This window comes from Mirounga leonina, unplaced genomic scaffold (assembly GCF_011800145.1).
Source record: "Mirounga leonina isolate KUSES-001 unplaced genomic scaffold, KU_Mleo_1.0 Mir_151, whole genome shotgun sequence".
In the NCBI taxonomy this organism is placed as follows: Eukaryota; Metazoa; Chordata; class Mammalia; order Carnivora; family Phocidae; genus Mirounga; species Mirounga leonina.
The window spans coordinates 45,288,494-45,360,582 of NW_023270377.1; the positions used below are offsets into that span (position 1 = coordinate 45,288,494).

Here is a 72,089-nt window from a genome sequence, read left to right on the forward strand (position 1 = left end):
GAAAGCTGCAGGTATACTTGACAATTTAATAATGCTAAGCAATACACATATCTCCACATCAACGTGACAGCACACACAAATACATATCATCCCTGTAACACTTACAATGGTAAAATAATAGTAGTTATAAGAACTGATTGTAATTTGAGTAGCTATGTTGAAGAATACTAAGCCAACAAACATAAAAACCTTCTAAAAGATTAGTTCGTATAAGAAGACAGCACATTGTTTCTACACACTTTTAATAGAGTATTGTGCCCACTGATGAGAATGCACCATATATTTTTTAGAAAACTCTTCAAAACATGGTTGAACAATTTTTCTCAAAGTCACATCTTCAGAGTCCGAGGCTATTATTTATAGCTTAAACCTATTTTATTGTGACTTTGGTAGGCATAAAGAACATCTAGTCACAGACTTCTCTGTTAATTGACCCTTTCTATTTGAAAGACTGTTGTAAAGTCAGACTGTAACTAACCTCAATTTCTTTAATCTTTATAGATTTCATTTTCAAATCCTAAATACTAGACTTAAGGGAAAAAAAAGAGCTGAAAGATATGATTCAATTTGGCAAACATGTATTGAATGATGACTTTTTGACAGGTACAATAGCAAACTCTAAGGCTATAGAGTTGAATACGGTAGGCCCTAACTCTACATTCTGATAAGTAATACACTGGCAAGTTGAACAAAGTAATTTGAAAGCAGAGAAAATACAGCAATCATTCTTTCAAATTCATCTGGAATTTTCATTTTGAACTGCATCTTAAAGGATGAGTAGGATTTGGTAATGCAAAGAAGAGAATAAAATTATAGAATTCTGTCATAACATCTCTCATACCAGTTTTTTATCCCCCTCTTCTCTCTCAGTCCAGGTGCTTGTGATCTATCATTTAGAATACTACTGTAATTCTATAAATACTAAGCAGTCCTCCGGTTTGTGCATCTCCAATTCAGTATCAGTCCTGCTGAAAGGGTTTACAATATGCTGTTACCAGATAGGGGTAATTGTTATAACAGGCCACATTTCTTTTGTTGTTTTGTATATGTTTATTTTCTTTCTACAAATACATTTCTAAGTCCTTTGAAAACATGAGAGAGTATGAATTTTACTTTAATTATTCTTCTTAGTACAGCATAAGGCATTCAAAATTTGATCGATTGATTGTGAATTCCAAACAGATAATACATTGTCTTTTCAAAGTCTGTCAGGAAAGTATCCTACCCCCAAACTTAAATGTCCACAAGAAGCTCAGCCTTCTTGTTTTGCTTTCAGAAGAGGTTCTAAGAAAATGGTTATCATTCTCTGAGTATTGCCCCACACAAACCTAAAGACCATTTTTCAAATACAACATTCCTCTTCCTCACTTTCTTTTCCCAGCTAAAAAAATCAGTTTCTCGTAATTAGTTCTTTAGAGTAGATTAAGTTTTTGGTACTTCCAAGTTCTAATATAATTAATTCCTTGAGTTGTACATAAGAAAGAGTCTTGAACTGTGAAGGAGCATGGAGTTCCAATAAAGGCTCTACTGCTTATTGATGGTTTTGGTCAAGTGACTGAGCATTTCTACATTAGGCCACATCTCTTATGGGACCATCAATTAAAACTAACTCAATTTCTAATACGAGCAGAACAAAAGAGTAAGATAGGAAATTACCCTTTTCTTTGTGTTTTCTACAAAACTGGATCTGAAACAAGGGGTATACATGGGGTAGAATTTGTTCTTCTCATCCTACATTATAGAGTTTAAACTATTTCCAGCTGTAAAACAACTAATTATAATTTGCATTTGAGCTTCAAGTCAACTATTTTTAGTAGACATTCCTCCTAGACTCTTAAAAATGATTGACACAAATTTTATATTTTCAAAGTTATTTTCATCTCAAGTTTGTTAAGAATCATTCAAAGGGGGCGCCTGGGTGGCTCAGTCGTTAAGCGTCTGCCTTCGGCTCAGGTCATGATCCTGGGGTCCTGGGATCGAGTCCCACATCGGGCTCCCTGCTCGGCAGGAAGCCTGCCTCTCCCTCTCCCATTCCCCCTGCTTGTGTTCCTGCTCTAGCTATCTCTCTCTCTGTCAAATAAATAAATAAAATCTTAAAAAAAAAAAAGAATCATTCAAAGGAATTTTAATGAATATTTAGAAAAAGAAAAATAAAGCAAAATGTCTTGATGCCATCTGAAAGCAATATCATATCTACCTGAAGATTCCTGAATAATTTTTATAGAATTCTTAGGACTTCTCTCATTAATTTTATTTATTCACATAAAAGTCTTTTTTTTATGATTTTATTTGTCAGAGAGAGAGCACACAAGCCAGGGGCATGGCAAGCAGAGGGAGAAGCAGGTTCCCTGCTAAGCAAGGAGACTGATGTGGGGCTCGATCCCAGGACCCTGGGATCATGACCTGAGCTGAAGGCAGATGCTTAACCAACTGAGCCACCCTGGTGTCCCGATTCACATAAAAGTCTTAAGATAATTTTTTTAAGAGAGGGTGAGACAGAGAGAGAGAGAATCCCAAGCAGACTCCACGCCCACGACGGAGCCTGACTTGAGGCTTGACTCCACGACCCCAGCCAAAATCAAGAGTCCCATGCTCAACCAACTAAGCCTTCCAGGTGCCCCACAATTTGCTTATTTAAGAAATGAAAAAGGAAATAAGAGAAGAAACAACAACAACAACAAAACAATCTGAAAAAGAAAGAGAGAGGGGGAAAATAGGAATAAAGTAACTAGCATTTCCATCCACAACTTTTTCCAAGAGGCTTGTTATCAGTGTGGGTTTAATAATCAAAATATTACTGTAGAAACAGGCAAATGGAAATATGAATAATTTACTCCAGATATCAATTGCTGGATATGGAAAATGGCCCCACCCCAATTCCACCTTGGTTGCTACTGATGGTCTCTCAAATAATGTACCTCACAATATTTTCTAATTCATGACTGATCCCATTTAAATGGCTTTCTCTTGGCTCTACATGGCTTTAGCATAATTGATATTTCATTATGCTATTGCCTAAAATACAAAGAGAACTAGCATCCTTAACATAGATTCCCTTAACAATAAAACAAAGAAACATCCAAAGGACATAAGGTTAAACCATTCAGTATCTTCCTTAATCTTCCTAGAAGCATAAAATCTTCCTGGAAGACGTAAAAGTGACCACTGGTGCAAAAGCAAGTATAATAGTCAGATAGTTTGCCTCAATGAAACTATCTGATTGATCTTAGTGGTGACTTTTTTATTGGAGAAGTGTGAAACTGCATAGGATATATAGATGCCAATTCAAGACAAATTAGTACCAATATTTGAAATTCGCATTTATGAATAATCTAAGAACTAGCTCTTTCTCAGGTGAGATCACTACACCTGTCAAAGAAAAGCAGTGACGTTCTGGATACCATGATTATTTATAAGCACTCACAGATCTTTCCTAAAACAAGTCAGTTTCCATGGAAACAGGAATTATCCACTGAAGTCTGACCTTTCCTTGCATAGTTTAGTTTTGACAGTTATTTGAGCACTGTTTTAGAAAGCACATATAATCCAGGAAACATTACAAAAGACATACAAAGTAGAAAGTAATTAAAAATGATAAGCTTTAAAAATGCAGTTAAGATTATATATTTTTAAATGTGATTTTTCATGTCTTCAAGAGTATGTGAATTTTATATTAAACCAGTGTTACCTTGTAATGTTCAAAAGTAAGAGACAGAACAAGATGGAGAACTATGATTATTATTATTATTATTATTATTATTATAGGTAAATTTTGTTACATAAGTAAATATTAAAAGAAAAATGCTTGTACAAGAAAATACCTCTAAGCATATAATGGATACTCATTAATAATAACTTAAATGTGAGGGTACCTGGATGTCTCAGTTGGAAGAGCATGTGACTCTTAATCCAGGGTTGTGAGTTTAAGCCCCACACTGGGTGTAGGGATTACTAAAAAATAAATATAAACTTAAAAAGTAACCCAAAAAGTAGAATAAAATAATAACTTAAATATACAAGCAAATATAGGCAGTATATTTCATATTTATTACATTACCATAATAATCTAACTACTACAACTCTGGAAAGTATGTGTCCTTATTCTATTTTTCAGTTGCAAAAGGATAAAGCATGCTAAATGATTTCCCAATGTCATACATTAAGTATTTAAATGCAGGATTTATGTCTTCGGGATTCCAAACTACAAATTCTTTTAATTTAAGCCTTTAAGATCATGAATGAATGAAGTAATATAAAGTGGTATAAATATTTTAGCTAAACGATTGAAAATCGTCTTCTAAATTTAGTTAAATCTTATGATTTGATAAATTATGGCCATATTTCTATCTACTTCCGCATCTGGGAAAGATTATTTTAAAGTGTTTTTATTAGTTTTCATATTTGCAAAGAAATTCAGTGACTACGGATTTGGCATTGTGGTAGTAAATGAGACATAATTATTTTAAAAACCTGATAGATTAGAGTTTTACAACACAGAATCTCAGAAACAGATTATATACTTATGGCGGTTGTCATTAGAGCTTCAAATTCAATAAATAAAACTTATCAAGTGGAGGTGAGGACAAGCCATAAAATTATTTTACAAAAAAGACAGTTAATTCTATTTATTAGTTTTAACTTCCAAAGTAAAGAGTAGAAAAGAACATTCATTCCAACATAAAAAATGTGTCATGAAGAAATAAAAGCTATCTATCTGAGATGAGTACCATAAAGGCAAAATCTAAAATAAAATTTAGTAATGAATCAAATGTAAAATAAGTGAGTTTTCAATATTGGATTGACAGCCTAACCTTAAAGAGCCTTGGAGGACATCCCAATGTAATTTCATTTATTTTAAGAAACAAATTTTAAAGTCATAAATTATAAAAATGTAAAAATACTTCTTTATTTTAATAATTTTAAATCATTAAAAATTATTACCTTTTCATGTTTATGATAAAATTTAGAAACTATATTGACAAATTCCCTCTCCCTTCCAAGTCTATTTGATGTGTTTATACTTTCTGATTTTATGACTTAAGTAAATATATTTAGGTATCATCTGTCACAAAACTAAAACATGTAAAAGAAATGAAGTTATAGACTGAATTTCTATAGTTGTAGAACTTACTTTTTTTCCTGAAATGAATAAACTTACATATTTTTAAGCTTTAGCTTCTATTCTCCTCCTCTTAAATTTGATAACTTAGTCTTAGAAGAAGTAAATGACAACGTTATAGGTTTGAAAACTGGCATCACAAGAAAGATACAAATTAATGGGCTATTTTAGTTAGAACTTGGTTGAAATGTATGATGGCCAGTCTAAACAGAAATATAGTCTGTAGTAAAACAGATAAATTTATCTGCATCTATGCTGATTCAGAAAAATTTAGAGTGAGCTGTAAGAAACAAATTTACCAAAATATTTCAATAAGAGAGAAGAGAGGGCGCCTGGGTGGCTCAGTTGGTTAAGCGACTGCCTTCGGCTCAGGTCATGATTCTGGAGTCCCAGGATCGAGTCCCACATCAGGCTCCCTGCTCGGCAGGGAGTCTGCTTCTCCCTCTGACCCTCCCCCCTCTCATGTGCTTGCTCTCTCTCATTCTCTCTCTCTCAAATAAATAAATAAAATCTTTAAAAAAAAAAAAGAGAGAAGAGAAAGTTTCATTATAGTTCTCAGCATTTAGATTATATTTATCTTTTTAAAACTGATCTAGAAAGGAACCAGGACCCCTAGGAGAAATGCTTGATTCCAGGACTGAGGTATAGAAAGTATATGAATATAAAATACCTTTTTTTGTGCTGCAAAGTAAAAGGATATTCAAAGAATGATGGAGACATAACAAAAGGATACAGAAGCCAGCCTGAGCAAGTAGTCGCTGGACAAATCAGGGAAATTTTGAGAATCAAATAGACTGCAAGGAAAAGATTGAACTGGCACAAGACTGAGGAGTGGGAAATATCTTGTGTGTGTCACTCTCAAAAAGGAAAGGCTAATGCTGCCTTTGTCTTAAATTAACTCTGTGTCCCTGGATAAGTCACTTTGAGGTAAATTCCTTTCTAAAGGAATTTCCCTCCTTTCTAAATGAAAATGTTTGTCTAAACTTACATCCAGTTTTAAAAATCTATAAACAGAAACAACTTTTAGAATAGAGGTGTGAGGAGTGCACTAGAACCTCTCTAATAAACACTTTAACTAGAAAAAAAATATTAAAAACCCCATAAATTTAAAGTCTCTGGAAATTGTCCTAAGCGCATATAGCAAATGTATAACATCCATTCAAATATATTGTCTAATTCTCAGTGGTCTGTAATATTTGAGCCACAATTCACCTTCCCCATCCTTCTGACTCCTGCCCATCCCAAGCTACATCTTATAGAAACTATTCCAGGACTTCTAATACAGGAAGGTGGAGCCGTGAAATTGAGTTCTCTCTTTCCTCATGTCCCAGTAGGGTTTGGTTTCAAACTGAGAAATATAGGGTGAGGACAGGGGAACAGGTAGCCTTTAAGAATTTCTCCTCCTACCCCAAGCACCATGTTGCAAGAACTTGTATTCTAAGAAGAGGTAGCTGAGAGGACCCTGGCACCCTTATTCCAACCACCTCTTACTCATGAGGCAAAAGCGATCAGAGCAGGATTTGGAGAAGAATTAAAAACATTTGTAAACCACAAAGAGATTAAGTCTCACAAAGGGATTTAAGCACAACCTCTGACCAACAACTGGCTGACCAATAAGCTACTCTAACATAGGGTGTTATGGACTGAATGTTTGTATTCCTCCAAAATTCCTATGTTGAAACTCCAACCCCCAAAGAGACTGTACTTGGAAATAGGGTCTTTAAGGAGGTAAAGTTAAATGAGGTCATAATGGTAGGGTCCTGTTCCAATAGGATTTTTGTCCTTGTTAATAGAGACATCAGAGAGTATTCTTTCTCTCTCCTCTCTCTCTCTCACTGCTGTGAGAGAACATAATGAGAAGTTGGCCATCTGCAAATCAGGAAGAGAGTTCCCACCCGAAAGTGGCCATGTAGGACCTTGATCTGGGGCTTTTAGCCCCAAAACTGTGCAAGAAAAAAAAAAATCTGAGCAGGGATATCAAAGGTCACATGATCATACTCAAGAGGGAAATCAACTTCACAGAATCAGTTCACTCAAGTCACTAAGCAAAGAAATAAATGACTAGTCCATCAAACAACATGATTCAGGAGTGGAAGAATAAGCATCCCATGTTACTGAAACATGTTTTCTAAAATATATTACTTTCAAGAAGAATAGTCCAAGAAATGCAAAAAACAGAAAATTGTGACCATACATAGAAAACAAAGAAACAAAAACAGACAATAGAAACTGCTTTTGAAGTGGCCTAGACATTGCAGTCAGCACACACAGGCTTCAAAGTAGCTATTATAAATATATTCAAAGAATTAAAAGAGACCATGTCTAAAGAACTGAAATAAGGTATGGTAACAATATCTCATGAAATGGAAAATATCAAAAAAGGGATAGAAATTATTTTTTAAAACAAACTAAACAGAAATTCTTTAGCTGCAAAGTATAATAACCAAAATGAAATATTCACTAGATGGCTTCAATATTAGATTGAGTTGGCAAAAAGAAGGGAACTGGCAAAACTGAAGATTGCTTAAAAGAGACTAGGTAATCTGAAAAAGAGAGAGAAAAAAATAATAAAAATGACCAGAGCCACAGAGAAATGTGAGGTACCAATAAGCACACTAACATGCATAATGGGAGAACCATAGAGGAGAGAGAGAAAAAAGGACAAGAATTATGATAGTATAAATATGAAGTCTATTTTGATAAGTTAAGATGAAATCCCTAGAACTATCACTAGATAATAATAGAAAAAATAATTAAAATTATTAAAACAATTAAAATTTTACACGAAAAAATATCTATCAAGTTGAACAGAAATTGGGTAAGGAAGAACAGAGAGACAAAAAAGATGTGAGACACAGAAATAAAAAGCAACACAGCAAGTATAAATGCAACCATATCAATAATAATATTAAATGTGAAGAGATTAAATATTCCAATGAAATAGAGTTTTTTTAAAGTCTTTTAAAAAAAGATTTTATTTATTTATTTATTTATTTATTTATTTATTTATTTATTTATATATTTGAGAGAGAGAGAGAGAGCACAAGTGGGGTGGCGGGGCAGAGGGAAAGGGAGAAGCAGGCTCCCTGATGAGTGGGGAGCCTGATGCCTGGCTTGATATCAGGACCCTGAGATCATGACCTGAGCTGAAGACAGACAACCAACTGAGCCATCCAGGTACTCCTGAAATACAGAGTTTAGACTGGATAAGGAAAAACAAGAGCCAATCTATATATTGTTTTAAGAAGGCAAACATTAGATTTAAATACACAAATAGGTTGAAACTAACTGGATGAAAAAAGAGAGATCATGAAAAAAGCAACCTTAAGAGGGCTGGAGTGGCTGTACTAATACCAGCAAAACAGACTTTAAACAAGAAATGTTACATATATAAAGAGGGATATTTAACAATGATGATAATCTCAATCCATCAAGAAAAAATATACATGGCCCTAGCAATCAAGTCCCAAAACACATGAAAAAAATCTGACAGAATTGAAGGGTGAAATACCAATTCGAAAATAATAATTGGAAACTTCCATATCCTGCTTTTAATATTGGATTAACAACTAGGTAGAATATCAACAAGGACAGAGAAAACTTAAACTACACTATATACCAACTAGACCAACTGTTATCTCTATAGTATATCCACCACAATAACAGCAGATACACATTCTTCTTCTTAAGTGCTTATGGAACATTCTCCTGAATAGAAAAAAAATGAGCCTTAATAAATTTAAAGTAATTAAAATCATATAAAATATGTTCTCCAACTGCAAGGGAATGACTTTTGAAGTCAAAAACAAAAAGAAGTTTGGGAAGTTCACAAATATAGGGAAATTAAACAACATATTCCTCAATGACCAATATGTAAAGGAAAAAAATCAGAAGGAAAATTAGAAAAAACTTAAAATGAATAAAAGTGCAAACACATTACATCAAAACTTATGGAATAAATCTAAAACAGGCTCAGAAGAAAATTTATAACTACAAATATTCATATTTTTTAAAAATACCACAAATCAATAATCAATCTTTGCATCCTGAGATATCGGGAAAAAAAACAAACAGCAAACTAAACTCAAAGCAAATGAAAGAAGGGAATAACAAAGATTAGAGTAGAAATGAACGAAATACAGGCATATCTCATTTTATTGTGCTTCACTTTGTGTTTTACAAATATTGCATTATTTACAAATCAAAGGTTTGTGGCAACCCTACATTGACCAAGTCTATCAGCACCCTTTTTCCAATACCATTTGCTCACTTCATGTCTCTGTGTCAAATTTTAGTAATTCTTTCAATATTTCAAACTCTTTCACTATTATTATATTTGGTATGGTGATTTGTGATCAGTGATCATTGATGTTACTACTGTGCATGTTTTGGGGCTCCATGAGCCATGCCCAAATAAGATGGTGAACTTAGATTTTATCCATTTATTTGTCGAGTGACAGAGAGCACAAGCAGGGGGAGCGGCAGGCAGAGGGAGAAATAGGCTCCCTGCTGAACAAGGAGCCTGATGTGGGACCTGATCCCAGGACCCTGGGATCATGACCCAAGCTGAAGGCAGACACTTAACTGACTGAGACACCCAGGCACCCCTAAGATGGTGAACTTAATTGATAAATGTTTTACGTGTTCTAACCAGTCCACTCACTGGTGGTCCCCTGACTCCCTCTCCTTGGGCCTCCCCATTCCCTGAGACACAACAATATTGAAATTAAGCCGATTAGTAACCCTACAATGGCCTCTAACTGTTCAAATAAAAGAAAGAGTTGTGCATCTCTCACTTTAAATCAAAAGCTAGCAATGATTAAGCTTAGTAAGGAAATCATGTTGAAAGCAGAGATAGGCTGAAAGATAGGCCTCTTGTACCAATCAATTCACCAAGTTTTAAATATTAAGGGAAAGTTCTTGAAGGAAAGTTACTCCAGTGAGCACACAAATGATAAAGCAAAACAGCCTTGTTCCTGATGTGGAGAAAATTGCTGATATGGAACCTGGATCTGGCCCTCCTCAGCCCCTTGCCCCTCCAAGGTATCTGAAAGGGAGAAGGGAGGACCTGCCCAGGATCAGCACAAACAAGGGAATAAACAGGCATTGGAGGTCAAGTCTTACCATTTAAGAAATACATTTCATAAAGCTACAGCTGCCATAGATAGTGATTCCTCTGGTAGATCAGGACAAAGTACACTGAAAACCTTCTAGGAAGGATTCACCATCTTAGATGCTACTAAGAAGATGTGTGATTCATGGGAAGAGGTGAAAATATCAACATTAACAGGGGTTTGGAAGAAGGTGATTCCAACCTTATGGATGACTCTGATGGGTTCAAGACTTCAGTGGAGAAAGTAACTGCAGATGTGGTAGAAATAGAAAGAAAACTAGAATTAGAAGTAGAACCTGATGATGTGACTGAATTGCTGCAATCTCATGATGAAACTTCTGACAGATAAGGAGTTGCTACCTATGATTGAGCAAAGAAAGTGGTTTCTTGAGATGGAAACCACTGCTGGGGAAGATGTTGTGATGATTGTTGAAATGACCACAAAGGAATTAGAATATTGGATAGACTCAGTTGATACAGCAGCAGGGTTTGAGAGGACTGACTCCCAATTTTGAAAGAAGTTCTACTGTGGGTAAAATGCTATCAAACAGCATTACATGCTACAGAGAAATTGTTCATGAAAGGAAGAATTAACCTATGAGCAAATTTCTTTATTGTCTTAGTTTAAGAAATTGCCACTGCCAACCCAACCTTCATCAATCACCACCCTGATCAGTCAGCAGCCATCATCATCAAGGCAAGACCCTCCACCACCAAAAAGATTACAACTTGCTGAAAACTCAGATGATAGTTAGCATTTTTAGCAACAAAGTATTTTGTAATTAAGGTATTTACATTGTTTTTTAGGTATAACATTATTACATAATAAACTACAGTACAGTGTAAACATAATTTTTATATGCACTGAGAAACCAAAAAATTCATTTGACTTACTTTGCCGCAATATCTGCTTTATTGCATTGTTCTGGAACCAAACCCACAATATCTCCAATGTATGCCTGTAGAAAATATAAATACAATGAAGAATGTCAACCAAACCAAAAGTTGGTTCTCAAAAAAGATCAACAAAGTAGTGAAAATTATAGGTAAAAATAGACAAGTTAATTAGAGCCTCAAATTACCAATCCTTTACAAACTTCCAAACTAAAAAAAAAAAAGGATTGAATACTATCCAATTTATCCTATGAGGCCAGTATTATTGTGACATCAGAGTTAGGTAAATATATCACAAGAAAAGAACACTACAATTCAGTATCCCTTTTGAATATATATGTAATAAATCCTCAGTAAAATACTAGAGAATTGAATCCAGCAAAATATATAAAAGATTATACACCATGACTAAATTAGAGTTACCTAAGAATGCAAGCTTAGTTTAACATATGAAAATCAATCAATGTAATATATCATCTTAGTAGAATAAAAGACAATCTTCATGTGATCATCTTAAGTACAGAAAAAGCATTTCACAAAACCAATGCCCTCTCCAAATAAGACACTATACAAATTAGAAGTAAAAGTGAATTTTGTCAACGTGGGAGAATGTATCTATATAAAACCCACAGCTAACATCATGCCTAATAGCAAAAGACTAAATGTCTTATCCCCAAGACTAGGAACAAAACAAGAATGCTCTCCACTTTTATTCAGCATTGTTCTGGAAATTCTAGCTAGGACAATTAGGTAAGCAAAAGAAATAACAGGTATCTATACTGGAAAGGAGATAAAGCTATATTTGCAGATGATATGATTTTATTTATAGAAAATACTAAGTAATCTATTTTAAAGACTATTAAAAGAAGTGAGTTCAGCAAAGTTTAAGGACACAAGGTCAATATACAAAATTCAATTGTTTCTACACATTAGCAATGTATTGAGTAAATAATCAGTATATCATAAAAAGGATAAAACCATTAGGCATAAACTTAAAGCAAATACAATTTCTGAACACTGAAAACTACAAAATATTGCTGAAAGAACTAAAGAAGAGCTAAGAAAATGGGAAGTCAATGCACATTCATGAATTGGAAGACAATATTGTTAAGATGATAATACCCCCCAAATTTATCTACATTCAACATGCTTCCTATCAAAATACCTGTCTGCTTTTTTAGAAAAATTGACAAGCTGATCCTAAAATTCATACGGAAATTCAAGAGAATCATAATAAGCTAACAAATCTTGAAAAAAAAAAAAACCCAACTTAGAGGACTCACGTTTATGCATTTCAACTTTTAGTACACAGGTGCAGTAATTGAGACAGTGGGTACTGATATAAGGATAGATATAGGTCAGTGGAATAGAACTGAGAGTGCAGAAATAAACCCTTACATTTATGATCAATTTATTATTTTTTAAAAAATACTTTATTTGACAGAGAGAGAGAGAGCACAAGAGGGGAACAGCAGAAAGAGCTACAGAGGGAGTGGGAGAAGCAGGCTCCCCACTGAGCAGGGAGACCAATGTGGGGCTTGATCCCAGGACCCTGGGACCCACTAAGTGGGCATGCACACTACCAGTGTGGGATCCCACATAACATCACCTTGGGCCAAGGGATCCACTCCAGGGCAAGGGATGTAATCATGGGCACATAATTATGGTATTCACTGGCTCTAATACATACAACATCACCCGGAGGCTGTTGGCTTTATAGTGTTGGAACAGTTTCTTGAAATACATCTGAGTATCTGCTTGACTGTGATACTCTGCAAAGACAGTACACTGTCTTTCTGTGTTGCTACATACCTTACACCCATATTCATTATATAGTTCTGTGTCCTAATATGTAGACTACCTACGTATAGAAAACAAGGGGTAGAAATAGGAGTGACCCTGCTCTCCAACATTCCTGTTAATGTACCTGGGGAATTTGGGCTTCTTTTCCCTATAACAACAGGTTCTGTGCTTCTAGAAGATTGAATAGTTCCATTAGGGGACTCAGTAATAATCCCACTAAATGTAAAGCTATAATGGCCTCCTCTTTACCTTGGGCTCCTTGTACTGTTAACTAGCAGGCAAAGAAAAGAGTCTCTCATCATCAGAAGAGGTAGGTCTGTTACTATATAATGAGGGTAAAAAGAAAAACAATGAATAACTAAGTGGTAAACCAGAATATCACTTTATAGTCTATTTCATAGTTGTCTTTACATGGACAGGAACAACAAAAATGGCTCTATACAGGCATGATAACTGGGATTCAAACACCTCAGGTCTGAGCGTCTGGTACATTCCATCAGACAAGGCACCCAAACCAAAAGAAATTTTCCTTGAAGGAATGGAAATCTAGAATTTGTAGTAGAGACAGAATGAATATCAGTAACAGCCTTATTTAAAATCAGGGGTATTATATATTCCTAAAACACTTAACTTGAAATTTTCCCCAGATATTGTGTCTGAAGAATCCTAGAGAAACTGTGCCCAAACGGAAGGAACTAATGTGAGAAGTAAGATGCCTTGAGCAATGTAAGCAGTAGACTATAGTAGACGTTGTTGGAGCCCTACCCACACAATCCCTTTATTACGAGCGCAGCCATATCTTAGCTGTTGTGAATACTGGCATCTGATGGCTCATAGCTTTCTTTTCCTTCTTTTCTTCTCTGAAAACTGCTCATGTCCATACCAAGAAAGGCATGGAAATTTATGCCCTTTACCTAGGAAGTGGCCTACAGACAATGACTTACTTGATATGGAGTACAAAGAGTTGTGCCTTTTGTCTCAAGTTTCGGCAATTCTATGATTCAGAGCTTCTCATTTGATCAATGTAAGAGTAGAATAAACTGAAATACATATTTGATTAGCTCCTTGCCCCAGTTCTATCCTGCTTCCCTCACTTCCTTAACAGGATTCTTCTAAGAGCATTTCTTCAATAAATCACTTGTACCAGAATTCCATGTCAGGTTCTGGTTCAAAAGAACCTGGACTAATACCCACTACTCAAAAGATTGAGTCTCTAAGACTTAGCAAAACAAAGAAACTATAATATTTTATGTAGTAAAGAAGTATTTTAAGCAAATGAATACAAAGTAGTTAAAAATAGTGATGCAAAAATGTGTATCAGATAAATTAGCCAAAAAAGGATGTTTCTGTAACAATATTAAACACCAATAAAAGGCCAATAGACATGAATGGATGAACAAAGAATGGTCCAACTACATAGTGTTCATTGGGCAATAAAATATTTGTCAAGTTGAAGTGTGTATGAATAAAGAATCAGGGTAAGAATAGCTGATTCTCTGTCAAATGACCTTGGCACTACTTCTTTTATTTTACAGACTTTATTTTCTCCACTTCCACAAGGTAAATTTGGGGATTTCCACATATCTCTAAGCACATACTAAAAGCAAAGAGTGGAATCTATTCAATCTCAGTGATTCATGAATATGTTAAGACAACTGTTTCATTCCAGAGTACATGTGAAATTTGCACAACCCTTTTTCTTACTAATTGTGTCAGCTGAGGCTAATTAATTTTTTTGAGACTAACTTTGCTCACCTTTGTAATGGGAAAAAATTCCTAAATTGCAAGGCATTAAAAATCACATATGTTGGGGTGCCTGGGCGGCTCAGTTGGTTAAGTGTCTGCCTTCAACTCAGGTCATGATCTCAGGGTCCTGGGATTGAGCCCCATGTCAGGCTCTCTCCTCAGCGGGCAGTCTGCTTCTCCCTCTGCCTGCCGCCCCTCTCCTCCCGGCTTGTGCAATCTCTCACACTCTCTTACACTCTCTCTCTCTCTGTGTCAAATAAGTAAATAAAATCTTCAAAGAAAAATCACACGTCATCTCTCAAAGGCATATATTATAATCTCTCAACTGATACCTTCTCATCCTTTTTTCTTCTTTCGAAGTAAAAAAAAAAAAAAAAAAACCCCTTCATATGATTGGTTTTTTTTCCCTCTCTCAGACCAATTAGATGTGAATTTCTGTGGGTGGAGCTTAGGCATTGTTCTTTTATTTTTTTACAACAAATTATTTATTTGTTTGTTTGTTTAAAGTATAATTAACAATGTTACACTCCTGAAACTAATATTACACTAGATGTTAACTAACTTGAATTTACATAAAAACCTGAAACAAAAACAAAAAAACCCCACAATGTTACATTAGTTTCAGGTGTACAACTTATTGATTCACAATTCTATACATTACTCAGTGCTCACCATGATAATTGCAGTCACTATCTGTCAACATATAACATTATTATAATATTATAGACTATATTCCCTATTTTATGATTTTTAATTCTAAAATTTCAATATTCTAAAATTATTTTCTAATAGAGCAATAAAAAGAAAATAATAAAATTTCATATCAAAAAGAATTTCAGTATTTAAAAATGTCTTCAGTATTATTCTTACTATTTAGATGCTCATTGAAATATGAAAGGGCAGAATGAGATGTACAGATGAAATAGAACAACTTCTTCGAGTTACACAAGGTAGAAGATCTGTCAAAGAGAATGTTTATATTTTATTGTAATATTTTCAGAGAGATAATAAAATATTTCCACATGTCAGCAAGAACACAAAGTGGTATCTCTAGTCTGTTCATACTATAATTCTGTTTCCCCAAAACTCATTGGAGAAAGATAGAGAATATCACTTCATATCCCAAATGAGATGGAATTATGTAAGCTAACGGAATAGAATTCCTCATGTAAAAAATGCATGATCACATTCTGGAAAAATCCTCTTAGGAGACAGTATTTCTCACTGCCCCTGTCCCTGGTCAAAAATAGCAAGAATAGCAAATACCAGCCCTCCAGGTAATTGTAATAATAAACAGTACCAGAATTTTGATCAAGTAGTTAATTCTTATCTTGAGGAATAATTTAAGCCCCTAAAATACCTAGTTTCTTTGTTGAAAATAAGTAATGGCTACTAAGACACAGTTCTTATGTGTGTGGTTTTTATTTTAAGATAATCAAACTTACTTTCTAGACTCTTTGAAATTGTAAGCAAACTAAACTTTTAAAAAGTAGTGATGAAAAAAACACATTCTTGTATTTGGAAGTAAATGAAAATGCTGATTAACTCATACCACCATTTCATCAACTGCTCTGATAAAACGGTTATAGGCTGTACTTCAAAGTAGTCATAGCCTCTAAGAAGGAAGGTTATTTCACTAGCTCTAGTGATGCATGTTCTTATAGCAACATCACTGTATTTGATTTCACTTTGGAAACAGTTACTATTATTGTTAACTCTCATTAAAGAAGAAAAAAAATATGTATTTATACCACGGGAGTATAGAAATAGAATGGTTTTAGGGCACTTGGGTGCCTCAGTCATTAAGCATCTGCCTTCGGCTCAGGTCATGGTCCCAGGGTCCTGGGATCGAGCCCCACATTGGGCTCCCTGCTCAGTGGGAAGCCTGCTTCTCCCTCTCCTACTCCCCCTGCTTGTGTTCCCTCTCTCGCTGTGTCTCTCTCTGTCAGATAAATAAAAAATCTTAAAAAAAAAAAAAAAAAGAAATAGAATGGTTTTAATAACAAAAACCTGAGCTTGAATCCTGGTTCTGCCACTTATAATAGGAGTGCTCTTAGAGCAATTTAATTAACCTTTTTAAGTCCCGGTTTTTCCACGTGTGAAATGTAAGTAATTAAACGTATAGCATTACTGAGAAAAGAAAAGAGTAAAACATCTATCAGTGTTTTGCAAATAGTCTACACTCAATAACTATTAGTCCTTTTCTTCCTGTTCTACACTATACTCAAAATATGGCACCTTGTTGGAAAGAGCTGGAATTATTGATATACTATGCTATATCATATTTGGAAAGTAAATTGTTTAGAAATATGTAAGATGGAAAAAAAAAAGAAATATGTAAGATGGTAAAAGAAAAACTACCCCCCCCCCAATTATCTCTCATTAGCTAAAACCCTTCTTGCAAGCTCTATACTTGTGTATCTAGCTAACTTTTCAAACCTCCACTTGGCTGTTTCTAAGATATTCATAGTTAATACAACTATGCTGAACTGTTGATTTGTTCCCTTCCCTCATGCCTCTTTTTAAGAGCTTTTGTTCTACAGACTTTTCCAAATTAATAAATGGCTTCCATCAACCACCCATACAAGTCAGTGCTGGGGTACTTTTGACACCTCTTTTTCTTTCCCAGGCATCTAATCTGTCCAACCTAAGGCATTTTGATTCTATTTTGCAAAAATATACGTCATCCATTTCTCTTCAGTTTTGGTTCAAATCACTGTCAGTTTTCATCTGGAGTACTGCAATAATCTCCTGACTAGTCTCATGTCTAATTATCTTGTCACTTTCCATTTCATTTTCCACAAAGCAGCTAAGGTGATAATTTTAAAACACAAATTGCTTTGTTACTCTGTTGCCTAGAACTGTCCGATGGCTTCCTTATCCACTTAAAAATGATAATTATATATATACCTACCAGGCATTTTATGTTCTGACCCCACTTCGCTCCCCGAACTCTTCTCATGATATGTTTTCTCCCTACTGATTGTTTCATCCTTAAGGGTCTCTTGGGTACTTAAACATGCTATATGCTTTCCCACCAAGTGCTATTTGTTTTACCTGAAAATCTTTATCACTCCAATTTTCACATAATTGGCTTCTGCTCATTTTTTAAGTCTCATATTAAATTTCTTATAAAAAGCCTTCTGGCAACCCAAACTAATATCATATCCCCGATTACTTCCTCCGAGAACACCTGTTCCTTTTCTTGCTATTACTTTTTGCAATACGTTATTATATACACTAGAAGGGATTTTACTTCTCCTTATTTTTCTCTTCTAGGCAAGGAAGGATTTTTTAGTATAACACAATAAAGAAAAAAATAATAGCATAATATGTTCATTTATTCAACCAAAGAACACATGAGGGGGTAGAAAATAATGGGTGTGGGTGTGCTCAGGAGCAGTAGCTATTTGTACAAATTATCAAGGGGAGAACTTTAAGATGAAGTGACATTTAGCAGAGACAAGAATGAAGTGAGGGAGGAAGGCTAGAGGAAGTACAGTGTAGACAGGGAAGCAGAAGCACAAAGTTCCTGAGATGGGGCTATCTGTAGTGTGAGGAACAGTAAGGAGGTCAGGGTGATTAAGAAACAGAGAGGGCAGAAAAGAAAGTTAAGTTGGGTCTAGATTGCATAAGGTACCATAGATCACAGCATGGGCTGTGTATTTTATTCTTTTGTCAACATCATTCTATTAGAGGCAATCAATTTTGTGTTTCTTGTAGATTCTCTTGTCTGGAAAGTTTAAAGACCTAATATACTCCCCAGTGTGGAACAGCCACTGCTACTGGATGATAGAGTCAAAAGGGAGACCCAGAATATGAGCACATCTAGGATGGAGCTGGGAACCCAAAGAGCAAAGCCAAGAGAGTAAAAGACTGAACGGATGATTTAGAGAAGATAACAAAAGAGTAGACTGGAATCTAGAAGCGTCTTAGACACTATCTGGGCTAGCCTCAGTGTGGTATGAGAGATAACTCATGAGAACAGTAAGGGGATATTTTGCACTATCCTTTTAACACATTGGGAGTTCACAACCGTCTAAAGTGACATGTCATTCTAAATGTCTAGACAGTTCATTGTGTCTAGACAATGCAAGAAAATACGAGGAGTTAAATTTGAAGGGGATTACCTACCATATTTATTGATCTGTGATCTGATGTCTGACTTTGCATGAATCATAACAAACCATATCACTAAAGCAGGACCATAATACCAAGCTATCTGCCCTACAGACAGAATGGTGCAAAGACTTGAGTAGATCTAGGGGCAGCCCTCGAGTTAGAAATACCCTCTCAGGTGCAGTCCAGCATGGTGTAAACAGATGTGACTACAGCATTAAGGCCACTAAGGAAATTAAACTATAGATCAAAGGACACTTAGAGACCTACAGTTTCAGCTTTGACATTTAAAGAGCTTGCTTAAAAGTTCTCACTTCCTTCCTTACAACTGGAAAATATCTGAACTGAAATAATTCTTCTTGGAAACATCAGTGAATTGAGTTTGCAAGCCAAACCACCATCCCAAAATCTAGAGAGACAAGTGAATACAGAGATTCACAGTCTACAGGGACTCAGCTTGCATGGAGCAGAAGCCTCTGGAGCCTCAGTGCCTATTAGACTGAAACCCTTTAAGTTTCTCTTTCTTAAAAGAGAAAATCAGTAAAACCAAAAGCTGGTTTTCTTAAAAGATCAATAAGTTTGATAAAGCTCTGGCCATATCAACCAAGAAACAAGGAGAGAACACACAAGTTACTAATATCAGGAATGAAGGAGGGGTCATAACTACTGATGAATAACATTAAAAAATATTATGAAGTCTATTAGCCACAAATTTGATAATTTAGATGAAATGGACCCATTCCTTGAAAAGAACAAACTACAAAAAGCTCATAAAAGGAAAAAGAGATAATCTGCATAGGACTATATCTATAAAAGAAATTATTATAATATTCCAAAAGGAAGATGTCAGGCCTAAATGATTTCCCTGATGAATTCTACCAAACACTTAAAGAAGAAATGACACCATTTCTCTAGCCTAGAAAACAGAATGCATTAGGTATTGAGACTTCATTGTTATTGAGGTAAAACATTAGAGAAGAGTATATTTAGACAAGGATGAGAGTTTTCTGGGAGAAGCCATGTATACCCACATTATGATTAAATTCAGGTTTCTCCAGAGTTTTCAATATGCTCTGGGAAACTATACTTTTCAATTAATTTGGGCAAGAGAGAAGAAAACAAAGATATGAGGTTATCAGCAAAAAACCTAAGATAGATACTATTTTATACTGGAAACCAGAAGGCAGAGAAAGACTGATGTAAAGATTAGTGGGAAAATGTGAATCTACAGTTAGTGATGAAAGAAAAGGGATAGGTCCAGGGTTAAGCTAGTACTCTAACAGGGGAAATATACAGCAGTTATGCTGTTAAGTATGAGTGCCCTGCACAGGAGACGACATAAATGACCACTAATTGTTGGGGAGTATAAAAGAGTAACAGTAACCCACAAATTCATTGTGGATGAGAGATGTAGTAGTTACTACACCCTCAGAAATATACTGAAAACCAATGTATGATGACATTGAAATTTGCAGAAGGAAGAGGTGTTATAAAATGTTATTAAAAATGTTAATGTTATTCACTTTTGTTCAACAAAACCACTGTTCACTAGAAGCCTATTAAGAAAGGATTCAGACCCCCAAAATTAATATCATTATGCATCAAGTCCTGTACTGGATAGCCAGAATTTATGAAACTATTTTACTTTATAAAAAAATCATTTCACATGTTTTTCTCTTAAGAGTCCTATCGGGGGCCTGGAGTCCTTGAAAAGATACTCTGAGAGAGGCTGACCACCAGCTTTCTACCCAACTTCAACTGTGAGCGAGGAAGAGATTTTGAGAGTACACTGCTACATCATCAATACTGGGACATACCAACATCATGTGCCTCTGGGATGATGCCTTGAGAAGGAAACAATATCACACTACTGGTATTCACTCCAAAAATGCATAACTTGAATCTCATCACAAGGCAAATCCCAACTGAAGAAAAATCTATAAAATACTTGTTTTCCACTCTTTAAAAATTGGTAAGGGCAGGAAGATTAAGAAAATTTAGATATTATTTCATATTAAAGAAGGCTAGGCAAATATGACAACTAAATAAATTGTGCAGTCCTAGATTGGTTCTTGAATCAGGGAAAAAATAAATTATAAAAGATGTCATCAAGACAATCGATAACATCTGAATATGGAATATGGATTATAATATGGACATGTTACTAAAATTCTCTGATTTTGATCATTGTACTGTAGTCATATGAGAGAATTATATCCTTTGTCCATAAAACAATACATACTAAAACATTTAGTGGCAAAGAACACAATATCTCCAAACTTTTCTCAAAAATTCAGGAAAAATTCCCATCTATTTATTTGTACGCATATAAGCAAATGGGGCAAAACGTCAACAAATTACGAATCTAAAAGAGACATATGAGTTCCCTCTATTATTCTTACACCTTCTCTGCTGAAATTATATAAAAATAAAAAGAGTAAAACAAATTAACTTAAGCATTATATATTTCATCAATCTTAGGAATATGGTGCTATAAATTTTCAATAATTAAGTTCTTTTTTTTAAAGATTTCTTTATGAAAGAGTAGAGACAAACATTTGAAAACTAAATATAGATTAATCTTTGTTAACAATGAAATCCCAATCAGAAGCTTATATTTTTTTCAGTTTTACAATTATTTACTTTTACTTCCTGTTTATACTGAAGGAATATGTAAATGTTGACATGAAGCAAGGATTTTAATTTTCATCATCTCTTCTATATTTACCTCTCACACTTTCTCTTTCCCTGCCTTGATATTTTTTGGCAATTTACTTCTTTATAATGAATGAAAAACTATAGGGTTTAATAAATCTTTGAATTTAATTTCTAGAAGTTTTGGCTTAAGTTAGGTTTTGTTTTCTTTTTTTTTAAGATTTATTTACTCGTTTGAGATAGAGAGAGAGAGTGCACACGAAGGGGTAGGGTCAGAGGGAGAAGCAGACTTCCCACTGAGCAGGAAGCCTGATGCAGAACTTGATCCTGGGACTCCAGGATCTTGACTTGAGCTGAAGGTAGTCGCTTAACCAACTGAGCCACCCAGGCGCCCCTAGGTTTTGTTTTCAACCCAATATCCCTAGGATTCCTGTCATGACTCTTGCCTGTTTCTACTCCAATATTTTATCTGTTCATATTGCTGTGTTTTATAAAATAGGTGAAACCCCTCCTATTAAAATGTCAGAAAAATTCTTTCGAGATCATGTCAAATTAATAAAAAACAGCACTTATAATTTACAGGTACTATGGATGCAAAAATGTTAAATATATGTAGTTATGTGTGTGTGTATTAATGGGGGAAATAAAAGACTGGAAGAAAAAGAAATGTCAGAAAACTTTATTGGAACCACATTGCTTACCAAAACAAAGAAATCTGAATAATTTTGATGTATCTAATCAGCTTTAAAAATCAATTAAGCATGGAACGTTTTTCCATTTCTTTGTGTCTTCCTCAATTTCTGTCATGAGTATTTTATAGTTTCCTGAGTACAGATTCTTTGCCTCTTTGGTTAGATTTATTCCTAGGTATCTTATGGTTTTGAGTACAATAGGAAATGGGATCGACTTCTTAATTTCTCTTTCTTCTGTCTTGTTGTTGGTGTATTGGAATGCCACTGATTTCTGTGCATTGATTTTATATGCCCTCTTTAATACCCATCACCAGGCTAACCCATCCCCCCACCCCCCTCCCCTCTAGAACCCCCAGTTCTAGAACTGATGGGTTAGCCTGGTGATGGGTATTAAAGTGGGCACGTACTGCATGGAGCACTGGGTGCTATACGCAAACAATGTATCATGGAACACTACATCAAAAACTAATGATGTAATGTATGGTGATTAACATAACATAATAAAAAAATCAATTAAGCTAATAAATAAAAACTAAAGACTGATTAAGCTCTTTCTTAATCAGATGTCTATTTGAAAAGCTAATATTTAAATAAGTATGTGTGATCATATTACAAATAGAATATGAATTTTTATCTATAGTATCTATGGCATGTTATTTTTTTTCAAGTTTTTATTTAAATTCCAGGAAGTTAACATACAGTGTAATATTAGTTTCAGGTGTACAATATAGTGATTCAACACTTTCATACATCACCCAGTGCTCCTCGCAAGTGCAACCCCTAATCCCAACCACCCATCTAACCCATCCCTCCACCCACTTCCCTTCTGTTTACCATCAGTTTGTCCTCTTCTTTCTTTCTTTTTTTTTTTTTAAGATTTTATTTATTTATTTGAGACAGAATGAGAGAGAGAGGCACATGAGAGGGGGGAGGGTCAGAGGGAGAAGCAGGCACCCTGCCGAGCAGGGAGCCCGATGCGGGACTCGATCCAGGGACTCCAGGATCATGACCTGAGCCGAAGGCAGTCGTTTAACCAACTGAGCCACCCAGGCGCCCTGTCCTCTTATTTCTAATACCCATGACACTTCAAAAAGAAGCATCATTCTGTAAGATCTAAAGACAGTGTAATAGAAGCACCAGCCTTCATGGTGGTCATTTTGCAGGATATACACATATTGAATCATTATGTTGTACACCTGAAACTAATATGTCAATTATGACTCAATGTAAAAAAAATCAGGCTTTCGACACTGTTCTGCAGTATATGCACATGCTCATTTGTGTGATTTGGTTAACCAATATTGTACAAGAACTTTCAAAAAATATTACTCATTCATACATTTTCTAAGATGAGTTTTGAGATACTTCATCATTAAAGTGGCTGATTACGTGTTTTTCATTCATGTTCCCTATTCACCTTGGAATATATCTGTTAGATACAAAATATAGTTTCTAGCTGGTAGGCTCAGGCAGAAATTTGAAGAGTAATCAACTAAATCATCAAGAAAGTTCTCATATTTATTGGATACTTGCACATGTAAAAAGAAAATTTTGTTCATTTATATTTCTTGCAAAATGTGACTTTCTTATAATTAAATAAACCTACATTAACATAAACTTGGTAAGTATGGCACAGTGCATAAACGTAGGTACAGTTTAAATAGACATCATCAGGTATCAATTTGTTTTTAACTTTTATTACTGTAGAAAAACTTGCTTAGAGACATGAGGAACAAAAAATGTCTTTAAGTCATAATAAACTCTATTTAAACATTAATGAAAATGATTTTCATCATATCAAAGTTTGCTATGGAAAACATATCAGAGCAATGGTGACTCCAGGGCTACATATGACAACTAATGTGATTCCTTAATCAAAAAGTTGACATAGGCTCTCTTTTCATTACCTCACCAAGAAAAAGACAGTGAATCTTTCTCCAAGGACAAATTAAATTTTACTCCTAAATATAACTGAATGAATGTGTTTCTAAATTTAACATTAGAAAAACATCAAACAAGCTGTTAAGTTATATTTCTGTATCAATTTTGACTGGCTTCATTTCATATTTATAATCATATTATTTTACTGAATTTTAAAAAGATTTTATTTATTTATGTGTGTGTGAGAGAGAGCGAGAGAGAGAACAGAAACAGGGGGAGTGGCGGGGGGAGGGAGAAGCAGACTCCCCGCTGAGCAGGGAGTCCAACTCAGGGCTGGAACCCAAGACCCTGGGATCATGACCTGAGGCGAAAGCAGATGCTTAACTGACTGAGGCACCCAGGCACCCTATTTTATTGATTTAAGTGCATGTATTAGCCTAGATTTAAAAAAAAAGAAAATAAGCCTAGACTTACGGTAAAAGAATATGCTCCCTATCTCTTTAATCTGTCTAAAGATTTAAAAAAGAAATTTCTAAGTGTTTGGTAGTTTGAAGTTTCATGAACCTTAAAGAGAAAATAATTTATCTGTCTGGGGCATCATTTAATATATGGGTAATCAGAATAACCACACATCATGCCTGTGTAATCAGAGTCATCTGAAAAGTTACAGTACAAACTTCCCAGCTTTTTGCTCTTTTCTGTTCATGGAGGATGGCCACATTATTACAAAATATTCTGAAGCTGCCATATTAATTGTCTACTTTCTGGCTACCTCACTGAGTTTACATTCAGTCCATTAGTAAAGGACACATCACTTTTGCAATACACTGGTGCTCAGCATGGCAATGACAATGTGCACTCAAGGGCCTCCCACAGTTATTTTCTACTGCATTGCCATGGTATGCATCTCAGCCTGTAGTCACCTCATGTTTTGTTTCTTGTTGATTTTCTGTTTCTTCCTCAATAATATAAGATTAATGATATATTTTCTCTCTGGTTCATGTATATATTCCTATATCTTAGTACAGTGATAGGTGTTCAATAAACAGCTACATAAGAATAGTAGTAGTAAAGCTCCAATGGTTCTCCATTGCCTGAAAGACAAAATGCAAATTCCTTAATGTCAAATAAAGCTTTTTATGAGCTGACTGTGACCAACCTCTTCGCCCCTCTCAGGTTATAGCCCTTTCTTCAAAAGGTCATTAAAGCAAACTAAACACTGCTTCCAGAGCATCCCTGCACTTCTGTACCTTCAGATTCTTGACCACTGTTAGCTCCACCAAGATATTCTCCCTATTACTATTTCAGAAGATGTTTTATGTATCAAAGTGCAGAGCAAAAGTCTCCTGTTGTTTTTGTTTTGAAGAATCTCTGCATGCCTCAAATAGGATTTATCCCTTTTCACTTTGTGATCTCCCAACATATTTTATCTTTCACATGGCCGATAAGCATATACACTATACTTACACATATTTCTCCTCTCTTTACCATGTGAGCTCTGTGAGGGCAGAGACCATGTATTCTCACCTGCCTACATCCAGAACCTAATCCAGTAATTAATATATCATACTTTGCTGAATGAAAACTTTAACTTTACTAAGCAGCTTATTTTCCCTTATTTCCCTCCTAAAATAGATACTATTTACTGATGCCATTAAAATTTCTCAAAGTTCCCAAATGCATAGAGCATAACGAAAGGGAGCATTTGTTGGACCTTAATTGTCAGTAACACACATAATTTTATGGTAGGTTTTGGTATTTGTGGGCAGCATGCTTATAAACGTGGCAACAGCCAAGGACAGTGATCTTTTATTTATCTCATACCACCTGGCATACTCTGCATATCAAACACTAGAACATAGTGTTTGAGTGTTGGGTAAAGGTTATAACCTCTTGAGAAATCATCTATGCAAATGCACTAATAGAACTGAGTTGAAAGAAGGCAGGTTATTAAAAATCTTCGGTCACAAATTTATAGATGAATAACACAGGTTTTTGAGGTGACATTTCAATTTCTTTGGCTTTTTCAATACAGTTAAATTTGCTACGAAACTAGATCTTAAAAGTTCTCACCACAGACACACACAAAGGTAATTATATGAGGTATTATTAACTAACCCTATTGTGGTAATCATTTCATAATATGTGTATCAAATGATCATGTGGTATACCTTAAATATATGCTACATTATGCGTCAATTATATCCCAATAAAGCTGGAAAAAAGGCATAATGATATTTAAGAAATTAGGGAGAGCAGTGTAAATTATTTGCGGGTGTGTGAAGGAAACACTGAAGCTTCCTTGTTCCTACTATTTCTTTTCACTGGGGGAAAAAACTGAGTTGAATTAGCAAAGTTCTTTTCATGAGTGTTTTTAGTTCTTTGAAAAGATTCCTTTTATGTTCTCAAAGGGATCATCAAATAAGGACAACATTTATCAGGAAGCTCATGTTGACCATTTTTGCTAAGCGACTGACAGAGTCCTTTTGTCATATACTAGTTAATTTAGAAACTGTTACTAAAATACATATCTCAATTTCCATAGGAAAAGGTATCAAAATGTCCTAGTGCTTTGTAAATGCCAGATCCATTCCAAACCACCATTTTGGCTGAGGTAATATATTTTGGGTGAAAAAATTAATTCATAAAAACTTAATTTCCAGATATTATTATCATTATTATTATTATGTACCCCCTTTAAATTCCTTAAACAAAAGTAAATTTTCTGATTACTAATATTTAATTATTAAATTGCCTATTTGGGTTGAATTGTTTCCTCCAAAAAAGATATACTGAAATCCTAACCCCAGGTACCTGTGAAAGTGGCCCTATTTGGAAATAATTTCTTTGTTGAAATAATCAGGTAAGATGAGGTCACACTGGATTAGGGTGAGCCCTAAATCCAGTGGCTGGTATTCTTATGAAGAGACATTCAGTGACACAGAGAAACACCAGAAGAATGCCATGTGACAACTAAGCCAGAGATTGGAGGGATGCATCTATAAGCTAAGGAACAACAAGTATTGCTGGCAACCACCTAAATCTAGGAAGAGGCAAGGAAGGATTCTTCCCTCCAGTCTTCAAAGGAAGCATGACCCTGCCAACACCTTAATTTTAGATTTCTAGCCTCTAGGACCATGAGAGAACAAATTTTTGTTTTTTAAACAACACATTTTGTGGTACTTTGTTGCAATAGCCTTAGGAAACTAATACAGTGCTGTGATACAGAATAAATATTGCTAATATACTGGTCTGCCTTTTCAATTTCTTAAAAATTTATACAAGTAACTTTAATAATAACTAAGTTATTTGGGCTAACCTCTCTTTAATCAGTACCTACTTGAAAGCCAAATTCTGTTGTCTGTCTTATTATGTTTGTTACAATGATTAATACAGTCATGGAAATTCTCATATATACACCTCATATCAATTCCTTAGGATAATTACTAAATCAAAGAAACTGCATATTACTATAGAATTGTATATATGTGGCTTTTTTTTTTTTAAGATTTATTTACTTATTTGAGAGAGAAAGAGCAAGTACACACAACAGTGAGGGGAGCGGAAGAAGGAGAGGGAGAGAATCCCAAGCAGACTTCTCACTGAGCCCAATCTCATGACCCTGAGATCATGACCTGAGAAAAAAACAAGAGTTGGAAGCTCAACCGACTAAGCCACTCAGGTGCCCCTAGAATTGTATTTTTGTTGTCAGATTGTCTGTGACAGTATAAAAATGTCTCCATTTCCATACCATGTGCCACACTGGAAATGCTCAGTCTTCTGCATCTTTACCAAACTGAGAGTTGAAAAGCAATAACTGATATTTAACTTACATTTATTTGATTATTATGAATTTCAATTTTTTGAAATGTGTTTGCTGGGACATTTAGAATTATTCTTGTGTTTCCTACCTGATCACATATTATTTTTTTCTCAATCAGGTTGCTTAATTTGGCCAATTATCTTGTATTCCGGATTCTTCAGACCTGAATCTCTAGCCTTGTGATCATGGTCAAGTTACTTAATTTCTCTAAGCCTCAATATTCTTATCTGTAAAATGGTAATAATGAGAAAATATACCTCCTATGGATGCCATAAATAGGAGAATATATGCAGAGAATTATCATACAGAAGAGATCCTGAAACATCATAAGTACTACACCATCAGTGATAGTGAAGAACCATCAGTGATGTAATATATACATTAGGTTTAGTATAAAAATATTTCATTTATTATAATCAAATAAACATGTCCTTGATGTCAAACTTTGCAAGACAAATAGAACTGAACTTAATTCTACCCTACATGTTTTTTGATGTACGTGACTTTGGCCTATTTATGCCACCTTTTTAAACTTCAGTGTTCTCAATAATTAAAATATAACAGCAATACCTTCAGTTTAAATGACAAATTTAATCATATGCACCTGGGTTTATACCTTAGCTCTTGAATTTCATTTCTGTATGATTATTAACCTTTCCATACTCTAATTCTCCTCATAAATATAACAGAAATAATACTATTGAGGTAATTCTTAGAGCGTTGGGAAGATTAAATTAGGTAATTATGTACAGATCTTAATACTGTGTCTGGCACACAATGAGTCTTTATTATTTGGTAACTGTTACTATTGCCATTACTATTGGGCTATTTAAGGTACCAAGTGGATAATATATGTAAGCTTTTATCATGGTGAATTTAACGGGGTGAATAATACAGTAAATGTTTCTTAGGGGCTACTGATAGTGTGATGGTGGTAGAAGAAGGGGAGAAAGAGGTAATACTGGAGATGCTTCATTTACAGAAACGTTTCCAGATCAAAGTTTTGCAACCATTCTATATTCACAGAACATTGTAGACATTATCATCTACTCATATATATGCTGGAAGCCACCCTAAGCTTTTATTTCGTGGGGAGAAACCTAGCGGGAACTATCCTGGTCCACCTCTGTGTGAATATGCCGTGGCCTTCTGGTCAGGCACCTGGGCTTGTTAGGCTCCTCACATTTCATAAGGGATGTTAATCTCACCTTCTGTTTCACTGTTGTTGCAGCATATGGCCCAGCACAAACTGGCAGGGCAGAAGAGCTGCGTTCCAAGCACTTGTTAGCGAATGTGACCTTGACAGAGTGGATTGATAAAAGTGAAGTTAAAAGAAATATTATGCCCAACTCTTTTTAATGACATAATCTCTCTCTAGATCTCTCTCTCGATAAACCAAATAAACCTATTTAAAAAATTTAATCATAGGATTCTGCTTCAAACCAACCCCCCCAAATCCCTTCCATATAGTTTATTTTAATGAATCGAACTCAGAGTTTTTTGAAACTTATCCCTATATTTAAAGTTACTGTTAGAGATAATGTTCAGTACATTGTACATTTTTCTTTTTTTTTTGAGGATGAGTAAGAATTTCCTCGTAGTCTCAGTACCAGGAGTATTTGTACCACTCTAATCCACAGTTTGTCTTCAATTCATGAGAACTGTACAACCTGTGTTTTTAATTTTGCATTTTTAATTTTGGTTGCTAGAAAGTTTTAAGCCAATTTGGGCCACCTATCCCTTCCACAAATATATAGACTCCTAAAACATGCATTTTGTGTGATGCATTAACATTACTTCTGACCTTTTGTTATCTTTAATAAACTAACCTTTTTAAAATTCTTTATGAATTATACACAACTTACTTTTTAAAAATAAACATTTTATTGAAATATGACATATATGAAGAAGTATAATTCATAAACATATAGCCTAATGAATTAACACAATGGGAACATACCTGTGGAATTACCGCTCAGAATGAGAAGTAAAACATCACCAGCAATACAGATGCCCCATATTCTCCTTTTCAATCCCTACCATCTTCATCTTCAGTCAACCAGCACCTTGTTAACTATGCCTATTTTTGAAGAGCATACAAATGGACCTATAGATTCTATAATTCAGTATTATATTTCTGAGATTCACCCATGCTGTTGTATGTAACAGTGCATTTACTTTTATTACTAAAAGAGTATTTTTAAAAATTTATGTTTTTGGACAGCTTATTTTGATTAATCTTTGCATAATATATCTTTTTTATACTTTTATTTTCAATTTGTGTTCTTATAAAGAACATATATTTAGGTCAACCTTTTTCTGAACACTTATTTTTTTTTTTTTAAAGATTTTATTTATTTATTTGACAGAGAGAGACACAGCGAGAGAGGGAACACAAGCAGGGGGAGTGGGAGAGGGAGAAGCAGGCCTCCCGCAGAGCAGGGAGCCCGATGTGGGGCTCGATCCCAGGACCCTGGGATCATGACCAGAGCCGAAGGCAGACGCTTAACGACTGAGCCACCCAGGTGCCCCTGAACACTTATTTTTAACTGGAATGTTTTAGTTTCATTTACATTTTATGTAATTACTAATGTAATTAGGTGTACCTCTGCTATCTTACTATTTGTTTTCTATTTTCCCCATCTTTTCTTCCTGTATTTCTCTTTTCTTACCATTTATGTATTTTTTAATGTATTATTTTATTTTCTCTCTCTTTTTTAAAGAGAGTATTTATTTATTTGAGAGAGAGAGAAAGCAGGAGCAGGGGGAGGGGCAGAGGAAGAAGCAGGATCCCCAGTGAGCAGAGAGCCCAATGCAGGCTGGATCCCAGGACCCCAGGATCATGATCTGAGCCCAGGGTAGACGCTTAACCAACTGAGCCACCCAGGCACCCCTATTTTCCCTCTCTTTCTAAACTATTTTTACAGCCACATGCAGCCTTGATTCATCAAGTCTAATATATATTAGTACTTTGTCTGCATCATGCACAGAGGATATTAAAACTCTTCAACTCCACTTAATACCTTCCCATATTTCATGCTATTATTTTCCTACATCTTAGCTCTTTATATATTTTAAACTGCATATGGCATGCTATTTGAATTTACTTTTTAGTTCCATTCTCTTTATCCCTTTCTAAATACATGTTTTCATCTGTAAATATCGTGTCTGCCACTGCCCTTTAGCTTTCTTTTAATGCGGGTTCACTGGCGATAATTTTCCTTAAATTTTTGTTTGCCGAAAACAGTCTCTATTTCACCATAATTTATGAAGGGTAATTTTTATTCTATATAGAGGTCTATGGTGGAAGTTATTTTATTTCCCCATTTGAAACACTCATTCTAGTTTTGGTTTCCACAGTTTAGTTTGAGAAATAATCTGTCAACGTTAATGGTATTCCTTTGAAACTTATGTTTTCATCCTTTATACTCCCTTTAAGATGGTTTCTGTCTTTTGTTTTCAGCAGCTTTACTCTAGTATCTAGTTGTATTTCAGTGTGTAAGTGTATTCCTAGATGAATTTAGAATTCTTGATGTTCATATCATTTCTTGGTATCTATTATCAGTTTGGGAAAACTCTGAACCATTACATATTTAAATAGTGTTCTGTCCTATTCTGTAACCCCACTATTTCTTTCTTTCTTTCTTTTTTTTTTTTTTAAAGATTTTATTTATTTATTTGACAGAGAGAGACAGCCACAGAGAGAACACAAGCAGGGTAAGTGGGAGAGAGAGAAGCAGGCTTCCTGCTGAGCAGGGAGCCCGATGCGGGGCTCAATCCCAGGACCCTGGGATCGTGCCCTGAGCCGAAGGCAGACTCTTAACAACTGAGACACCCAGGTGCCCCTATCTCCACTATTTCTGGTCCCCAAGTTCAATTAAACTGAAATTTCCATTTCAATGTCTGTCCTGATAATGAAACAAACACATTAGTTCTTTACCTGGAAATCTGTTCTTAACATCTGTAATATATTTTAGTTCCTTTAGCATTGGAATTCCTGTCAAAATTCATATAGTTTGATGTAACCACACTTTTCTTTTCAGCCCAGTTAGCCTGCTTCTGCCTTTAGGTCTTCTGATCTTGAGCTTTTAAAGTCCAAGCTCTCCAGAACATACCATGCAGAAGTCTAATGGTCTATACTGATGTTTACCTTTTTACCTCTCTTTTCCATTACTGATAATGTTTGTAAATATTCAACTATATTTATTGAAATAATGTTTACCAATCAATTACTAAAGGCCATGCACTATTCTGTCTTAATTCACCTTACATTTTCGTGACTATATGGTCAGAAAATAAATTTTGATTCTCACAAACAACACTTGTTGAGTCTGAGCCATACAGTGTGAATATCACTGAGAAGTCAAAGGAGAGCAAAGCCACAGCTTCTAATGTTAAGAAGCTCATAATATAGCATCTAAGAGAGACTGCACAAAGTTTTGAAAAATTCTTTGATATGTATTAAGAAAGCTATAGAAACTAATGAGAACCAGGAAGATGCAGAGACTAACTGGAACCTAGAAGACTTTTAGACTACATAGAGCCAAAAATATTAGAAGTCTTGAAAGAAATATTGGATTTGCCAGACAGATAAACTGGAGTGGAAAAACATGCCAGGCAGAGGAAATTTTCAAAGGAACAGAGATTTCACAGAGCAGAGTGTGTTTAGAAAATTGTGAATACTCAATGCAAGGACAGAGATTTATAAACTCTGTGTATGGGTGTATATGTTTATGTGTAGTGGGGTGGTGGTGGTGGTACATGTGTTTATAGAAAGTGAACGGGGCATTGGGGTAACTGAGAAATACAAGTAAAATGTTAGGCAAGACTGTACCATTAAATGCCTGAAGTATCTGGCTAAGAGCTTCAGACTATCTTGCAAGTAATGAGAAATCTTACAAATTTTAAGGCAAAATGTCATAAATTCATGTTTTTAGAAATATAAATTTTCTGTAATGGGATAAATACGAAAATTTTTCTTAAAATCTTACAATATCCCTTCCTCAAGTTTAATGTACAGGCCTGACAATGATGAATACTACCTTTCACAACGATTTTGGCCAACTTAATATGATTAGTATCCCGGTTTCCATCACTTTCACATCACCAACCAGCACTTCTTTCTTTGTGGTTATTGTTAATAGAACCGGTTCCCTTAACTCTTGCTCACTCTTCAGAGATAAAATTGTCAGCAAAGAAATAGCAACATTTATCAGATTTCCTATTGTAAGTGGAACGTGAATTGTAGCACTCATCTAGACCGAGGCTCTTATATATAGCATGAGGGCAGAACACAAGGTGTTTTTCAAGCAATGTGTTATGAATGACAGTGTTATTTAGAATAGATTAGTATGCATAAAAATGATGTATTATTTATGTTATTTATGTATGAGTTTGAGTTATATACAATAAAATAATTTATAGTGACTAAAGGTTATCCCGCCAAACATATATCAGTTTTACTCATGTTCACATATGGTTAATAAGTGTGGGAGAAAACTAGCAAGCTGGGTATTGTACAATATCTGCCTCCAATTTTACCCAAGTAAGAACCAGATCCCAAAGTAACTCATCATTAGCAGATGAACTGAACACAAATTGTTATATTGCTTAACTTACCAAGATCATTTTGTGCAGTTTATTAAAATATGAAAGGGTTTTCTAATTCTCTCACTACTTTTACATTTATTAGTTCTCAGTTTGTTTTAAGAAGAGAGATTTCCCTTCTTTGCATTTATTTATTCAAGAATTCTTAACTTATTTTATGTGATACAACCTGTTAATGATTACTATATATTTTGACACTCAAAGTACTCATCAGTTGGTCACTGGAAGACCCTTAAAGCTGGGCCCTGTGTCCTTTTACTGTGCCTCCAGCATTCTTTGAGCATCTCCCTACTTCTGGCATAGCAAGATATTTCAAACTCTTTCCCAGCATCAGCCCTGAAATCAGCAATTTTGCCAAGAAATCTGCTTATTTTTGGTTGGTTTAGAAATCAAATATGGGTTCTGGGTACTAAATATACTCCTTGCTATGGGAATGTCACTGATTTGAGACCCTCTAAGAGAAATGAGCCAAGAAATACACGTATACGTGTGTGTCTGTGCGTGTGCACACACACACAGTATACATTTGATTTTCTTCTCTTTCTGCATCAGTAATGCTCTGAAATAAGTATGAATCCTATTACAGATTTTATCTTTACTTGTTTTCTCAATACTGGAATGCTCATAGTTTCAAAATTGCTTATACATACCACTATGGAAACAAACCAACTAACTAGAGTTCAATATTGCTTATACTTCTGTAGATATTTAGCCTAAGGATATATAGTCAAATACTATTTGACAACCATAATAGTAATAATACGCTCAAGTGAAAAATCATCACACAGAAATGAAATTTTGATGGTCAACTGTATATTTACATAATCTCAAAGTATCTCCTGTAAGATATTTACTACCTACACAGAGAAAAATAGTAACATTAATGTAGAGAAATCCAGGAAGCATCACTTTACCCAAGTGATCAAAATTGAGGTCTCTAATAAGAAGAGAGACAGACATGTACCTTCTAATATAATGCTCTGGGGAGCACCAAAATTCATATATATGGTATTTCTGCCAAAAAATACATATCACCATAATCAAATCATGAGGAATATTCAGACAAACCAAAACTGAAGAACAATGTATGAAATAAATGTTCTTTACTTTTCAGAGTCAAGGGCATGGAAAACAAGAAAACCTAAGGTACTGTTTTAATTTAAATGATAGCAAAAAGATAATGATAAAATGAAAAATAGGAATGAAGGAAGGGAGGGAGGGAGAAAGAAAGAACAAAAGAAAGAAAAGAAACAAGAGAGGGAGGGAGGGAGAGGGAGGAAAAGAAAAAAGGAAAGGAGAAGAGAAAAAAGGGGGAAAAAAACTAAGACAATTAAATTCAATGAATAATCCTGGACTGATCCAAGAGCAGACCTTTTTTTTTTTCTTTTAACATAGGACATTAGTGGGACAAATGGAAAACTTGAATTAGGTCTGTATATTAGATAATAATACTGTATAAATATTAATTTCCTTATTTTGAAAATTACACAATAGTTATGTAGAATACATTTGTTTTTAATAAATATACACTGAAGTTTTTAGGAGTAAAGGGGCATCATGTCTATAACTTACTTTAAAAAATGTCCCCCCCCCAAAAAAAATGTAAATAATGAGAGGTAGAGAGAATGGTAAAGCAAATGGGATAAAATATTAACACTTAAGTAATCTCGGTTGGCGGCTTTAAATATTTGTGGACATTCCCCTTCCTTGGATTTTGGGCTGGATTTAGTGATATACTTCTATCAAAATCAATACGACAGAAATGGTGGAGTAGAAATCTGAGATTATGTCATTAAAGGCATTTTTCTCCATCTCCCTCACCCTCACGTTCCCTTTCTCTCCCTCCCTTCCTCTCTCTGGAAAGCCAGCTGGCCTGCTGCATGACCATCTGGATAGAGAAGCTCACATGTTGAGTCAAGGAAATAAAGTGTCTTATTAACAGCCATGAGTACTTGAAAGCAGATTCTCCAACACCTTCTGATGACTGCAGCCCAAGTCAACAACTTAACTACAACCTCATGAAAAATTCTAAACCAGAAACACTCAGCTAAAGTGCTTCCAGATTCCTGACACTCAGACACTACATGAGAAAATAAATATTTGCTGTTTTAAGGTACTAAATTTGGGGGTTGATAAACAATATTAGGTTAATATAATCTGTGAAGGGTTTATAGAAATTCTTTGAGCAATTTTGTATCTTTTTCTGTAAGTCTGAAATTATTTCCAAATAAAATGTTGGAAAAAAAAGAAAAAATCTGGAACAGTGTTACATATGACAGGTTTTCCAGTCACCATGTCATGGTCGTAAAAATAGTCCCTTGTGCATCTAGAAACTTGCTGGCTTCTACCAATTTTTTCTCAGCATTTATTGCATCTCTAGGCTTTATTTAGTCTGCAGAACAGCATTAAAGAATGTCACCTTACACAAATGTTCTTTTTCCTTATTCAAATATATATATATACATACATTTCAATGTGTGAAAGTGAAATATGCTACAGACTTTAATTTTTGGAGTTTCAATTATTATTTTCAGAAGTATAGGAAACTATATTATTCCCTTCACACTTTGAAAAGTTTACTCTGTACATGAAGTGAATTACTCCTCCTGACCAATAACAGGTAAAAATGACCCTTGAGAAAAATTCTCATACAACCTCTACCCTGCCAACATAGGACAACCAAAAGAGAAACCTTCCTTTTTTTACGGATTAACATTTGTGTCCAGGAATCTATCATGGTACATTTCTACACTGGATGCTCAGTAAAAGTAGCATGAATGGTTTAAGCTTTTAAACTTCCAACCATCATTTCATGCTAAGTCCCTTGTTTTCAATTACAAAACAGAACTCAGAAATTACTTAACTGAATTTATTATTTTAATTTTGAAAAAAAATTATCTTGACATTTAAGACTCAATGTTTTTCCCAGTTTTATTGGATATAGTCCCATTATGAAACCCTTCGGGAATTCCCGTAAACTGAATATATCATCTTGCTCTGGCTAAGAATCCCTGATTGCGACTTTTGTTATAAACACTACTATATTAACACTGTCATGTCAAATAACGTTCTGTAACTATAATTTCAGAGATTTTCAGTCTAAGTTCTACATTGAAACTTCTGAACCTCTTTGCTTTGTTCTTTTATTATGGATCTTTTCCTACAGAGGCCAGATAATGATAACGGTCCTATTCCTTTTCTTTTTCTTTCTCAAAATAAATACTTTTCAAAATTTAATGTTGTCTGGGTCTTTAGAGATAGTTTGAAGAATCTATACTTCTGCTGCAGTAATGATTTTTTTTTTTAAATGACATTTATTGTGGATTTCAGCAGCTAACATGAAACTCATTCTAGATTGCTTAGCAAGGTTTCTCTTACTTGGAGCTTTTAATCCACTACTGTTGGATACGGCGAATTGATTGAATCTGGGAAGTCTGGGCGTGAGAACCCCACTCTCTCCAGTGTTTATAGTCTCCTCCATGATGGTCACATTCCAAGATATATTGATAACCATGGTATCCAGGATACTGGTAGCAGACCCAGGCCCCACATTGTATCTTCATGGAACCAACTTCGTTGTTGAACCAACCCATGGCTTGCAAGGAGGGGTAGTCATCACAGATCTCCCACTGGCGTCCAATGAAGTTTTCCTTCTCAAAGATGGTAATCTTAGACTCCTTATGATTAGCTGAACAGATGGGGCGGAAGGACATGAGGCGCTCAATGTGGTAGGCATTACTCCCGCTCCAGGCGTCCCAGCGAGGGTATTCTCCTCTCTCCAGGATAAACTGTTGCCCGCAGAAGCTGGTATGCTCATAGCCAACCCAGGCGCCACATTCCACCTTGAGAGACCGGACATTATCAAAACTGCGCTCAGAGACATTTGGGCAGGAGCTGGTGAACTCCATCCTCTTGCCCTGGAAATTCTCCTGGTCGTAGATGGTTATCTTCCATGGCCCCACGGGCCCCGGCATGGGGTTGGTTTGAGCCATCTTGGTGGCTGGAAGGGTTTCCAGCTCCTGCTGCACAGTCTGGGTCTCCATCTGGTGCAGTAATGATTTTATATACAATGTTAGAATTATTTTTCTGTTCAATTTTCAGTTTGTCTTTGCCCTTGCATGTTGCTTACTCAAGATCCTTCACAAACCCCTTTCTCAGATAAAAATATCCAGGCAAGTCTGAGGTTTGATTCACAGCCACGTATCCAAGTCCAAGCATCTAACAAGCATCAATCCAATAAGGGGTATGCAGAACACATTGGGAAACTTGCCAACCTTTGCAATTACGCTTCACCATAGTGATAATGAAATGTATTTTAAAAACTGCAATCCTCAAAAGTCAATCCTATAAAGGCATTTATTGTATCTGATACCATGAATACTGTTTTAACTAAGACATATCATCATGTTATAAAATATCACTTTCTCCCATGTTCTCCTTTTTTTTTTTAATTTTTTAAATTATTAACATACAATGTATCATTTGTTTTAGGGGTACAGGTCTGTGATTCATCAGTCTTACACAATACACAGTGCTCACCACAACACATACCCTCCCCAGTGTCCATCATCCAGCCACCCCATCCCTCCCACGCCCCTCCACTCCAGCAACCTTCAGCTTGTTTCCTGAGATTGAGTCTCTTATGGTTTGTCTCCCTCTCTGGTTTCGTCTTGTGTCATTTTTTTCCTCTCTTCCCCTATGATCCTCTGCTTGTTTCTCAGATTCCACATATCAGTGAGATCATATGATAATTGTCTTTCTCTGCATGTTCTTCTTTTCTTTTATTTTTTTCTATATGTTTATTGAATGCTATTGTAATAAATCTGAGCAAGGCTTTATATTTATGTATTTTTATTATACTTACCATTACCATTGTTATTTTGTTTGTCCCAGTGCCCTAATCACATCCTCCTATTCACTCTTTGCTAAATTACATGTACTCAATTCATATTCTATACGTACATTTAAAAGTATATATGAAAAATATACACAGATGACCTTATATATGTCTTACTTTGTCTTATTTTTATTGAAATTATGCTTTGAGATTTATATCTACTGCAAAATTTTACTATGTATTTTTTCATTTCCCTAGTGATAAATTCCTCTATTTCTCCATCTTTCTGCTCCTACATACAGATATACAAGGAACACCCCTTAAAATATATTTTCCGGAGTTCTTATGGCAGAGTTAATATGGAATATATACTAGGAAGTAACATATTTATTTTCCTTATGTATTTCCAGACTGTTCTCCAAAATGGCTATATACCTCTCCATTTATTCAGCTTTTCTTTTATGATAAACTTGTGAATTCTTTGCCATCTTAAGTATCAACACTGTGTTTAGAAAATCAAGCCATATTGTGGTGTAAAGTTGCTATTCATTAATTCTAATTTCCATATAAAATTTCATTGATAGGGCACATCACAATTTGGTTATCCGTTACAGCTATTAAAAGGAATTTTGGAAAAAAAGTAAAAGGAATTTTGGTAGTTTTTATGTTTTGAGTATTATTACAGTGGTTCTGTGAAGATGAAAAGATTTCTTATCAGATACATACTATATGTGGAATTACTAAATCATAATATATGTATATGAAGAGGGAGGCAGAAGAGTAAGAAAAAATATATGATTATGAAAACAAGGTCACAGAGATGCTATGTTGATGGCACTGGTGTTGGACTTCTGACTTGACTGCAAGATGACACATTTATGTTGTTTTAAGCAAATGAATTTTTGGTAATCTGTTAGAGAAGCAATAGGAGATTAATACCATATGTAAAGGTAGAAATCCACATATAAGAGCACAATACTCTAAACTCAAAAATGTGAGCAATATAACAAACATTTTAAATAATTAAATTATTTAAAATAACTAATTTTAGGGCGCCTGGGTGGCTCAGTTGGTTAAGCGACTGCCTTCGGCTCAGGTCATGATCCTGGAGTCCCTGGATCGAGTCCCACATCGGGCTCCCTGCTCGGCAGGGAGTCTGCTTCTCCCTCTGACCCTCCCCCCTCTCATGTGTTCTCTCTCATTCTCTCTCTCTCTCTCAAATAAATAAATAAAATCTTAAAAAAAAATAACTAATTTTAATTCTTTGGTCTTCACTAGTAGATTGTTAGATGCCTTCATATTTAAAATAAACATATTTGCATAAATAACCTTGTATATGAATAGATTCACACTGAAATTGATCAAATAATTGATATAATGGTAATTTAATGGTAATTTAATCACCCAAATGTTTTTTATTAAAAACAGAATTTTTAAAAATACAAAGAATGGTTTTATTTTTTTAATTGTAATTAATGATAATAGAAACAACTGTTTCTTTTTTTGTCTTTGGCCATTACCATCTAATTTTTAATGTTTTCTTATAGGTCTATTGATGTTCTGCTTTCACCTGTGTGAAGAAAACATTCAAAATATGTAGAATTTGAGTAGGTATTAGACCTGATCATTCTCTACTTTTAACATGGATTTTTGCCTCATATTTGTTTGTATCAATGGACTATATTTAATTACTAATAAAATGGGATTTAATACTTACTTTGTCCCCTCATAGAATAGGAAGCATATTGCTACTTTAGTATCAAAATTTAGATACATACATATCCCAGGTCAGTAATAGAAATTAAAGTATACCATTTCATTCTGGAGTTTATTATTTAAAGCCCTAAGTCATTCTCTTGCCATAAAAATGTTTGGGAAAAGGAGGCAAAAAGAAAAATGCTGCACTAATGTTGAAAAACACTAATGCTGAGGGACAGCATGCCTATGCCACCGCCTTGGTGTCTAGAGCTTTAGCTTATAAATGTTTAGAACTAAGGTAGAATGTGTTCTTACGTCTGAGAATAAATTATTAAAAGTTTGCCTTTAATTTGTGTTGTGCTTCCTGTTATTGGGTAAAAAGTACAGTTGCAACACTGTGACTGTCTTTTCTATATTGTACCGTAAACTAATAGGAAAAAACTTTAGTATCTATTAGTATAAGAAGATGTCACTTTTATATGTGTCTGAGGCCATTGTAATGTAAAGTTAGTAGACTTGATTCTTCTTGAATGTTATTTTAAAAGCTAGCATAATTTACCTTTCTCTTTATTCCCTTAAAGTTAGGAAAGATATGGATGGTATTTCAAATGCTTACATGTTACTTTTGGGAAAATTATATGGGATTTAGAAAATAATTTATTCAGATTGCTAATAACAAAACAAAAATCTAGACATCAGGGCAATATTAGTATCAAATTTATCATTAATTTACAAAACTGAATATAGTACATGCTATTAGCACTAAAACCCTTGTAACTACAAGCTGACTAACTTGTCTTTTTATTTTTCTGACTCTTTCCTATGGAATGAAAAGATAAGATACAGAATTATAAACATACTAAGATCACATCAACATGTTCTTTCTTCCACATATAACAAATATAATTAACTGAAACAAGTATCAGTGGACATTTTTAAAAATAAGTCTAGAATATTATTTCTTTATTTTAGTACTTTGGGACTCTGGGACTCAGTTTTTATATAAGATAACCAGTAATAAAAAATCAGTTTACAAAGTATTTTTCTTTCCTCACAGAAAATAGTTACATAAAAAGCACTAAAAGGGGGTGCCTGGATGGCTCAGTCAGTTAAGCATTCCCAATCCCACCCATTCTAGTCTGTCCCCATTTGAGTACTGAACTGATAAAGGCCAAAAGCAAAAAGAGAATCCAATTAAAATAAATTTGGATTATCATGAAGTATATTAATGCAGGGCTTCATTGGAATTTGATAGATGCCTAATGAATTGCACATATAACTAAATATTTCTACATATACTTCCAAAACAGTATATGTTTTTGAACACTACAGTAATTAAAATATATATATTTTAATTATATATATTTAATTATATATAGTATATATATAGAAGAGTAAGAAAAAATATATGATTATGAAAACAAGGTCACAGAGATGCTATGTTGATGGCACTGGTGTTGGACTTCTGACTTGACTGCAAGATGACACATTTATGTTGTTTTAAGCAAATGAATTTTTGGTAATCTGTTAGAGAAGCAATAGGAGATTAATACCATATGTAAAGGTAGAAATCCACATATAAGAGCACAGTAATTAAATATTATTTAATACTTATGTATTTTCCTTATGTATTTCCTTATGTATTTCCTTATGTATGTAATTTCTATATGTTTTCCTTATAGAAAAAGGAAATAAAGGAAATAAATTTATTCAGATTGCTAATTTTTCATTTTTCTCTGGCTGTTTTTTTTTTTTTTTTAAGATTTTATTTATTTATTTGACAGAGAGAGATAGGGAGAGCAGGAACACAAGCAGGGGGAGTGGGAGTGAGAGAAGCAGGCTTCCCACCGAGCAGGGAGCCTGATGCAGGGCTCAATCCCAGGACCCTGGGATCATGACCTGAGCCGAAGGCAGACGCTTAACGACTGAGCCACCCAGGTGCCCCACTCTCTGGCTGTTTATAAATGTTTTGTCTTTAGTATTCATAAGTTAATTAGGATACATCTTCATGGGTATTTCTATGGATTTATTCTATTCACATTTTTCTGGATTTCTTGAATCTATAGGTTTATGTCTTTTTCCAGATTTGGTAAAGTGCTCAGTCATTATTTCTTTGAAAATTTGTTTAGCCCCACTCTCTTATTCCTTCCTTCAGGGATTCTGATAATAAAAATTTCAATCTATTATTATTATCTTACAAGTCCCAGAGGCTCTGTTCATTTCTTCCAAATCATTTTTCTCTCTGTTGTTCAGATTAAGTAAACTATTGATCTGTCCTCAAGTTCACTTACTCTATCCTCTGTTGTTTCCACTCTACTATTAAGTCCATCCAGCAGGTTTTTTTCTTTACTATTTTGTTTTTCAGTTATACAGTTTCCATTTGGTTTCTTTTATACAATTTCCGTTTTTGTTGTTGTTGAGATTTTGTTTTTCATTTGTTTCAAGAGAATTTGTAATTGTTTTTTGAAGCAATAAATAATTATAAATAAACAGAGCCTCAGGGATACTTTAAAATATATAAAAATAAAATAGGTATACAAATTGAAATATGAAATAATTTGTATTACATCCTACACATTTTGAGTATTATGAATTTTTAATGAGAGTTTCATTATGCATGTTTTACTTGTTTGTACATAAACTTATTTCACTGCTAGTCAATGAGGTCTTTGATCAAAAATATTAGTGAATTACTTATCTTCCTTACCCCTTCAGTATGTAACAACTACTTTTAACAGAAAATATACTGGAGAAAATTTAATTTGTTCTATTGAAATGTATATATTCTTTATAAAATTCCAGAAAAATAACCTTTACTTTAGAAATTATTGGAAGTGTTGAGTTTTTCTTAAAGATTTATGTATTTATGTATTTATGTATTTATTTATTTATGGAGTGCAAGGGGGAAGGGCAAAGGGAGAAACTTAAGCAGACTCGGGCTCAGTGGGGTTTGATCTCACAACCCTGAGTTCACTACCTGAGCCAAAACCAAGAGTCAGATGCTTAACCAACTGCACCATGCAGGCACCCCGAAATTGTTTCGTTTTGTTTTCAATTAAGTAGTAACATAATCCCAAATAACAAGAAATTAAGTGTAGATATATTATAAAAACAGGTATTCCTGATTTTATTTAAGTCAATATTCATCAATGAACATGGCATTTATGATAACTATGCAGTAAGTTTACATTTGGTCTCATTTTTATTGAAGTAGTATGGAGAGAATTTTTACCATTAATTTTTAATTGCACACCCTTGAGACAAATTAGATGATGAATTAAGATTGTTCATCATCACAGTGTACTTGAGCACCATGATAGGAACAAAATACAGTTCTGTGTTAACACAAACAACATTAAACCAAGATATGTACATATGTATGCATTTGTTTATACACATACATATATTTGCATATATGTTTATACATACACACATTTATTTTACATATATATAATATAATATATACATATATTATATATGTAATATATAGAATACATTCGGCGCCTGGGTGGTACAGTTTGATAACCACCTGATTCTTGGTTTCAGCTCAGGTCATGATCTCAGGGTCTCTCTCCCTCTGCCTCTGCCCCTCTCGCTCATGCTCTCTCTCTCTAAAATAAATAAATAAATATTTTAAAAAATAAAAATATATAGAATACATATGATAAAACATAAGGTGTATGTGTGTGCTCACAGAGAAACTCCCTTTAAGTAACTAAAATAAGTAATATTGATTAAGTAAAGTTATATTCTAAAATGTTTTCTCTGTGCCCCATATACAAATTCAGAAGGAAATTATGTTGTTGCCCAAATTTTTACACAGTATAAAATAGTATTTGAATAACTATTTGGCACAAGAAATCCTGCCAAGTCATTTTCATGGCTGAAAAGAAAACCACTGAGAGCTCCCAAAGTCTAAAGAAAAAAAAGCAGAAAAAATAATATTCCAAGACTATATATAATCACCTGCTTTTTAAAATCATAATCCTCTACCTGAGTTTTATGATGCATATTTATCAGTTAGGGGAAAATAGGTGTATACTACAAAGGTCTACTCAAGATTTAGCTTAATTTGAATTCAAATTATTGAAAATAATTCTTTTATATGTCATGCTTTTTTTTTTTGGCTGACTTACTTTAAGGCATCTAACTATCATTTCATTTGTGAATTGCCATGAGAAGAAAGTAAAATTTTCCTGAAGCACCTCTTAAGAGAAATTTCATTAACTTTCCACAGAATTTCCTAATGAAGATAATCACCATGTAATGCCAGTATGCACTGGAACCCAAAATCCATATCAATGAGAATTTCTGAATTTTTGTAAAGGATTAATATATACTTAGAATAGGTTTACTTGTCATAAAATTTACCATACTCTATTATAAAATGGCATAATAATGTGCAGGGTTATAAATCAAATATATGTGTAGATTGTTGTCATACCCAGACTTCTATTCTCAGCAGGAGAGAACACAGCACATTTACTAATTGATCCCTTGTTTGTTCTAAAACTGATGTTTTTTATTAGACCTCTTACCCTCATCAAAGGCATTTATTACCTAATGTGCAAATTAGGAAAAATATGTAAAATTCAAGCATACTCTTTAAAACTTGCAATTATTAAGAAACTGCAAATAAGTTAAAACTTTTCCTTATGTAAAATATAATTTGAATGTGTATTTGTTTCTTATTCCTAAACATATTTTGTGTATCCATAAACCAACATTTCCCAAAGCATGTTTTGCAGCAAACTAATACCATTAACTCTTTGAAAAATTATTGAATGGATGATAAATACTGAGTTAAGTCAAGTAGGTTTTCATACTACTGAAATTCTTGGGATCTTTACTATGCTAATGGAATTTGTGAATATTGAATAGTGCATCATATTTTCGAAATGCATTTGGCCAGAGAAATATTCACTTTTCTTTTTCTTCCCATACCCCCAATCATTATCTCAGTGGATGAATATTCTGGGAAACCAATTGCAGAAATGTTGCCCTGGAAAAATAATTTCCTTTAAATTAGCAAAGCTTATTCATTTTTGTTTAATAATTCACTTTGGAGAGTATAAGAAACCCTCCAATAACGCACACACACCTTCATTATCCCCCTGTGCTCACTGTGCCATCTCTTTTCCAGGCCTTATGTCTGGGTGCAATTGGTTTTATCCTTTTTTGGCACCAAGCAGAAAATCCTCTTCTCATTTTAGATTTTATCCCCTTGATCAGAGCAGCTGACTTCTTTTACAACTATATGCACATTCTTTAAAAGCAGCATTCTGAAGCTTCCTCCAGGTAATTAAGTGTATAAAATTTGATGTTAACATTGAAAAGGCATGCTAGCTCTAAGAATAGCTAACTTAAGGTCCTGACCACCTCTCTTTATAACCTTGAACAAATATTTAACCTATAAAAATATTATCTTCTTCATTTTTAAAAAGGCCATCATAATAGCAACTACCTCACAGTGTACTTATGAGGGTTAAGTGATGCAATGCATATAAATTCTCTATATATTAACACAGTGCAGACCACAGAGTAAACATTTGATACATGGCAATTTTTAGTACTGGTACTGTCAATATTTTCATTCATTTACGTAGTATAGCTAGAACTGTCACATATCACCCAGTAAGAAAACTTCCTCAGTCACCTGTGCATACGTAGCTTCATAAAAGAAATACAAGGCTCATCATATGGTTGTTCATATTTGTATTGATGTGGGAACCAAAGGCAGAAGAAAAATTATTAGATTTCCTTACTACTTACAGCCCATTGACAAGTCCTTGAAACAGGCAAAGTGACATTCCTCCAGGGACCCAACTGCCTGGATGTTGACACTTTGCTAAGGGCAAAAGGCAACCACAAGCCCCAGGATCCTGCAAGTCTACTTTAACATATAAAAATTCCTCTGGAAACTTCCTTTATCTCTACCCCCCAAGATACATGTTGGCAATCATCCCCCAAGTATATGACACACCAATATACATCGGAAGGGTCTCATTGAGTAAGGGACAGTCAGGGCTAGGTAGGGAGAGATAGGTAGGGGACTAGGTGATCAGGCTCACCAAAAATCCCAGAAATGCTGAGGCATAAGGAAATCAGAGATAAGGGAACAAACTAGACCACCCTGCCCTGGGCGTCAGAGGTGGGGTCTTTTTATGGCAGTCACATTGTGACCAACAAAGAATAACCAGACCCCAAAGAAGAAGTAAGCCATTAAAGATGTTATCATCAGTCCTTACTCAAACCAAGATGTCACAACAATGTTAAGGCTACAAGCTCCCTGGTCAGTTCTAAATAAAAGACTGTCGGTGGAGGCCCACACTGGCAAGCTGGTCGGGACCCCTCTCACTGTTGAGAGCTTTTTCTGTATCCTTGCTTAACAAAATTCTATCACTTTTCTCACTCTCCTTTGTCTGCAATATTCACTCTTTGACTCCGTGAGACAAGAACCTCACTCTCCCGCTTCAGTATTATCATCTATCATGGTACTTGACCTATAATAAGTGCTTAAAACTACTGAAAAAAAAAAAATGACCATGCACATAACTGTATAAAATGATGAGAATTTTGTGAAGAAAACAATTATTATTCTAAACATTTGCAAATCTACTGTTATATCCACATCTAATGTCATTTTTTTTCTTTCTCAACCATGTAAAAAACAGGTTTATCTGAAATTCAACAATTTCATAAAATTTGGTTAAGTAGAGAAACATTAAACATTTAATAAAGTCTTTTTATTAGCAAATAACATTTTTGGTTATGGTGAAATTCTTTTGCTTACACATCAAAGTCATATATTTGACATTTAATTTGTTACTTATATTTTAAAGTACTTTGTATTTGAATTATAAACTACAGAGGATGTTCTGATTTCCTGATTAGTATGTTATTTGCCTTATCTATCATCATTTTTGACAATTTCAAGAAATCTCCCTTTTCTAACATTTATGTGCTTTTTAACTCTTTTGTTGAGTTTAAAATAAAGTGTTGTTTGTGTCCTTAATATTTGCTCATTATAATACAAAAAATTACAAAGAAAAGAAATATAAAACAGAAACCATGTTATTAAGTAGCTAAAAAAATCTAGCATTATATAAGCATTTTCATTTCAATATTAATAAAACTCACCTAATAAAAACTATCAGAGACAATCTGTTATCCAGAAAGTTACATTTCTTAACTTGCTGCAACAAGGGAGATTGCTCACCAGAGAAACCATGGGCATCTGGGTAAGAGGTAGTAGGAAACAGTTTTGTAAAGGCAGGGATGGCCATAAATGTTTCTGAGGTGGGGTTAACATTTGCACAGATAGGTCTGGATTTGTTGCTGTCATGAAGCAAGAACAACTTAAAAATGAGTTTCCAGCAATCTTGATTGAGAAGTACCAGAGGTTGGATCCATCATTGACAAGAAAGCAGTCACTCAAATAAAGAGGATAATTATGAGACTTTAAATGTTAAAATACGGACTCAGGAGAAATACTGTTTCCTGTTAGCTTTTAGCAGTATCTATTACATAGCGTGATTAATAGCAAGGCCAAATTTTCATCTAATTTTTATATATTTAAATATTATTCATTTATTTATTTGCCTCTATCAGTAGACTTCAAGTTCTTTGCCTTATTCACAGTTTTAAATTCCCAGGCTTTATCTGAGATATAGTAAAAGATCAATAAATATCTGTTTATGGGAAAGACAAAAAAAGAAAAAGAAATGAATGAAGATCATAAGCAATGTACATTTTACCATTAAATCACAAAAGCATAGCTAACTGAATCCCATTGATAAAGGAAATGAGTCTAAATCCACACTATATCTATGTGGAATTTTGTAGCCTTTCTGGCTAAACTATTTTATATTGATGTGAAAATTAAGCTACATAAAATCAGTTTAAAACATTTGCTGATGGGGTGACTGGCTGGCTCAGTCAGTAGAGCATGTGACTCTTGATCTTGGGAACATGAGTTTAAGCCCCACATTTTTTTGTAGAGATTACAAAAAAAATAAAAGATTTACTAATAAACTGGTATTATTCTTTTCTCCTCAGTATTCATCTTTCTTTGAATTATGAAAATTAACTGTTAAAACTGTCTCAAAAATGTTATGTAATGGTCCAATCTTCCACAAGTCTTTGACTTTATAAGATCATCTAAAAGAGATATGACTGAATATATTGATTTATATATAGTCTGGCAGAGAGTCATTAGGGAAAATTAGCAGTAGATTTATTTTCTGAAGTTGCTTTCTCTGAGAAATAGATTAGAGACCTTTGTAAATTATGAGAAAGCTATAATCTTCAGATATTGTAATATACATTTTTAAAAATCCTGGATCTTTCAAGCATTATTGAATTTACAAGTTTGTTTTGACACCCTCCCCCCCCCCCATTAATTGGAACACCTGCATTTTCTGACCAACAGCAAACATGAAAAACAAGAGAGGAAAAAAATGTAAAGTTTATCAGAAATGAGATCACAGAGCCATCTCTTCTACTAAGGAATAAAACACTACAAGTAGTATGCAAGCTTGTATGCCAGAAGCCTATTAAAACTGTTGTTTTTATATTTATTAATAATAAAATATTTATAATCTATAAGTTTATACAGTTAAAAAAAGGTATGGGTTTCTAAGATTTTTGAGAGATTTTAAAAATAATTGTTCTTATTTTTATTGTTAAAAATATTTTGGTACATTTATTATACCGTTAATGCATTATAAAGTGGTGTTTTATTGGATTCTTGATATTGATGACTAGAAGAATTTAATTAGCTACATTTAATGCTTCAAAAAATTGTTTTCAGTGTCCTTTGCACAATAAATCAGAACACAGTGCATATAAATTGTTTAAATTTAGATTTTTTTTTTTAGTTTCAAGTTCTTATTTAAATTCCAGTTAGTTACTATATAGTGTTATATTAGTTTCAGGTGTAGGATTTAGTGATTCATCATTTACATACAACACCCAGTGCTCATCACAAAAAGTGCCCCTCACCCATTTATCCCATCCCCTACCCATCTTCAGTTTGTTCTCTATAGTTGAGAATCTGTTTCTTGATTTGCCTCTCTTTTTTTTTTACCCCTATGTTCATCTGTTTTGTTTCTTAATTTCACGTATGACTGAGATCATATGGTATTTGTTTTTCTCTGACTTATTTCGCTTAGCATAATACACTCTAGCTTCATCCACATCATTGCAAATGGCAAGATTTCATTCTTTTTGATGGCTGAGTAATATTCCTATATATATAAACACACACACACACACACACACACACTTCTTTATCCATTCATCAGTTGATGGACACGTGGGCTCTTTCCATAGTTTTGCTATTGTAGATAATGCTGCCATAAACACTGGCATGCAAGTACCCCTTCAAATCAGTATTTTTGTGTCCTTTGGGTAAATACCTAGTAGTGCAATTTCTGGGTCATAGGAGAGTTCTATTTTTAACTTTCTGAGGAACTTCCATACTGTTTTCCAGAGTGGATGCACCAGTTTGCATTCCCACCAACAGTATCAGAGGGTTCCCCTTTCTTTGCATTCTTGCCAACACCTGTTGTTTCCTGTTAATTTTAGCCATTCTGACAGGTGTGGGGTAGTATCTCATTGTGGTTTTGATTTATATTTCCCAGATGATAAGTGATGCTGAACATCTTTTCATGTGTCTGTTACCATCTGGATGACTTCTTCGGAAAAATATGTTCATGTCTTCTGCCCATTTCTTAACTGGATTATTTTTTGGGGGGGGTGTTGAGTTTGATGAGTTCTTTATAGATTTTGGATACTAACCCTTTATCAGATATGTTATTTGCAAATATCCTCTTCCATTCCAAAGGTTGCCTTTTAGTTTTGTTGATTGTTTCCTTTGCTGTGCAGAAGCTTTTTATTAAAGTCCTAATAGTTTACTTCTGCTTTTGTTTCTCTTGCCTCAGGAGATGTATCTAGTAAGAAGTTGCTATGGCCAATGTCAAAAAGGTTTCTACCTGTGTTCTCCTCTAGAATTTTGATGGTTTCCTATCTCACAGTTAGATCTTTTATCCATTTTGAATTTATTTTTGTATATGGTATAAGAAAGTGGTCCAGTTTCATTCTTTTACATGTGGCTGTCCAGTTTTCCCAACACCATCTGCTGAAGAGACTGTCTTTTTTCCATTGGATATTCTTTCCTGCTTTCTTGAAGATTAGTAGACCATATACTTGTGGGCCCATTTCTGGGTTTTCTATTCAGTAAAGTTGCAGGATACAAAATCAACACACAGAAATCTATTGCATTTCTATACACCAGTAACAAAGCAGCAGAAAGAGAAATCAAGGAATTGATCCCATTTACAATTGCATTAAAAACCATAAGATACCTAGGAATAAACCTAACCAAAGAGGTAAAAGATCTGTACTCTGAAAACTATAGAACACTTATGAAAGAAATTGAAGATAACAGAAAGAAATGGAAAAATATTCCATGATCATGGACTGGAAGAACAAATATTGTTAAAATATCTATACTACCTGAAGCAACCTACACATTTAATGCAATCCCTATCAAAATACCACCAGCATTTTTCACAGAGCTAGAACAAACAATCCTAAAATTTGTATGGGACCACAAAAGACCCCAAATAGCCAAAGCAATCTTGAAAAAGAAAAGCAAAGTTGAAGGCATCACAATTCTAGACTTTTTCATACTATTCTCATAATCCTTTGTATTTGTGTGGTATCAGTTGTTATTTCTCCTCCTTCGTTTCTGGTTTTGTTTATTTGAGTCCTCTCTCTTTCTTCTTTATGTGTTTGTCTAAAAGTTTATCAATTTTGTTTATCTTTTCAAGAACCAACTCCTTTTTCATTGTTCTGTTTTATTGGGGTATTTTTAGTCTCTATTTCGCTGATTTCTGCTCTAATCTTTGCTATGGTTCTCTAGCTCCTTCAGGTGTAAGGTTAGGTTGCTTACTTGAGATTTTTCTTGTTTCTTGAGGTCGGTCTGTATGGCTACTGCCTCCCCTTGAAACCACTTTTGCTGCATCCCAAAGATTTTGACCATTGTGTTTTTATTTTCACTTTTCTCCATGTATTTTTTTTTTAAAGATTTTATTTATTTATTCATGAGAGACAGAGAGAGAGAGAGAGAGGCAGAGGGAGAAGCAGGCTCCCAAGGAGCAGGAAGCCCGATGCGGGACTCAATCCCAGGACCCTGAGATCATGACCTGAGCCGAAGGCAGACGCTTAACCATCTGAGTCACCCAGGCACCCTCTCCGTGTATTTTTTAATTTCTTCTTTGATTTATTGGTTAAGTTCACTCATTTTTTAAAAGATTTTATTGATTTATTAGAGAGAGAGAGAGCGTGCACATGAGTGGGGGGAGGCGCAGAGAGAGAGGGAAAAGCAGACTCCCCACTGAGCAAGTAGCCTGACGCGGGGCTCGATCCCAGGACCCTGGATGGTAATCTGAGCCAAGGGAGACACTTAACTGACTGAGCCACCCAGGTGCCCCTAGATTTACTCATTCTTTAGTGGTGAATTATTTAGCCTCCATGTATTTAGGTTCTTTCCAGATTTTTCCTGTGCTTCATTTCTAGTTTCATACCATTGTGGTTCGAAAAGATGCATGATATGATTTCAATCATTTTTAATTTACTGAGACTTATTTTGTGGCCTAACACATGATCTACTTTGGAGAATGTTTCATGTACACTTGAAAAGAAATGTGCTTTTGGATGGAATGTTCTGAATATATCTGTTAGTTCCATCTGACATTAATGTGTCATTCAATTCCAGTGTTTCCTTGTTGATTTTCTGTATGAGCAATCTATCCATTGATATAAATGGAGTGTTAAAGTCCCCTACTATTATTGTATTACTGTAATTTCTTCCTTTATGTCTGTTATTAGTTGCTTTATGTATTTAGGTGCCCCACCAAAAAACTACTAGACTGATTAATGAAGTCAGTAAAGTTGCAAGATATAATATCAATATAGAGAAATCTGTTACATTTCTATACACTAACAAAAAGATAACAGAAAGAGAAATTAAGAAAATAATCCCATTTAAAATTGAACCAAAAATAATAAAATACCTAGGAATAAACTTAACCAAGGAGGTGAAAGATCTATATTCAAAAATGCTTTTGAAATAAATTGAAGATAGCACAACCAAATGGACACATATTCCATGCTCATGGATTGGAAGAACATTTAACATTGGATTATTAAAATGCCCATACTACTCCAAGCAATCTACAGATTTAATGCAATCCTTAACAAAATACCAACAACATATTTCACAGAACTACAACAAAGAAGTCTAAAATGTATGGAGCCAAAAAAGACCCCAAATAGCCTAAGCAATCTTGAAAAAGAAGAACAAAGCTGGAGTTACTATAATATCAAATTTCAAGATATACTACAAAATTGTAGTAATCAAAACAGTATATGATACTGGCACAAAAACAGACTCAAATATCAACAGAACAGAATAGAGAGCCCAAAATAAACCCACAATCATATGGTCAATTAATCTATAACAAATGAGGCAAGAATATATAATGGGGAAAAGACATTCTCTTCAACAAATGATCTGGGAAAACTAGACATCTACAGGCAAAAAAAAAAAAAAAAGAAAGAAAGAAAGAAAGAAAGAAAGAAAGAAAGAAAGAAAGAAAGAACGAACGAACGAACCTGGGCCACTTTCTTATGCCATACACAAAAATAAACTCAAAATGGATTAAAGACCTAAATGTAAGACCTGAAACCATAAAACTCCTAGAAGAAAACACAGGAAGTCATTACTTTGACATTAGCCTCTAGCTAGGTCTCCCGAGGCAAGGGAAATGAAAGTAAAATTAAATTATTGGGACTATACCAAAATAAAAAGCTTTTGCACAGTGAAGGAAAACATCAATGAAACAACAAGGCAACCTACTAAATGGGAGAAGACACCTACCACTAATATATCTGGTAAGGGATTAATATCCAAAATATACAAAGAACTTACACGACTCAACACCAAAACAACAAATAATCTTATTAAAGATGGGCAAAGAGTGTGAATGGACATTTTTCCAAAGACATACAAATGGCCAAAAGATGCATGAGTGGGGGGAGGCGCAACATCACTAATCATCAAGAATGGCTGGAATCAAAAAGACAAGAAATAAAAAGTGTTGGTGAGGATGTGGAGAAAAAGGAACCCTCGTGTATTGTTGCTGGGAATGCAAACTGGCACAGCCACTGTGAGAAACAGTATGGAGGTCCCTCAGAAAATTAAAAATAGAATTATCACATGATCCAATAATTCCACCACTGGATATTTATCCAAAGAAAGCAAAAACATTAATTTGAAAAGATATATGCACCCCCATGCTTAATGCAGCATTATTTACAATAGCCAAGGTATGAAAGCAACCCAGGTGTTCATTGATAAATGAATGGCGAAAGAAAACGTGCTATACACACTCACATACACACACACACATACACACACATGCTCAATACATATACGCAATGGAATATTACAGAAGACATGAATAAATATTTTTCCAAAGAAGACATACAGATGGCTAACAGACACATGAAAAGGTGCTCAATATCACCCATCATCAGGGAAATACAAATCAAAACTACAATGAGATATCACCTCACACAGGTCAGAATGGTTAAAATTAAGACAGGAAACAAGAGGTGTTGGCAAGGATTCGGAGAAAAGGGAACCCTCCTACACTGTTGGTGGGAATGCAACTGGTAAAAACGCTCTGGAGAAGAGAATAGGGGTTCCTCAAACAACACAGCAATACTACTAGGTATTTACCCAAATACAAAAATACTGATATGAAGGAGCACATGCACCCTGATGTTTATGGCAGCATTACCAACAATAGCCAAACTACAGAAAGATCCCAGATGTCCATCAACTGATGAATGGATAAAGAAGATGTGGTGTGTACACACACACACACACACACACACACACACACTGAAATACTACTCAGCCATCAAAAAGAATGAAATTTTGCCATTTTCAACGACATGGATGGAGCTAGAATGTTTGCAGAATTTCAGAAACAAAACAAATGAACAAACAAAAAAAGAGACAAAAAACCTAGACTCTTAAATATAGAGAACAAACTGGTGGTTGCCAGAGAGGAGGTAGAGTGGGGAGATGGCTGAAATAGATAAAGAGGATTAAGAGTACACGTACTGTGAGGAGCACTAAGAAATGTATGGAACTGTTGAATCATATGATACACATAAAACTAATAATAACACTCTATATTATTTATACTTCAATAAAAATAATATACACTATAAACTTCCAAAACAGTCTTCAATACAGACTTCTGTATAACTTCTACATTGATTAATAGAGTATAATAATAGTAGATTAAGGGGCACCTGGGTGGTACAGTCAGTTAAGTGTCCAACTCTTGGTTTCATCTCAGGTTGTAATCTCAGAGTTGTGAGACTGAGCCCCATGTCAGGCTCCACACTCAGAATGGAGTCTGCTTGAGATTCTCTCTCCCTCTGTCCCTCCCACTCATACTCTTTCTCTCTCTCTCTAAAATAAATAAATAATTTTAAAACATAATAATAGTAGATTGAGGCTGAAAAGAACTGCAAGACACAAAAATTCTCTGAGGCAGTACAAAGGGAAGCTCTAAATCAGAGGAGATAAAAAACAAGGACACTATGGGAGTATGAAGCTTCTAGTGTTCATAGTTTAAGAAATATTAAGCAGAGTATAACTGTTACCCAAAATTAACATGAATCCTGACATTAATGGCTTATTTGCATCAGGCCCTAGCATCTGACACAATATTTCTGGATTTTAATAAAAATAAAGTCAGAAATCATGATAAGGGCAAGAAAAAACAGGCTGACCAGATAAGGCAAACATCAGAACCAGACTTAATAGATATTGGAATTATCAGAGAATTTAAAATAACTGTAATTCATACATTAATGATTTTAATGGAAAAAAGACATTAAAATATAAGCAGAGAGATGGAAACTCTAAAAAACAATCAAAAGGAAATTGTAGAAATTAAACTTGCAGTAGCAGAAATGAAGAATGCCTTTAACAGGATCATCAGGAGACTTGAAATTGCTGAGTAAAGAATCCTGAGCTTGAAGTTGGCCAAAAGAATCTTCCCAAACCGAAACGCAAACAGAAAAAAAATAAAAACCAAACAATGGGGGAAGGAACAAGATGGTGGAGGATTAGGAGACCTAAATTTCTTCTGGTCCCATGAATTCAGCTAGATAGGGATCAAACCATTCTGAACACCTACAAACTCAACAGGAGACCGAAGAAAAGAATAGTAGCAACTCTCTGAACAGAAAAGCGACCACTTTCTGGAAGGTAGGGCATGTGGAGAAGTGAATCCAAGGTGACATTCGGGAAGAGAGATGGTGGGGGAGGGGACCTCCATCAGCCGCTACCAGCAAGTGATAGAGCAGTGGAGCACAAAATCGTAAATTTGAGAAGTCTGCTCTGCTGAGGGACGTCGCTCCAGTGGCTAAGCGGGGGGGTGGAACCCTCGCTGAGACAGTGTGGTCTCAGCACCCTTGGGGTCACAGAAAGACCGGGGTGCCTGAGCGCATAGGAGCTCCCAGGTATCGGAGAGCGGGGAAGCCGGTTGCAGAGAAGGAGCCAAAGAGTGGGTTCTCAGCTCGAGGTTGCCACAAACCATGATCTGCGGCACAGTCGGGCCACTGCTCTTACAGCAGGGACCCAACAAGCAGCAGATCCGGGGAGACTCCCCTTCCTCTCCTGGGAGGAGTTGCGCGGGAGTGCACCACAGGAATCTGCTGGGTTTGGAGACTCCACACGGGGTCCGGTGCCAGAGATAGAAACGCTCGGTCACAGGCCGGGTGAGCACGGAGTGCGGCCGCAGACCGGGGAGATGGGAGTGATTGACTGCTTTTCTCTGGGGATTCACTGAGGAGTGGGGCCCCGAGTTCTCAGCTCCTCCGGGGTGGAGAATGGGAGGCTGCCATTTTCACTCTCATCCTACAAAGCTGTACAGAAAGCTTGCAGGGAACAAAAGCTCCCGAGAGCAAACCCGAGCAGATTACTTAGCCCGGCTCGCAGCAAGAGCGGGGCAATTCTGCCTCCGGCAAAGACATTTGAGAATCACTGCAACAGGCCCCTCCCCAAGAAGATCAGCGAGAACAGCCAGCCAAGACCAACTTTACTGATCAATGAGAACAGCAGAACTCCAGCACTAGGGGAATACAGCACATAGAATTCATAGCTTTTTTTCCCATGATTCTTTAGTCTTTCAAAGTTAATTTTTTTTAACTTTTTTAAAATTTTTCTTTTTCCCTTTTTCAACCAACGTCTTATCAATCCCTTTTCTAAAAACTCTTATTTTTCTTTTTTTTTTTCTAAAGATTTTATTTATTTGACAGAGAGAGACACAGCAAGAGAGGGAACACAAGCAGGGGGAGTGGGAGAGGGAGAAGCAGGCTTCCCGGTGAGCAGGGAGCCCGATGCGGGGCTCGATCTTAGGACCCTGGGATCATGACCTGAGCCGAAGGCAGACGATTAACGACTGAGCCACCCAGGCACCCCTATTTTTCATTTTTAGAGTCATATTTTATCCTTCATAGTAGTTAACCTTATTTTTAGTATATATATATATATATATATATATATATATATATATATACACACACACACTATTTTTAGTATATATATATACTAAATATATATATATATATATACTAAATATATATATATAAGTTCTCTCTTTAAAATTTTGGGATACAGTTTCTTCTAACAGACCAAAATATACCCTAAATCTCTAGTGTATGGCTTTGTTCTAGGCTCCTACCTGATCACATTCTCTCCCTTTTTTTTTTTTTAAAGATTTTATTTATTTATTTGACAGAGAGAGAGATGGCGAGAGCAGGAACACAAGCAGGGGTAGTAGGAGAGGGAGAAGCAGGCTTCCTGCCGAGCAGGGAGCCCAATGTGGGACTCGATCCCAGGACCCTGGGATCATGACCTGAGACGAAGGCAGACACTTAATGACTGAGCCACCCAGGAGCCCTCTCCCTTGTTTTTTTTTTTTAAATCTTCTTTCTTTTTTCAACCAAATCTTACCAATTCCTTTTATAAAATCTTTTATAATTTTCATCTTTACACTCATACTCCATCCCTTTATTGTATTTACCCTTATTTTTGTACATATATAAGTTTTTCTTTCTTTAAAATTTTGGGAGGCAGTTTCTTGTAACAGACCAAAATATGCCCAAAATCTAGTGTGTGGCACTGATCTGTTCACCAGCCTGATCATATTTGATCATATTCTAGTTTTTTTCTTTCTTTGTTAGATTTTTTTTTAATCTTTTTCTATTTCTTTTATTTTTTTTCTTTCTTTTTTCTTTCTTTCCCTTTCTTTTCCCCTGGTTTCAGGTCTCTTCTGATTTGTTTAGTATATATTTTTGGGGGGTCATTGTTACCCTGTTAGCATTTTGTTCTCTCATTCATCTATTGTCCTCTGGACAAATTGACAAGATGGAAAAAATAACGTCAAAAAAAACAAGAGGCAGTACTGACTGCCAGGGACCTAATCAATACAGACATTAGTAAGATCTCAGAACTAGAGTTCAGAAGGGCGATTATAAAGATACTACCTGGGTTTGAGAAAAGCATGGAAGATATTAGAGAAACCCTTTCTGGAGAAATAAAAGAACTAAAATCTAACCAAGTCAAAATAAAAAAGGCTATTATTTAGGTGCAATCAAAAATGGAGGCTCTAACTGCTAGGATAAATGAGGCATGAGAGAGAATTAGTGATACAAAACACCAAATGATGGAAAATAAAGAAGCTGAGAAAAAGAGAGATAAACAACTACTGGATCACAAGGGCAGAATTCAAGAGGTAAGTGATACCATAAGACAAAACAACATTAGAATAATTGGGATCCCAGAAGAAGAAGAAAGAGAGAGAGGGGCAGAAGGTATATTGGAGCAAATTATAGCAGAGAACTTCCCTAATTTGGGGAAGGAAACAGGCATCAAAATCCAGGAGGCACAGAGAACCCCCCCAAAATCAATAAAAATAGGTCAACACCCCAACATCCAATAATAAAACTTAGGAGTCTCAGAGACAAAGAGAAAATCCTGAAAGCAGCTCAAGAGAAGAGATCTGTAACCTAAAATGGTAGAAAAATTAGATTGGCAACAGACTATCCACAGAGACCTGGCAGGCCAGAAAGGACTGGCATGATATATTCAGAGCACTAAATGAGAAAAATATGCAGCCAAGAATACTAGATCCAGCTAGGCTGTCATTGAAAATAGAAGGAGAGATAAAAATCTTCCAGGACAAACAAAAACTAAAGGAATTTGCAAACCTGAAACCAGCCCTACAAGAAATATTGAAAGGGGTCCTCTAAGCAAAGAGAGAGCCTAAAAGCAACATAGACCAGAAAGGAAACAGACAATATACAGTAACAGTCACCTTACAGGCAATACAATGGCACTAAATTCATACCTTTCAATAGTTACCCTGAATGTAAAGGCTAAATGCCCCAATCAAAAGACACAGGCTATCAGATTGGATAAAAAAACAAGATCCATCAATATGCTGTCTGCAAGAGACTCATTTTAGACCCAAAGGCACCCCCAGACTGAAAGTGAGGGGGTGGAAAACCATTTACCATGCTAATAGACACCAAAAGAAAGCTGGGGTGTCAATTCTTATATCAGACAAATTAGATTTTAAACCAAAGACTGTAATAAGAGATGAGGAAGGACACTATATCATACTTAAAGGGTTTATCCAACAAGAAGATCTAACAATTGTAAATATGACCAAGTGGGATTTATCCCTGGGCTGCAAGGTTGGTTCAACATCCGCAAATCAATCAATGTGATACAATACATTAATAAAAGAAAGAACAAGAACCATATGATCCTCTCAATAGATGCAGAAAAAGCATTTGACAAAGTACAGCATCCTTTCTTGATCAAAGCTCTTCAGAGTATAGGGATAGAGGGTACATACCTCAAGATCATAAAAGCCATCTATGAAAAACCCACAGCGAATATCATTCGCAATGGGGAAAAACTGAGAGCTTTCCCCCTAAGGTCAGGAACACGGCAGGGATGTCCACTATCACCACTGCTATTCAACATAGTATTAGAAGTCCTAGCCACAGCAATCAGACAACAAAAAGAAATCAAAGGCATCTGAATCGGCAAAGAAGAAGTCAAACTCTCACTCTTTGCAGATGATATGATACTTTATGTGGAAAACCTAAAAGACTCCACCCCAAAACTGCTAGAACTCATACAGGAATTCAGTAGAGTGGCAGGATATAAAATCAATGCACAGAAATCAGTGGCATTCCTATGCCACAGCAATCAGACAACAAAAAGAAATCAAAGGCATCTGAATCGGCAAAGAAGTCAAACTCTTACTCTTTGCAGATGATATGATACTTTATGTGGAAAACCCAAAAGACTCCACCCCAAAACTCCTAGAACTCATACAGGAATTCAGTAAAGTGGCAGGATATAAAATCAATGCACAGAAATCAGTGGCATTCCTATACACCAACAACAAAACAGAAGAAAGAGAAATTAAGGAGTCGATCCCATTTACAATTGCACCCAAAACCATAAGATACCTAGAATAAATCTAACCAAAGAGGCAAATAATCTGTACTCAGAAAACTATAAAATACTCATGAAAGAAATTGAGGAAGACACAAAGAATGGAAAAACGTTCCATGCTCAGGGATTGGAAGAACAAATATTGTGAAGATGTCAATGCTACCAGAGCAATCTATACATTTAATGCAATCCCTATCAAAATACCATCCACTTTTTTCAAAGAAATGGAACAAATATTCCTAAAATTTGTATGGAACCAGAAAAGACCCCAAATAGCCAGAGGAATGTTGAAAAAGAAAAGCAAGGCTGATGGCATCACAATTCCGGACGTCAAACTCTTATTACAAAGCAGTAATCATCAAGACAGTATGGTAACTGGCACAAAAACAGACATATACATCAATGGAACAGAATAGAGAGCCCAGAAATGGACCCTCAACTCTATGGTCAACTCATCTTTGACAAAGCAGGAAAGAATGTCCAATGGAAAAAAGACAGTCTCTTCAACAAATGGTGTTGGGAAAATTGGATAGTCACATGCAGAAGAATGAAACTGGACCATTTCCTTACACCACACACAAAAATAGACTCCAAATGGTTGAAAGACCACAATGTGAGACAGGAGTCCATCAAAATCCTAATGGAGAACACAGGCAGCAACCTCTTTGACCTCAGCCGCAGCAACTTCTTCCTAGAAACATCGGCAAAGGCAAGCGAAGCAAGGGCAAAAATGAACTATTGGGACTTCATCAAGATAAAAAGCTTTTGCACAGCAAAAGAAACAGTCAACAAAACCAAAAGACAACCTACAGAATGGGACAAGATGTTTGCAAATGACATATCAGATAAAGGGCTAGTATCCAAAATCTATAAAGAACTGATTAAACTCAACACCCAAAGAACAAATGATCCAGTCAAGAAAAGGGTAGAAGACATGAACAGACATTTTTCCAAAGAAGACATCCAAATGGCCAACAGACACATGAAAAAGTGCTCAACGTTGCTCGGCATCAGGGAAATTCAAATCAAAACCTCAATGAGATACCACCTCACACCAGTCAGAATGGCTAAAATTAACAAGTCAGGAAACGAAAGGTGTCGGTAGGGATGCGGAGAAAGGGGAACCCTCCTATACTGTTGGTGGGAATGCAAACTGGTGCAGCCACTCTGGAGAACTGTATGGAGGTTCCTCAAAAAGTTGAAAATAGAGCTACCCTATGACCCAGCAATTGCACTACTGGGTATTTACCCCAAAGATACAAATGTAGGGATCCGAAGGGGTACGTGCACCCCGATATCTGTAGAAGCAATGTCCACAATAGCCAAACTGTGGAAAGAGCCAAGATGTCCATCGGCAGATGAATGGATAAAGAAGAGGTGGTATATATACACAATGGAATATTATGCAGCCATCAAAAGGAATGAAATCTTGCCATTTACAATGATGTGGATGGAGCTGGAGGGTATTATGCTGAGCGAAATAAGTCATTCAGAGAAAGTCACGTATCATATGACCTCACTGATATGAGGCATTCTTAATCTCAGGAAACAAACTTGAGGGTAGCTGGAGTGGTGGGGGGGGAGGGATGGGGTGGTTGGGTGATAGACATTGGGAAAGGTATGTGCTATGATGAGCACTGTGAACTGTGTAAGACTGTTGAATCACAGACCTGTACCTCTCAAACAAATAATACATTATATGTTTAAAAAACAAACAAACAAAAAAGAAGATAGCAGGAAGGGAAAAATGAAGTGGGGGAATTGGAGGGGGAGACGAACCATGAGAGACTATGGACTCTGAGAAACAAACTGAGGGTTCTAGAGGGGAGAGGGTGGGGGGATGGGTTAGCCTGGTGATGGGTATTAAAGAGGGCATGTATTGAATGGAGCACTGGGTGTTATACACAAACAATGAATTATAGAACACCACATCAAAAACTAATGATGTAATGTATGGTGATTAACATAATAAAAAAAATACAATCAAGAACTATGAAAAATAGCAAACTGTATGAAATAGTACACAATTAGCATACCAGAAAGAGAAAGAATGGAACAGAAGAAATATTTGTAGTAGTGATAGCTGAAAACTTTTTACAAGTTAGACTCCAAACCTTAGATCTATAAAGCCCAGAGAACACCAAGCTGGAAAAATGCCAATATACATACACACACTCTCAAAGACATTATATTCAAACTGGAGAAACAGAAGACAAAATCTTGAAAAATGCTAAAGAATAAAACAGCTAACCTGAAGAGGAACAAGGGTAAGGACTGCAGCAGACTGCTTATAAGATCAGAAACCATGCATGGAAGAGGAGAGTGGAGCTAAATATTTTGAGTGTTGAAAGAAAAAAACATCACCAGTCTAGAATTCTGTCTAGCAAAATCATCCTTCAGAATTGAAAGAGGAATAATTTCTCAGAAAAATAAGAACTGAGGGAATTCCTCTCCAACAGACCAACGGCGAAAGAGATGTTGAAAGAAGTTCTACATAAAAAAAATTCTATATAAAGAGAGATCTACATAAATAAAGAGGGCTGGAGAAAGAATAATAAAAATAAAACATTATTTTGCTTATACTTAATTGATTTAAAAGATAACTGTTTAAAGCAATAATAGTAACAATCTACTGGGCAAGTATAGCATATACCATAGGGCTAAGTAAAATATATGATAGCAATGTTACAAGACGAGAGAATGGAATTGGGAATACCTTAATACACATGAATTAGTATAGTGTTATTTGAAAATAGATTTAGATCAGCTAAAACTGTATATTGTAAATTTGAAGGCAATTTTTTTTAAAACATTGGAGTATAATTATTTTGATAAGAAGGGAGAGAGAATGAAATTGTATACCAAAGAAGTCAGAAAAGGAAGAGGAAAAAAACCAGAATAAATGCAATGTATAAAAAACAACTATAAACAGTAAGTATTAAATCAAAATATATAAATAATAATTTAAATGTAAATAGTCTAAATACACCAATGAAAAGACAAAGAATGTCAGGGTAAATAAAACACAAGACCCAACAATTTGCTATCTGCAAGATGAGCACTTTAAATATAAAGACACAGACTGGCTAGGGTAAAGGGATGAAGAAAGATATTCAATGCTGAAAAAAAAGCTAGAGTAACTATTAATTTGAGACAAAGCTGACCATTAAGAATGGTGAATTGTATCAGGGATAAGATGAGCAGGGCATTGCATAATGATAAATCCTAAATATGTCAAAATATATAAGGAAAACATTTAACAATTTAAGAGAAATTGACAAACTGACCAATACAGTTGGAGACATTAACATCCTTCTGTCAGTAATGATGTGGGAAACAAAGGCAAAAGAAAAATTAAATTTCCTTACTACTTTCATCCCATTCACAAGTCATTGAAACAGGCAGAGTGACATTCCTCTAGGGACTCAGCTGCCTGGATGTTAATATTTTGCTAAGGGCAAAAGTCAATCTTAGCTAATCCCCAGGATCCTGTAAATCTACTTTAACATATAAAAATTCCTTTGGAAATTTCCTTTATCTCTACCCCCACAAGATACATGTTAGCAATCATTCCCCAAGCATATGACCCACAGATATACATCTGAAGGGTCTCATGACCAAGGTTTTATTAGACAGTAATAAATGACCTTTTCTTAACAATCACTAGCCCCTCAAGGTCCTGGAAACCTTGTTTCCAAAACTCCTTAGAGACTTATGCTATCCCTAACCCCCACGCAACTTGTAGGTATATAATTGGCCACTCCTCATGACCTCAGTGCAGCTCTTTCTGCCCACGGGTCCTGTCCCTGGGCTTTAATAAAACCACCTTTTTGCACCAGAGATTGTTGGGGTTGGTGTAGAGCAGGAAATCAGCCATAATACCTGGGCTTGCTAAAATGTAACATGGAGGCCTCTGGGGGTGAGGAGGGTTTCAAAGAAGAGCATGGGCCTTTGGAATGCCAAGGCCCGTGTGACCACTCTGCCGTAGGAATGCCTCGGGGAGTTGCCTTCCCCAACCTCTCTTACCCCAAAGAGCCACCCTGTGATCTAAGAGATGTATGCATTGTCCCTTAGGCTATGTTGAGCAGAACTCGTAGAACATACAGGTTAGAATATCATATCTTTCCTGTAAAGAGACCCTCCTAGTTCCAGTAAGACCCCCTGTCACACATCACATGCTTGAGAAACAGTGATAAGGATTTGTGGATATCCTGAAGGACCAATAAAAGCAGGAGCAAAAAAGAGCAAAGGGTCTTCATCTCTGAGCATTGACCCCCTTGCCTTCTCCTCTCTTTCACAGCAAAGGTTGGAGTAATCTTTCATCCCTCAGTACAGGGATTGCTGGCCATTCCCGGCAAAGGCAAAAGATGTCTTGAGAATTCTTTCTTGGCTGTTGGCTCTGGAACCCAACATCTTTCCTACATCAAGGAACTAATAGATCAAGCAGAAAATCAGCAAGGATATAGATGACCTGAACAGTACTGTCAAACAATCTGACATGATTAATATTAGGGTAATAATACCAGCATCATATAATGAATTCTAAGTATCCCTCTGCTTTTATTTTCTGGAATAGATTATGAAGAATCTATATCATTTCTTCCTTTAATGTTTGGTATAATTTACTAGTGGAAACCATTATGGTGTGGTGATGTCTTTTTTGGAAGGTTTTGATTATTGATTCAATATTTAAAATGAATATAGACTTACTAAAATTATCTATTTCTCTTTTTGTGAATTTTGGTAGTTTGTATATGTCAAGGAATTTGTTAATCTTACCTAAGTTATCAAATTTGCAGGCATACAAATATTCCTTTATTACCCTCTGAATTTCCATGAAATGGCCTCATTCATTTTTCCTTTTTTATACTAATGATTTGTGTCTTCTTTTTTCTTAATTAGCCTTGCTCAAGGTTTATTAATTTAATGATCTTTTCATGAAAACAGCTTTTGATTTTTAAATTTACTGTTTGCCTGCTTTCAATGTTGTTAATTAACATCTGCTCTTTTACTATTTCTTTTCTTCTGCTTTTTTAGGTTAAAATTGTCCTCTGAAACAAATAATACAGTATATGTTAAAAAAAAAAAAGAAGAAGAAGAAGAAAATAGCAGGAAGGGAAGAATGAAGGGGGGAAATCAGAGGGGGAGATGAACCATGAGAGACTATGGACTCTGAGAAACAAACTGAGGGTTCTAGAGGGGAGGGGGGTAGGGGGAAGGGTTAGCCTGATGATGGGTATTAAAGAGGGCACATACTGCATGGAGCACTGGGCGTTATATGCAAACAATGAATCATGGAACACTACATCAAAAACTAATGATGTAATGTATGGTGATTAACATAACATAATAATTAAAAAAAAAATGTTCTCTATTTTCCTAAGGTACAAGCTTAGGTTTTTTATTTTAGGTATTTACATTTAGTGCTATAAATTTCTATCTAAGCACTGCTTTCACTATATTCCATGGATTTTGGTAAGTATTTTTTTTAAGTAGACGCCACACCCAGCATGAAGCCCAATGCAGGGTTTGAACTCAGGACTCTGAGATCAAGACCTGAGCTGAGATCAAGAGTTGGATGCTTAACAGACTGAGCCATCTGGTGTCCTTGATAAGTATTATTTTTCATTTCCATTTAGTTCAAATATTTCAATTTCTCTGGAGACTTCTTTGACATGTTGGTTATTTAGAAGTGTATTTTTTAAAATTTTCAACATCTGGGGATTTTCCAGCTATCTGGAATGCAGTCTATTTGGTGAATGTTCCATGTAAGCTTGACAAAAATGTGTTTTATTCAGGAGTCAAGTTTTTTATAATGTCAATTAAATTCAGTTCAGCTATGTAAAGAAGTCAATTTTTATCTAATTGATATTCAAACAGACCACATTCTGGACTTTAACAAATTTAAAAGAATAGAAATCATACCAAGTATGTTCTCAGATCACAATAAGATTAAACTAAAAGTCAGTAATAGAAAGACAGTTGGAATATCTTGTAAATATTTAAACTATATATTGCCTATTTTCTATTTTTGCTATTTTACTCTTTCATTTTTTTCTGTCCAAACTCCCTAATTCTAGTTTGAAGCTATCTATTAAAAAAGTAGATGAGGCTCTTTTAACATTTCAGTTCATGGCTCTACTGCTAAATAGTGCTTGAAAATTTCCTGAAGTGTAATTTTGAAGTATCCTGTTTATTTATTTTTAAAGATTTTATTTGAGAGAGAGCACATGTGCGCACTGGTGGGGGGAAGGGGCAGAAAGAGAGGGAGAAGCAGACTGCCCGCTGAGCAGGGAGCCTAGTGTGGGCTCAATTTCAGGAACCCTGTTAGGAGTTAGTTGGACAGTTAGGTGGTCAGGGCCAGGGACCAAACAAAAAACTATGGAGTCAGGACAGCTAAAAATAAAATAGCACTGACATCCTGTTTTACAGCTTAGACAGGACCACATTGACATTTGGCTTTGAAGCCTTTGCAGAAATGACTTCTGCAAAACGTCCTAAAATAAGACAATTCACCACAAAAGCATTTGTCAATATCGTGGGCAAGGGTCAGTTAAGACCTAAGCCCCCAGATGTCAGAAATAAAAAAAAAAAACAACCCATCAGCACGAGGACATTAACCTAATAGGCAGACAGATATGAGACTAAAGCCCTGATTGGCATGACTCAACACACCCTGATTGCTTAAGATAGCTCTGCAAAAGAGCTCATTAAAACCCCTAAACTTAGAAACTAGGGAGGCAACCCACTCAGGTCCCCTTCCCTCTCTGGGAGCTTTGTACTCTTGCTCAATAAACTTTGCTTTGCTGCCCAGCACTCTTCATCTGGTCTACCTCTTCATTCTCTGAAGCAGCATGACCAAGAATCTCAGGCATTAAGGAGACACAAAATCCTGTTAACACCCTAAGATCATCACTTGAGCCAAAGGCAGCCGTTTAACCAACTGAGCCACCCAGGCGCCCCTGAAGTCTCCTGTGTATTTATTTTTATTTTGTTACAATTTTTATTCTATTTTCATGTCTACCATTAAAAGACTTTTAAAAGAGAACTTATGCAGTTTACTTCCTACTTTTCTTCACTTCTCAAGATAATTTTAAAAGTTTTAAAGAGTTATTAAATCAATCTTCTTTTTCCTCTCCTGCTGATATTAACCATGTTTCCTAAATGAAATGTTATAAAAAATTACACAAAGTAGTTGTTGGAGATCTGGCTGTTAAGGAGAATAAATACTAGCAAAATTTAGAGTTCTCTTGCATATTTCTGTCTGCCTCTGAAAGAATCCTTAATTAAAATCTCTAACTCTGCTTTAAACCAAATTAAGAATTCAGCTTCTGTAGATCTGCTTTCTGATCTAACAGTTTTGCAATGCAATTATTCTTTCCTGAAAAAATGGTAGCATATTTCCAAAGTTGAAGGAAGGAACTAATGGGAGAAAAGGATTATAAGTAGGTTGTGCAGATAATGCTGAGCACACACAGAAAGAGTTTCCAGAGAAGGTTTAACAATTTTGAGAGAGAACATCTTTGAGTTAGAATCTGTTTTGAAGTCTTATCATGGAAGTTAAAACCAGCTGACTTTTGAATGTTTGTTGCTTTGTTTTCCATTGTTTTAAAACTCTTACTACATATGGTTAATTTTTAAATTTTATCATGTCACAGTTGTCCTAAAATGTTCATTGTTATACAAAGTAAAGATTTTTGTTTACAAAGAGACATTTACATAATGTATAGATTTAAAGAAAGTGGGAGTACTTCCAGGATGAGGTTGAAGATTTGACATGGACAAACTTGTGTTAAACAAGAAAGAGAGGCCATCATTCATTGGTACTGTAATAAAGTAACCATGTTTCACAAATTAACAAGACAAAGAGTGCCTTCAGGTGGTTTTGTAGGGGACCCAATGCAAAGTTGATAAACACAAATTGATCAACAGTTTAATGGACCTCTAGCAGTTAATCCACAAAGCTGGCTTGTATCGATCAGATTCTAAAACTATGAGCTCAATCTCTCTGTTGCCCATGTAACACACCATTATGCAGTCAACAGAAAGAAGACATCCCAAGACAAAACAAAAACACATAAAACAAAGTTTTCACCCAATACACTCATCTCATCTAAATGATGCTACAGGTAACAAGGATAATTTATTTCCATACAATAGTGAATTGGGAGTTTGAGCCACATATTTCATTTGGCTCACACACCAAATCACAATTTAGTGCTTTGTCTCACGTTATTCTTTGCATTATACTTGTTTTAGAAGAGCAGTTATTCAGTTTTGTCTTGTAAATCACTATTAGTAATGTTATATTATGGCAATATGATATAAAACTGAGCAACGTCCTCTTTTAATCTTGACATTATTCAAATAACTATATTGGTAGAGGGATTGACAAGTACAAGAGAACTTTCTGGATGGAGAAAATTTAATTTTATCTACATTTCTTTTGCCTTTATTCCCCACATCATTATATTTTCATAATATGGAGGAAAATAACATTATAAAATAACTGTTCTATTTTAAATAAAAGGGAAAAGCAAAGACCTATCTGTAATGAAATTATGCAGCTGCTACTAAAAATACAACCTTTACATTTGTGTCTTATTCTTGATGAGAGAGAAACAAATTTGAAAGCTGGGTAATTGCTAAATATATTTAATAAGAGTCATTGCTTTTAAAAAATTATTCATATTAAAAATTTCATATATATTCCAAGTCAAATTACAGGGTCTATGTTAGAGAACATCTCCAAAAAATATTTTCAAATCAACTTACATATCAAAAAGATATGTACAGAAGACAAACTTTTGAAAAAACCCTATATGTACTTTTGATTTTTCTCAGACACAAATATCTGAGGATAACTTTATAGGACATGTATATTTTAGACATTTCTAAAGCTTCTGGTCTCTTTGATATATAAGTATTCAGAATGTACCTTCTTTCAAATCATTTGAAAAGAAAATTTCATATTTGCTCTTTTGAAGAAAGCTTTCACAGCTGGCTGCTTTGAGTATTTCCAGATACGGTTTTCCAAATAAAAATATAGTATGTTCTATTAAGGACATTTTCTCCTGGAGTGCATCACCTTTCTTCCACAGTAAGTCATTTTAAATTCCCATTTAAATTCCCTCATGAGGGGCGCCTGGGTGGCTCAGTCGTTAAGCGTCTGCCTTCGGCTCAGGTCATGATCCCAGGGTCCTGGGATGGAGCCCCGCATCGGGCTCCCTGCTCAGCGGGAAGCCTGCTTCTCCCTCTCCCACTCCCCCTGCTTGTGTTCCCTCTCTCACTGTGTCTCTCTGTCAAATAAATAAAATCTTTAAAAAAAAAAAAATTCCCTCACGAGTTTCTACACATATACAAATCAGTGCATGGTGTGATGCAATCAAAATTAATGACTACAGTATCATCACCCATGTCTTTCCCAAATAATGTTGCTTGCAAGTTCCAAGCATAAGAATTCTATAAACAAACAATGCTCCTACCCTTTTCTTTACTTATAAAATATGTAATATTTTGATTATATTTCAAATTACATTTGCATAGAAGAGGCTGTATACATAATTGTATGTTATTCAATGACTTAAAAATAATTTTGTAGTGAGCATATAATGTGAAATAATATAACTCAACCAATGATTTTAAAGTAATAATTCAGGTCAATCTGTAGCAAATATTTTATTATATATAAAAAAGAAAGAAAAGTTTATTTCTTTAGGAAATAATTTTTATCTCCTAAATATTATTTAGGAAGTATGTTAGTATTTCAGTTGCTAATACTGAAATGATTTTTTACTTATTACTCTATATGTATTACTCCTTCTATGAGGCTTAGTTTATATTTATGTTTTTGATATTTTTTGCTATTACTACAGAGAGCCTGGAAGACATGATTTTCTTGATAAGAAACAATTCCATTCCTCTCTTTGAAGAAGATATCTTAATCCATAATGTGACATTGGATACCACTTCTTGGGTAGAGACCTAGATATCTTACAGCTGCATGTTTTTTGGAAAGAAATGGGCACTAATGTTTATAGTTTGCTAGTGCCCTATGGAAGTGGGCACTAATGTTTATAGTTTGCAAAGGTGATATTTGAGTTGTATAAATAAATGTGAACTCTAATAAGCGCTTTGAAATTCTGCAACAAACATATAGCCAATAAATCTTAGAGTTATTTCAATCTGTGCTATATCTGCATATTCTTGATTTAAGCTTTTAAAGATTGAGCACTTATATGGAGACTAAGGGAATAATTCATTCCCTTTTGAGTGCAAGATATGTTCACAGTGCCTACCAAAAATGATTGCAAAGAAGGAATTATTTCTAGATTTTTACCTTTAACGCCATGCCATTATGCCCAATAATCATCAGGCTAATAAAGAGTTTGTTATAAATTTACCCATGCTTTGGAACTACGAGCTTCCAGATAGTAAAGCCTTTGTTACTATTGGTCTATTCACTTTCCTCTGAAAATTTCGTATGTATTCCTTTCTCTATGACTTGACTTACATACCATTTACACTTGTATTGTTCCAATTTTAGTATATGTGCTGCCGAAGCGAGCATCCATTTACACTTGTACTGAATAATTTATCTTCCCCATCATCTGAAACAAAGCTTAATGTTACCCAGAATCAGAAACCTTATTGAGAAAATAAGAGAATTTAAAAGAAACAGACTGATTTTGCCTGATGCCTACTTCTACGAATGAGTAAATTGGGATTCATTAGGGTTTGGATTATCTCTCAAGTGACTAACATAAGGAGATAGATGACAATGACCAGACCAATGCCATTTTCAATGGTTCATCACCCATCCCTCCTCTCTTTTTACTATAATTAAAGATATTCTTAAAAGCACTATGTATTTAATTTAATAATAAGGACTTGAACACACCTTTCTTTACTTAATAGTCTTCCTTCTCTCTCCTCAGACCCCTAACATCAAAGCCTACAACACATTCTTTCATCTGATGATGTCTCTTATATTTCACTGGAAAAACAGGTGCAATCAAATAAGTGCTACCTCATTGTCCTAACATATTCCAGAATTCATTCCTATATTCTTTGCTTCCCTTTTTGTTACAGTGGAAGACATTCTGCTTATATCAAGGCCAACCCATCACTTTTGACCTTGATCCCACCCACTAACCTACCACATGCTTTCATGCAGCCATTATCCACCATGTTTTTTCTGCATTTTCATTTTTCTGTTCTTAATAGCTAATTCTTATTAGCATACATATGTGCTTTAAGAAAGAAGAAAAAGCAATCAACACATGAGTAAACCTAACACCTTGATATTTTTCCTTAATCTGGGATTCCAGCTTGTTGCAGATGGACTTTGCAGAACTCTTATACTGGGGACAAGATAAGTTCAGTACTTTGTACTACCAACTGTCCATGGCTGGCCTTTGGACTAGAATTGTGTTTGTTAGTGGGCCCTACTCTGGCTCTCATTTGGTCAGTGTGCTAAGTGTGATGCCACCTCTTGTCAAAGCACCTATAGGCAGCAGAGGTGGAATCAGGAATCCCTTACCTTGTATGTCTTCAGGTGCTAAGATGTAGGACATTAACCCAACCCTTTGTCCACGCTCTGTGACACATATCAAGTATTTCTCCATGAGTGTCTGCACCCTATTTCCTCTGAGGGTACAAGGCCACACTGCTCTACAATATCAATGGGCCTTTCTTCTTTCTTTTTCTTTTTCATTTTAAAGCTTTTACTTATTTATTTGAGAGAGAGAGAGAGAGAGAGAGAGAGAGAGAGAGGGTAGAGGGGCAGAGGGAAAGGGAGAAGCAGTCTCCTGAGTATGAGAGCACAAGCAGGGGTAGGGGGAGAGGGAAAAGGAGAAGTAGGCTCCTGATGGAGCAGGGAGCCCAATGTGGGATCATGACCTGAGCTGAAGGCAGATGCTTAACCGACTGAGCCACCGAGGTGCCCCTTTAACAGGCCTTTCTAATTGATGTCCTCTCTTGCCTCAATCACTGTATTGATGATGTATTCTCCCAGGTAGATTTTAAACCATGTGAAAGGAGAATGTATTTTCTTTGTCTTGTCTCCCATAAGCATCCACCCAATATGATGAAAGACAGGGATGTGGTCAACATTGTAAGAGATCACATTTTAGGGATGAAATAGTTCTGGCTAGACTTCAAGAGGAGATAAGGTTGGAAGATGTGTTGTTTTGCAATTACACTACACTATACATGTTGAATGATAAATTCAACATGCCAAGAAAACTAATTAACATTCCTATTTTCCTGCATTCCCTAAGTAAGATGTGTTTTTGTAGTCATCAACTAAGCACAATACCAACCTATGAGATAGTCTTTGAAAACCAGTATTCAAAAGCAACACAATGGGTGATAAAGCTTCATGAGTAATGAGTAATAATTCTATCTACTAATTATCTTAAATTTTCATCAATGTCACTATAATTCAAAGGAGTCTATGAATTCTGTTATA

The 72,089-nt window shown here is 35.1% G+C and overlaps 1 protein-coding gene across 1 annotated transcript; it reads right to left on the reverse strand.

The window, feature by feature from the left end:
- Nucleotides 1-36,746: 36,746 nt before the first annotated feature.
- On the reverse strand, nucleotides 36,747-37,495 carry LOC118011791 (beta-crystallin A3-like). The gene has a single exon (XM_035006625.1). It carries the CDS (start codon nucleotides 37,493-37,495, stop codon nucleotides 36,848-36,850), a length of 648 nt encoding a protein of 215 aa, XP_034862516.1. The 3' UTR covers nucleotides 36,747-36,847.
- Between the last annotated feature and the right edge of the window lie 34,594 nt (nucleotides 37,496-72,089).

Bases quoted from the DNA above. Each gene is read 5' to 3' on its own strand.
- LOC118011791 (XM_035006625.1), bottom strand. From the start codon at position 37,495: ATGGAGACCCAGACTGTGCAGCAGGAGCTGGAAACCCTTCCAGCCACC.